The 70,235-nt window shown below is 50.1% G+C and overlaps 1 protein-coding gene across 2 annotated transcripts; it reads right to left on the bottom strand.

Moving 5' to 3' along the window:
- Positions 1-31,036: 31,036 nt before the first annotated feature.
- SORL1 (sortilin related receptor 1) lies at positions 31,037-69,522 on the bottom strand. 2 transcript variants are annotated; one of them, XM_009281281.1, is made up of 47 exons: positions 69,409-69,522; positions 68,996-69,121; positions 68,286-68,447; positions 66,873-66,940; positions 66,339-66,519; positions 64,289-64,390; positions 63,163-63,332; positions 62,795-62,987; positions 62,500-62,617; positions 61,886-61,959; positions 60,068-60,156; positions 59,780-59,958; positions 58,189-58,375; positions 56,979-57,107; positions 56,656-56,741; positions 54,753-54,925; positions 54,404-54,535; positions 53,786-53,877; positions 52,763-53,009; positions 52,142-52,280; positions 51,274-51,447; positions 50,985-51,098; positions 49,681-49,803; positions 48,889-49,008; positions 46,268-46,393; positions 45,937-46,044; positions 45,334-45,465; positions 44,943-45,074; positions 44,077-44,211; positions 43,543-43,698; positions 42,807-42,956; positions 42,258-42,386; positions 40,635-40,761; positions 39,903-40,072; positions 39,204-39,316; positions 38,765-38,869; positions 37,715-37,787; positions 36,418-36,500; positions 36,036-36,132; positions 35,260-35,444; positions 34,659-34,778; positions 34,394-34,558; positions 33,334-33,508; positions 32,681-32,787; positions 31,807-31,999; positions 31,476-31,688; positions 31,037-31,104 (listed from the first exon to the last, which is right to left on the bottom strand). In XM_009281281.1, exons 1-47 carry the CDS (start codon positions 69,496-69,498, stop codon positions 31,037-31,039), a joined length of 6,330 nt encoding a protein of 2,109 aa, XP_009279556.1. In that variant the 5' UTR covers positions 69,499-69,522. The 2 variants fall into 2 exon arrangements, with proteins under 2 accessions (XP_009279556.1, XP_019328146.1); XM_019472601.1 differs by having other exon boundaries at positions 48,892-49,008; positions 69,409-69,519.
- Positions 69,523-70,235: the final 713 nt, after the last annotated feature.

Below are 70,235 nucleotides of genomic sequence, written 5' to 3'. Positions count from 1 at the left end.
CTGGAAGACTCTATCCATGCTGCCTAATTCAGACTCCTACAGTAGCTGTGAGGCACCTAGTTTGCTGCTATAATGAATAAAGAGAGAAAAACTGCTCCAGAAGCCGGTTTTAAGCCAGACTTGTACTTTGGCCCTTTGGCAGAACTGTTTTTTCTCTATGGGCGGTGGCGTTTCTGGTTAGGGATTGTAGGGCTCTGCCATGGATTCAGCTGCAGATGCGGGGAGGGAAATATGCTCTTCCTTAGCGCATGGTCCTTCTTGAAATTTTCTGAGCTGGCCTGAGGACAGTCAGCTTGATGGGGTTTGGATGAGGATCTCTTTTCCCTGTCTCTGTGTTTGGGTTGGTGCCTCCCCTTGTCCTGGGTCAGTTTACCAAGAAGCGATGAGTGGTGGAGACCTGGTCAGCTCCGTGTGACCATCAGTTACACAGGATCTGGTGGTCTTCTGAGCATCCCCAGAGAGAAACATGGGTCTTCCTTAACCAATCCAGGTAAAAGAATATGCCAAACCTTCAGCTGGCAAAAGATATTAGAGCTCCATTAACTTTAATGAACTGAGTCCCTAACGAATACTCTTGTCACTCTTGGATTGTGTGTAAGCTGCGAGGGACGTGTGTGTTGGAAAACAAATTTGAGAAGAAATATAATCTTGAAAGGGTGTTTAGCAAAATGAGGGAAGTCAAAGTATTTCTTGAGCCTTCTCTGTTTAATCACTACATTGTGATTTTTCCCCAGCAGCATGTAACACATCCACCATCCCCCTACACACACGCATGCACACACATACACTCTGCACCAGGGCAACTGCTCTGAATTTTATTGGAAAAATATAAAACGGCTTTGCATTCTTACCTTTATTTCAAGACCTCCTACAAGAAACAGGAAGGGTAAACATGAAAGATCTGTTTCCTTTAAATTGTGAGTGTGGGGGAGTTTTCCTGTAGTGAAAGGACTGTTTTGAGAAGCCCTAAATGCTTTTGAATTGAATACATAGAAGTAATGTACACACGGTTTGAATTTACAGTTCTGGGTCTCCTATCCCCCTCCATATGAATCCTATAAGTCAGACGTGTTGCTACAGTGATTCCCACCGGGAAAGTCTGGACCTAGACTAGGAACAGCTGTAGATCTACAATCCACCAAAGTCGGCTTCTGAAACAGATATGAATTATTGGTTCAGTCAGATAAATATGGCTTTGCCTTTCCCCCACAGGCAACCACATATGGCACTTGGAAAGAATTAAAACCTTTACCCTTGGCCAGGTCTGGTTAAATAATGGCTCTTTCTTATACTTTCCCCCTCTCTCCATTTCCTCTCATTCATTCTTCTTTCAATTTTCCTTTCATGATCTTTTTGGCACCAGTATCCGAAATGTCACCTCCTCAAAGTGACCCTGAATTTTACAGTGTCACCTACAGGGCTGCGGGAGCACAGGCAGGCAGACGTATGGGAAAAAATGTAGTTGTTATTCAGCGGGGATGGAGCTCTGAAAAGAGAAACAAAACCACCTTTCTGCCTCTCAGTGTGGCTACGTTGAGTCCAGAAAAGCCTCCGAGGCTGCAGCTACGCTATCAGCTGAATGCAGGCCTGCCCCGGAGCCCAGATTCGCCCACCGTCCCTGGCACATACGTGTGGGAGGATGCTCCGACGCCCTTCTCGGGGGACAGAGCTTACGTCCTCTCCTACGCCAGCAGTGCAGATGTAGATATATAGGCTTTTTAGTGTCTCTGTGTTACGGTTTGTGTTAAACAGCTCTAACAGTGAGGACCAGCGGTCTGAGGCTGAGGCATCACGGGGAGATGCGGGATGTGAGGGTTTGGCTGCTGGCTCTGCCATGAGCAGCATTGCTCCGAGCCAGAGCTGTGCACGGCTGGGCACCGAGCCATCCCTGCTTTCCCGGCCTCTCCTCTCCCTTCCCAGGTCCCTCTGCTGCTGGTGGACGCGTGTCAGGATCTGCCCCTCCAAATCTAGGGCATGGAGGTGCAGAATGGCATCCCTTAGAGGAGGATTCAACCTCATAGCTAAGACATGCTCTTACCTCCATCTCTTGGGGTCCCTGGTATCCCCTCCTCTCTCTCTGCCCCTCTTTTCTACCCGTAGTCATTCATTCATTCAGCCTCACAAGCTTGAGGAGGCTGCCCCCCAGCCAAGCCCTCCACTAGGTTTAACCCAGTTCTCTTCCTAAAGCTACTTCATGGGCTTTAAAAATCTGGAATTAAGAAACCTGTAACTTGCTGCTTTATCTCATTATCTCCTGTTTTGCATTTTAATGTGCCTGCTCTAAAAAAGACCTCATTGATATTCTGGTTCGGCATGTGTTTGTTTGTGTCTCTTGGGAAAATTGGCTACAGATATTACTAAGTCAAAAACACACACAGGAGAGTTTGCTGCATATTTTCCTTTCCTTTTTTCCTTCTTTGAAAGAAGATGTTATTTTCTTCACTTTCTTGAATGGCAAGTGAATTGAAATGGCAGAATTTTGAGACAGCTCAGGATGTAGGATATGATCTACCGATCTTGGAGATATGTCTCCAGCCCTGTGGCTGTAGCTCCCGGATTCCTCCTCCCCCTCTGCAAAAGAACCTCAGGATCCTGCTCTGAAATACAGGTCACTGTGCCTGGCATCCTCCTACAGCTTCTTATTCATGCAATGTTTCTTCCTGAAGTCCTAAAAGTCATGGTGCAAACAGGGACAATCCAAATGGTCAAAAGCAGCCCTTGGGAACCAAAGGGCACTGTTGAACCTAAGGTGACCCCAAAGGCCGGTGTTTCTTGCTATGCAGCCAGCCTGGGAGGGTGGCACTGGGCGGGAGCGTGCGCATCAGAGCCCGTGGGCTCCCAAATGTGGAGCGTGCCAGCCCCGCGGCGTGCAGCAGCCTTGTGCGGATGGATTGGCCCCAGTTCGCCCGTGGGCGGCCCGCAAAGCAGCTGCGTGGGCAGAGGGCAGGCGCCTTGCACAGCAGCATCGCCCTGACTCCGACAGCAGCTCCTTAGCGGCTGTGCCGAGCTCAGCGTGTTTGCTTCTGGAAAGGTACGGGTGACTTAACTTGGATGGCTTTCTTTCCACTAGTCACTGCTCCAGCAAGATGTTGCCAGAGCTTTTTTCCTCTTCCTTTTGAGGTGCAAAATTAGCTTTCTGCCCTTGTGCAACCGTTAGAGATCCCTCTGGTACTCCTCTCGAATGGTCGTTCAACTGTTATGGTCCTGACGTGTTTCCACTGCGTAACTGTTTGCTGCTGCCTGTTATAATCCTGTGGTAAGGAGGTCTTAGGGTGGGAGGAATAACCCTCTGGAGGTAGCGATGCCTCTCCACTGACTAGAGAGGGAGTTTAAATAGCTACTTCAGGCTAGACATTGAACTTTTTAGGTGAATAAAAATTAGATGAGGTGAACCCCAGCGTGGCTGCTTGGGAGATCGGTGTCAAGCAAATCTTCAAACAGTTTTTTTAAAAATGCAGTTGTTTTCAATGTGTCCTCAAGAATCATAAATGTTAAGACATCTACCATCAGCCTGGGTCTCGGCATACAAGGACTTCTTGACTGTATCTCCCTGGTTTTTGGCACTGCATTTTGTACAGGTGGCATCTTTGTGGTGGGTGGGGAGGATACACGTTAATAAACAAGGAGGCTCTGAGTACGTGTGAATTGGGCTCAGAACTATGGTAGCTTTAGGGTTTACCTGGGCAGGAGATGATTTAGTAAGCCCTGCCACCACACAGAGGCCTTAGGCTGGATAGCCCAGTAGAGGCACCTTCCCACCCAAAAGATGTTGTCATCTTTATTTAGTCATCTTCCTTGTGTATTGCAGTGCGATGCTCTGGTGTAAGCAACGAGTGCCATTCCCATTATGCAAGACCCCAGGTCCGTCCTACTGACTGCAGCGAGGCTCCAGGTGTCTCTTGCAGGCTCTCGCTGCTTCTGCTGCTCTTTTTGTAGCTTTGAGCGACGCCACAAACTCTTCTGGCAACCTCCCCGTCTCCCCAGAGTTTGCTGTATGTCAGCAGCAAATAAAGGTATTTCCAAAGAGTTTCTCTCTCAATTTCTACAGTGCTTTGCCCTCTACGAATTGGAGCAGCGAGCAGCTCGGTATTGCTAATGGCAAAGACTGCAGTGAAGCATTTTTCATCTTCATTGCTCTTCGGGGTGCCAGTGTAGGAGACTAAGCAGGGACTTTTCATACTGAGTTTGAACTCTGGGGCTGGATTGTGTGTACACGCTCCGTAGCACACTGCGTTAAGATCCCTGCGTGGCAGATAGCAGTGCCTTCACCTGCACTTAGAGCGCTTGCAGCCCTACAGCCACCACCCCAAACCTCTCCTGGGAGATGACAGTATCAAACAGAAGCATGTCCCAGTGGTCAGGGTCCGTGCGTTTATCGCAGATCTCTGCGCCAGCAGGCATCCTCTCTGACCTTGGGCTGTGTCACTGAGGCCTGACATTTTTTCAAAGGTAGGTGCTTCATTTTGCTCTCCCACTTTCTGGAGTCCCAAAGCCGAGGCACAAACGAGACCTGCTTTTAGAAGTGTGCTCATCGATTCCTCAAAATTAGGCTCCTTTATGGCATCTCAGCTATTGAAATATAGGGCTCCCTCTCCCCATGGCAACATGTCCCTGTGGCAATAACTTTTCCTGTATCACCAACACACGGTGTACGGACTTGTCTGCATGGGGCAGGTGGGACACGGACCTGCTGGAGGCAGGCAGTGAGCACTTGTAAGTGCCGGCAGCATCTCGCCGACCCACAGCCCACACCCGGGTGCACGTTTTGAGCCGGTCTCTGACAGCAGCCTACCCGCAGCCGCTGCGACCCATCTCAGCACGCCCTTCCCAGAAACACGGATCTGTGTGTGGCACCATTGCAATCTAACATTTCACTGCCAGTATTTCTACCGCTTAGGCATGCATTTATTCAAGTGTTGTAGGTGCTTTTTTTTGTTTAATGATCTTTTTATTTTCTTTAAGTTTTCGGTATTTCCAGGGGGACTAATGAAGCCAGTGCCTTTCTTTTTCACCTTGCATTGCTGACCACCCCGACACAGTAGCCCCTGTCAAAACTGCAGTGAGCAGGAGCAGCTTTCAGGGGACGGCTGTGCAAGGGAAGAAATGGCACCGTTGCCAGATGCTCCAGCGAGCAAACAGTTTCGGAGCCCTGTGATTTCCCCCTGCTGTAATAGCAGAGGCTGCTGCTGTACAGAGGGCTCCCGACAGCACCGCAGCCATGCACTTAACTGACTTTAAAAGGGACCGAGGTGAAGTAACCCTTCTTTCTTTATTTTTTTAAATACCCTGTGGTGCCGAACTGAAATTGCAGCCAGCTTCTATTTTCAGAGGCCTCGGTAAGAGAATGTTTTTATCTGGAGATACAATGACTGTCGCCCTGTAGCCTGCAGTTCCCATGCTGGTGCTGCCAGGACCCATGAATGCGTGCTTTATGAGCTGCTCTCGCAGGTGTTCAGGGGGCATGTAATCACTAATGAATGGTAGGGAGACATAGAAACTCGAGGCAGGCTCTGGCACAGGGAGCTAGGCCAGGCTTTTTTCATTCTGTGAGAAAGGCGAAAAAAAAGTACGGTGCCTTTCCTCCGCTCCCTTTGCGTACTTGACTGCGGAGAGCTCCCCCAGCCTCTGCCGGGCTAGCTAGTTACCGGCTCCATTTATACTGACACAGATGTAAATCTGGCCATAGAATTCAATGTGCTTTTTTTTTTTTACCTCCCTCGGGGAGAAACTGCCTGTAGAAATCCCGAACTGCTAGAGCAGGCAATGCTCCCGTCAACCTGGAGTTTGCAGGAGCTGGTCTTTAGGATTTGGCTCAGGATTCTGCGCTTTATGCTCCTTGCTCTCTTCATGCCAGGGCTCATGCATAAAATAAGTCAGGAACAGTGACTGCTCAACGAGTGCAGTCCTCGGTATGATTTGGAATGTGTGTGTGTGTGTTATGGATGGGGCCTATTATGATAATGATGATTAATTTGCCATTAAGCCAGTCTGATACTTCCCCTTCTGCAACCCTATGACGACCATAAAAGCTTGCATGGTAATGCATAGGCACAAAGGGAGGTGGATTGAGTTGCATGGGCAGTTTGAATTTTGGCATGCTGGGCTTTCAAATGCTTGACTTTGCAGCCAAATAACGCGCTCCTAACAAAGTTCTGTGTCATGTGTGAAAAAAAAAGTAATAAAACCTACCCCAAGAAGGGTATATTTTAAAAGGGGAAAATCTCTGTCTAATTTTCTGAAGCTCCCACTTTTAACCATTCTAACACAACAGCTCAGCAAAAGAAGGGAAGTCAGCCGGGTTTATTTTCTGACTCTCAGAGCCAGAGTCTTTGGATCAAGTGATTTAAGCCCTCTTGACTTCTAGGACAGCACAGAGGTGACAGACACCCAGCAGTCACACACCATGTTTGCTCAGGGCTTGAGCCCCGACGGTCAATCTCTCGTGCCGCCGATAAGCTGCCTCTCGTTCGGGCTTTGGTCTGGGAGGGAGCAATAGCTCTCCGAGCCGGGAAACGCCAGAGTGTGCCGACACAATTGACTTGGAGTTTTTTGTCTTGGAGAACCTGAGCTCCAACTCAGCTACGGCTACTGCAGGTGGGGTGGACACGGCCGCTGGCTCCCGACGGCAGAGCTGCTGGGTCTCAGCATGCCTGCAAAATTTGGGTGCAGAACCTGAATGTGAAGCCAACTGCCTGCCAAAGTGGTAGGATTTCCACTGGGAAAACTCCCAATGATTTCTGTTTATTATTATTGTTATTATTTAAACATTCTCTGGAAGAGAATATCCCCCAAGTTATGATTACTTTTATCAGTCGGTGTCAGGCTAACAGTTATCTATAAAGCAATATATCCTTAAGCTTAAAAGGAAGACGCTATTTTGGAAAAATATTAATATTCAGGGTGTGGAGCCTAAGCCAGTGTTATTTGTGCTCATATTTTTCATTGCCTTTCTTTTACACCTCAAGGACACATTTATGATCTCCTCATGGTATTTCGCTTCTGAGGTGATGGTGATGCCTTGAGAAAAAACAGATCTCTCATTAATTTGGCGCCCAAAGCCATTAAAGTACTTGTGGAACAGGGAAACATGAGTACAGTTCTTGGATACTTGGCTGTATGTATCAGGAATTTACCATTTTGTGCTTTATATCTGCAGTACCAATATAGGCAAAGGCCTAATATTGGGGTAGCGCATGTTTTCTTTGGAAATAAAGGGGGAGTCAAGCACTCTACCCTCCTGGAAGTAGCATCCCTGAAGGATTTGTCCATTACATAAAAATCTAGGTTACTGTCTGAACATGCCAGAGAAAATAAAACCTTCATTGCTTTGTATATGTTTGCAAGTAGGGTTTTACCCTCCAGAGAAGGAAGCAGAAATGCCGAGGTGATCTGCCAGTAAATGAGGATAATTACTGATGAAGAACGGTAACGCTCTGTGCTTGCAGGATACATTTCACACTAGGCTCTTCCAGCACTGGTCTGGTGGTGTTATGTCTCCTCTATGGCCGAGGGAAATGGGTGGGGAAGATGCTCAAGATCATCTGTAGAGTTAGTGGCATAGGAGGAAATAAAATCAACTCCCAAGTGCCAGAACATGCTCTAACCAACAGGAAACACAGCTTTTTGGTTGGAAGATGGCTCTCCGGCTGGTTTTGCCACGCTTTTCGAGCACTTTGCGAGCAGCGATGCAGCACCTGTAAAATAGGAATTACCCCGATTTACATGAGGGAAAATGAATCACGCAGGGAGGAGATCACCACACCTTACCGCAGCTCTCCAGAAATCAGGTGTCGGTTTGAGGCAATAGTCTAGGCTCAGCTCAGGAGCAAGGAGACAGACCCTTGCAGGAGGCAAGTTATCCCAGCCGAGATCCTGGTGGGTTTCATCACCCTCCAGAAATGTCTGTCTCCACTGAGGGCTGTGTTTGGAGGGAGGGTGTGGACGGCAATGTTGGAAGAGGGGGCTGAGGCACCGTTTGGGAGTGCCTCTGGAGCATGACGGGCTCTGGCGCTCACCCACAAGATGTGGTTATAACTATAAGGGTGGCTTGACCAAGGCCAGACATGGGAATTGTAGGAGGCACATAAGGATCTAAACTCAGGGTACTGAAGTCACAGTGAGGACGCAGCTACTAGACCCCTCTGTCTTGACATGGAAGCGGTATTACTCTGTAGTTTGTCACAATCTTGGTTTTTCAGTATTTCATTTCTGGGAAAAAAAGCCCAACAAGCAAAGACAGCCAACCTTTGGTTCAGAGGAGAATGAATTTCCCCATCCTGAATGGTGGCACCAAGTCTTTGCTAAAATTTGAATTTATTACTTCGCATTTGTTTTCCAGAAATCTTGTGTTTATCTGAAAAAGGTGATTGCGTATCCCCCAACGCACCTTTTTATCTTTGGCAGGCTAACCAACGCCAATTACTTCCAGCTTTCCTTGTACATAATTTTCCCAGGATGTGAGCACCCTTTCTGAGCTCCTCTGGAGGGTCTCCACCTTTCTGCAAGCTCAGCGCCTCACGCTAGATCTAGTGGTGTAGCTGAATCCTCACCAGTTAGGAGGAGGGCAGAAATACCCCTCCGGGTGCCCGGCAGTCTCTGCCCCACCAGGCTTGTCCACCCCAGCATTGTATTATTGACTCGCGTTCAGCTTGTTATCCACTCTGCCTGCAGGGTCCTTTTCTGCAGAGCTCCTAATCAGCCTGGGGTTTATTTATGCTTTTGAATATTCCTGCCTATGTCCAATATCTTGTACTTATATCCCTGTTGGATTTCATCCAGTTATTTCAGACAATTTCTCAATTTATCCAGATAATTTTGAAGGCTGATTCTGCCCTTAACATACTGGCGGTCTCCCCCAGCTCTGTGCCGTCCGCAAATTTAATAAACATACTCTCTCCCAAGGTCATTACAGAAAATGTTGAATAGAAACAGGAGCACGACAACCGCTTAAGTTTGACACCCACCAGGCAAAAATTTCCCCAAATCATGCTGGTTTTAGCATCAGGGAAATGTAACTTCTGCCTGGAAAATCACCAGCTAGTAGCTCTCCCAAATACTTCCAGTTCTGCTTTGTTGTCGGATCTGTGTTTCACCTTAAAAAAAAGACCTCCCCCATATGACTGAAGTATTTTGAGATTTTTAAATGGCACCTTTCCACTTACAAGTAATGGGACTGCGGATGTACTTAAGATGACATTTTCATTCATAAAGATTTCAGGATCCACCACAACTCTCACTAGCATATTTTACTACCTCCAGAGTGGGTTATGGCAGCCATTTTAATGATGCACAATTTAAATTTGCACATGATTCACTTAAGTCGTGGGTTTATAATTCTGTGGAGTTACAAAGTTCTTGTTCTGTAATCAGTTGCTTCCTAACTTGAAGTCATCTCAAATTATAAATTGCTTCTCTAACCAATGCAAAATACGGCAGCATAATATCATGATTGATGCTATAGAGAAAACTCTGGTACAGTTTGCATGCTATCAAATATAATCCTGGTGCAGGTGGGTGACTGAAGCATGGGGTAAATGCAGTTGATTAGATATTTTGTCTCATTCAGGATCCTTTTCTGTCAGCACTGTACGACTAAATGCATATTGCATGAGGGGCCTGTTCCAAAGTCCATTGAAATGAACTGAAAGACTCCCGTTTCCCTCGGCGTGCTTTGGATCAGGGCAAAACCACTGTTGTCAGGCAGACAACAGAGATGTTGCGTTTCGGCTTGCGGAGACTGTCTCTTCTAATGACAAAAACAAATGTTTTGTCCATGATGTATGGAGCTATTAATGACAGTAATTCCTTTGAGAGCCCGATGATTTGCAAATATTGAATATATTTCCATTTTACAGGGGAGTGGTAGAAACTGAAGTATGGAAAATTAAACGAGATGGGCAGGTCCTTAGAGAAGAGCTACAGCCTTGACCTCTGCTATAGCCTAAATACGCAGGGATACTTATCCTAGCAGCATTGCGGGGAGAAGATGGCTGCGATCGTGTTCCTCGCTTCTAGCATCGTTCCTGCTAGGGAAATGGACGCTCTTTTCTTCACACATCCAGTGCTTGAGTCCAGCCAGGTTGCTGTTAGTCCAGCAAAGGCCGTGGTAGGGAAGACCTCAGGCCACACCAAACGGCAGTGTGCTCCAGGAAGAGAGCAGGAAAAATTAAGCGTTGGCATTTTCCGGGTCTCTTCAGTAGCCGACGTGCCACGGCAGGGACAGTCCCAGCCCGCGGCTGGCCCCCAGCAGAAGTCTCATCCCCTGCTCGTGTCCCAGCAGGGCTGCATCCTCAGCTGGTCCAAGAGCAGGGCTGGGACCCGGGAATTCCTCCTGGAGCCCAGACAGGAGGTGTGAGGGCAAGGAATTGCAAAGCTGAGTTTATTTTTCTCTGTGTTTTCCAACTATGTCTGAGGGGGTTGTGTTTTCCTTAGAAAAACTGCTTTACCTCGCTTGTATTTATTTGTTACCGTTGCTGGTGATGGGGAAAGCAGTGCCACCTGAACCAGGCTGCGTGCTGCTGCTGTTCCTGCTCTGCAGAGGCTAAACCGAGACAGAAAAGGCACAGGCAGCCAGGAGGGAAGGGGAATTAATCACGTTTTGCAGGGAACGCAAGCCCACAGATGGGATAGATGTAGGGGCACCGTCACTGAGCTAGGAAGAGGGTCCTTAACCTCCACGACCGCCTTGTTTTGCTTTAGTACCCCCAGCCCAAGACGGAGGGAGGCAGCCGAACAGGGGAGGGAGGGGTCCGCTGCTGGGACCCGGGGGCCGGGGAGAGATGCAAAGCGTTGGCGTTGTGCAGGGAGCCTGCGGCCGGGCGCCTCAGGCTGGCAGCCGGGGCTGCGACCCCAGCCGGCCATCCCCACCGCCCGTGGCAAACTGGATACAGACGGGTTCCTGCCTCTGCTGAATTTTCATATTTATATGTGCAACATCTCTCCTTCTCGTGCCCCTTCTTCTTCCTCCTCTCGCCTTATATAGTCATGCGAGGCACGGCTTCAAGGAGCAGGGGCAGCTTGCCAGAGCCTCCGACCTCCCCTGCCAATGCCGGCTGCTCTCAAGAGCTGAAAATGCAGTCAGAGCTGCGGCTCTAATGTAACTATTTGCTGCATCATGAGACGTTGTTTGTGTAAACGCCCAGGAAAATAAATAAATGAAGTGGTGGACACCTAGAGCATAATGCGAAACTGTAGCTGGAGGTACAGCCACCCCCTTGCAGCCCTCACCGGTGAGCAATAAATGAAACTTTGTTCCCCCCGAAAGACGCGTGGGGTTTTTTTCCCATTTGCTGGTCTCTAGCGGTGCTCGAGACCTCCAAGAGGTCTGGGCGCAGATTGCAGTGACTTCCAACCTCGGCTCCAGCTCTTTGTGCCAGTATGGCATTATCTGCGGCTTTTCTTCTTTTTCTTCTTCTGCTTTCTTTAAAAAGCCATAAAACAGCAAGTACTATTCAGTGATTAAGATTATTTGGGTTCACTTCAGTCCTGGCATGGTGCTAATAAAAAAAAATGTTAAAGGGTTTGTTCTCTCATTTGCAGAAGAAACCGTCTCACTATGGGAATGAACAATTAACAACATTTAAATGAGCTGAACTTGGTCCTTTTCTTCCATTGTCTTTGTGCCTTTTGAATCATCTGGAATTGGATTTTCTCTGCTGTATATTTTCCGGTGCGCTAAAATGTTTTACATAAATTGTAGACCAATCCTGAGATGTAACCCCCTCGTCCCCGTGGTCCACAACGCCTCGGAAAATTATGAAATGTTGTGGTTAATCACCTGGATCTATTGTACGATTACAATCTTTGCTGATCACGATTTTTTCCCTGCCATTTTTTTTTCCCCTAAAGGAAATACAGTACAAAGATGGGGAGGGCATTCTCTCTGATTCCGTATCTGCAGGCATTTCTGCCTTCATTAATTAAAAATGATAGCAAGGCAGGCAAGCAAAAGGTTTTGATCTTGCATCGAAAAAACAGTATGCAGCCTCTGCTAAAACCTTTTAGCGACAGATTTAAGCGCTCCTTTCACACGCTGCAACCTCAGTGGGCTGTTTGTATCTTAAAATATTGCCTCCCTTCCCCGGGAGCACGGTGGGACAGGATGCATTTGATCAGATACAGGGTAAAACGATAGTGAAAATACCTCACAGGGTTTTTGTCTGTCTCACAGGTGCTGCCTCAGGTATTCCCACTGGTTTATTTTACCTGGAGTGCAAAGTGAGAAGCGGTCCTTCAGTGCTTAAGCAGTCGCAGGGGACTGTGGAGGGGTATTTTGGCTGGGCGAGTTCAGGTTTGTCTCTCAATCGCAGCATGCAGCGGGAAAGGCCATTCGGTGGCATTGCACTTGGCTGGGGGGGAGTACGCCGGGGAAGGAGACGGGGAGAGGATTTAAACGCGTTTTCTGCAAACGATTAACCTACATATGGGGCTGGGAAGCAGGGGGAAAGCGCAGCCGGCATTCGGCGTGGTGTGGCTTTAAGAATCGAGACTGAAACACCTTAAATGAACTCTGCAGCAGACAGCTGAAAAAAGCGCCCTGGCCCCGCTGCTGCCCGCTTCTTCATGATGTCATTTTTCAGGTGTCAGTTTGCCGGAGCAAGATTGGAACAGGCCTTGTTGCTAGGACATGAATGGAAGTGGCTGGCGGGGCGGGGTCTGGCGGGGATTTCCCGGCCAGCCAATCGGGAGGCAGCAGTCGGCATAGAAATGAGAAGCAGAAAAGCTGCTGGCTGGGACAATTAATGTGTTTGCAGTGTCAGAGCAAATTGTGGCGCAAAGTACTGTGCGGGTACAATCAAACCAAAAATCTTCCCCTGTGTAGGTTGGTGATGCTGCCCTAATGGACCAGCCTTGGGTCTGAGGCAATTAGCAGCCTTCTGTTTGAGTTGGCAGCTCAGAGCGGCCGGCGCAGAAAGGGGATGTTTTTCACTTGCACGGCGCAGAAGATTATAGAACATTTTTATTACCTTTAGCCTGCAGAAATAGAATAGGTAGAATTCATTTCCTCTAATTTTTGTAATTATCGTCATTTAAATCCACCACGTGAAGAGGAAAAAGTACCAGTATGCTGCAGCAACTCCATGTGGGAGGAAGGAGACAGGGGAAAGCAGCTGGTGGGGAAGGTTGGTTTCCTACCCTGCGCGGTCCTGGCGTGAACACTGCAGCAGCAACAGCAAAAAGCCGGCAGGAGCCTGCTCTCTGCAAAGGTCTTTGAGTAGAAAGTATCGCTTTATAAAGTGTAACTGAGTATGATTCTGTTATTTCAGACCCCGGCTATAAAAAGCGTTCCTATTTAAGTTGTTAGTAGTGTCTGCCTGACAGAGGAATAGCCAAGTAAGCAGATTTGCCTGCCTGTCATCCTTAACTGTTTGCTGTCGCCGCGCTCCTGCGACGCTGCTGTAGCAGAGGCAGTTTTCTTACACAACCGCCCGGCTTTTCCACAGCCATCCCCCTTCCCGCGGGAGCGAGGCACCTCCTGGGTCATCGAATCCAGTCCCTTGCTTGCTGGCAGCCACTGCGCGCAGTGCATCTCGGAGAGGGATGGAGCTCCCTCTCCAACCTCCGTGGGGCTGGTGCCTCTTCTTTCCTTCTCTCCCCCCTCGTTACTTTTCCCGGGGAGTCGTCCCAGCCTGTCCCCTCTCTGTCAGGAGCCCGGACCTGCCGCCGGGACATACCTATTGCCTCCCACGACTCTGCAGTGGCACGCGGTCCCCCTCCGTGGCCACCGCCGAGATGCTTTTGCAGAGCTGTGCGTGCCCCAGGGTGGCCCGCGGGGAGGTCAGCGGTCCCGTTAACCGAATTACGAGTGTCATGTATGGGGCGAGGGGGCTGCAATGCTGTCAGGGGCCGAAAGTGGACGGTTGCTTTCGTGAATCCCCGCAGGGTGCTGGATCGGAGTGGTGACTCCTGGCCCTGCCGGTGCCGTGAGGCGGGGAGCAGCGCTCCTCGGGGTCTCCGCACTCTGGTCTCGCCCACTGAAATGGCAGCAGGTACCGTGAGGGCCGGCACTGGCTCGCGTTATAAGCCTCCGGTTGCTGAGAAGGCCTTGGGGCTGTAGGATGGAAGGAGTAAGTGCCACGACCTGCCCCTCTCCCCAGCGCTGCTCCTGGGCTGGCAGCGCAGCGCACCTCCTCACACCGCTGGGAGGACGGCTCGCTCTGCAGCCCAGGCGAAAAGCCCACCGGTCCTCAGACCGCTTATGAAACCGTCCATTTTATTTATACCAGCCCAGAAGCGCTGGGTCTAACCTGCACCAGTTCCAGTTTCAGAGCATTTGCATTTGTGGCCCATGTCCAAAATGTAAAAAAAAAATATATTTTTTCCCTGTGTAACCAGAGCTCATCCTTAAAGCAGCCAGTTAACCATTTCAGTTCCTCTCTTTGCCCAGAGCAGAAGCTATTTTAGATGGGTTTATATCTGTTTCCCCAGAGGATGAGGCACACTGAGACCGTCCCGTCCCTGTTGGTGTGCACCTGGACGCGTACGGGCAGCCACAGGCTTGCTCTGCCCGACTTTCCCGCGCCGGCCAGGCCGTGCCTGCTGCGCATGCAGCAGTGCCCTCTCATCGCATCCCTGTCCATCACCCGCAGCCTGGCCGCCTCCGAGCAGAGCCTGCAGAGCTGCATGGCTTTAGGAAACTTCCATTGGCAAGTTCACCATGTTAAAATAAATGAATTTCCATGTAAGAGGCTGGGGGGGGGGGGGTGAGAAGAGGGAACGCAGACATACAAACCAGAGCCCTGCTGCAGAATTAGGGCAAAAGTCTGGCCTTGTTTATTCTCATGTAAATCAAGAGTAAACCCAGGCAATTTTGTCATTCTCTGCTCTGACGCATTACTGTAAATCCTACTTTCGTAACTCTGTCATTATTTATGAGTATTACGGTAGTGCTATATGAGATCAGGGCAGAGTTATGCCTGGTCACGTGCGTGTATTAAGGGCTACAGCTTGTACATTTAAGTAGAGGAGACAAAGGCAGTCGATCATCTTCATTTTACAAATAGGGGCGTAGGATTACACGATCTGCTGGAGAGCGTGCAGGAAGCCAGTGTCTGGTCTGGACAGGAAACGGTTTTCCTGTCCTGAAAAACTTTTCATAGTGGGGGGGGGGGGGAAATTCCCGTTTGACGTTTGGGTGAAGAGTTTCGAGGGCAGGAAAACGCGCTCAGTAACCGCCCGATGTGAGTTCCGGATTTGAGCCCCTGGGCCGCAGGGAGCAGACGAAGGATGTGCCCTTGCAAATCCCTCCTCGCTCCATGGCTTTCCCCTGGTTGGGGGCGCTTATGGATCCTCCCGGCCGCCAGTGCAGTCAGGGATTTCTGCTATCCGTGATCAATGATGATCGCCGGAGCAGGATCGATTCATCCTCAGTACTTGTAGTCTGCTACATCATGTCCAGAGCATGGTGGAAAAGATAAAACAAAATAATTCTGAGCGGATCATCGCCTACTAGGACAAAGGCATTTAAAAGAAAAAACAGGTCTCGAGATCAAAGGCTATATGCTATATGTCTACCATATATATGCTATACGTGTACCGTATCACCTATTTAATCATCTTCTGCATCGGAAGGTGGCTCGGGTGACTGTTCCCATCTCCCGCCCAGGCTCTGGCTGGCATTGCCCTTAGTCTTTGCTCACAAGCTGAGCTACTGGGGAGGATTGCCCTTATGACCATACCAGCTTTCCGATTTCCAAACTGCCAGGCTGTACTACCTGCTCCTCAAAGACTGGCGACTCGGTCGGTTGTTGTGTGCTGGGATATCTGTTACTGGTATTCAAGGACTTCCTCCTGTTTTGTTTTGCCATATTATTTTCCTATATTTAGCTGGAGGGCTTAAATCATAGGGGACAAATGTAAATACCATATAGTAGCCTGCCTTTCACTGACGAGGTCACGCATGCAGCGTTCACGCAATCACTGCGTCTCGGTAATCTCATGTTTCTGCATAACTCCACACCCCCCCATCTGACTTTTGCGTCTCAAATGACAGTATCTGCTAAAACCAGATCAGGTAAATGTAACGCCTCAGTATTGACCTAGGAGGAGAAAAATGACTTTCTAATCTGTTGAAGATGGTGTTTTCTTCTCAAATCAGCCCGTCCCCTCCTCCTACCATCATGCAGTGCAGTAGCCAGGCAAGATGAGGTCTCAGTCCACGTATTGCAGAGGAGCAGTCTTTGTTAGACGCAATGTGTGGATACTGCAAAATACTTGGGAGAGCTGAGCAGGTATCTTTTAAAGGAAAAAAAGGCAATTAATTAGACTAAATAAACATATATTAGGGTTCAAAATATGCACAGCCAAAATGAAAGCCGCACTCTGGTTCATTAAATCTGAAAAAACTTCACACATTTTAAGCCTGCAATCATATTCACAGATGCATACCCCCTTCCCAACCTTCCCCCCTCCCGCAGATTTCACACCTTGGTAATGGCTATTGTAAAAAGGAGCTGCCGATCTCAGTCAGGCGAAGGTTTGCAGCCCAGGCAGCCTGCTGCAGGGGACGGGCTGGGGGGAGTGGATGCACATGCGGCAGGAAAATGACTGTTTACTGTGGCATCTATGTCAGGTCCTCGCCGCGGAGTCTGTCATTACCAGGAGGACACGTTCAGGTGCACGAGGAGGAGGAGGAGGAGGAGGAGGCACGAAACCTCGGCTCGTGCTCTCCTTCCCCACCCTGCTCCCGTGTCCTGCGCGACCCGGGGCCGCTCGCTGAACCCCCTGCTTCCAGCCTTCTCTCCCTCCCCTGAAGGGTGGTATGTTACCAGGGAGCTAAGCTAAAGAACATATGGAAACGTCATGCATGTATATATAGAAGAGGAGCGAAAATGGGTGCTCTTGGGGACAATAAACATTAGTGTATCTGCGGGGGGGTTTTTTTGGGGGGGGGGGGGGGGAGAAGAATTTCAGCTATTTGTGTTGCTTTTGTGGATTTTTGTCAGCGGTTTTTCATTACTGTTTGTTAAAAAAAATACATATATAAATATAAAATTTATTTGCATTAGTAAGTCTGTGAAACCCAGGAGTCATTCTTTACGTGAAACTTCTGTTTTTTCCAAAACGGCACAGTCAGAAAGAAAGATGTTATGACTGCATGCCAGCAGATATTTGTAAGGAGACATTTTGAAAATCTGAAGTGATCAGTGTGAACATTTTCAAGATGTTGGGGCTTGTTCTGGAATACCTTGCTGATTCAATGCTTTCTTCTGGTTTTAGATAAAATGAGATCAAAATTAAAATGTTTCTGGTATGCAAAATCTCACAAGCAGCTTTGTTCGACCATTTCTTTTCTTTAGTATTTTTTTCTGGTTTAAAAAAAAAAATCTAGCAAAGATTTCACTCTGCCCGAGTGTGTGTATATTATTCAGCAAGGAGCCAGCTCCCTGGTCTGCAGCTCACTGTATTCTCTCTTTTCAAGAAAGCAATCCTGAGGAATTTGATGCAATTACTCAGGAAAGTAAGAAAGCTCAGCGTAAGGTGTCTTACACAGAAACCTGGATATCGTGGTTTCTGTGCCTGGATATCTTGATCAGTTTAAGCTGATTAGAAAAGCTTCTCGGTTCATTCTTGGGCAAGCTGGAAAATGATCCCTGCTTTGTATAATGAAGTATGTTATCTATCCTGCCCTATAATAAATCGAGAGCAGGGTCGGAGGGGGATTGTCATCTGGTCTAAATTAGCATTGCTCCACTGATGTTGATGGCGCCTTGACAGTGCTCACCAGGTGAGGATGTGGCCCATTTAGGGAGTTCCCATGGGGTTACAAAAGCAGCATTGAGGACCACAATTTCAGAGAAGGAAAGAAGCCAAGAAAGGAACAGGACAGCTTGCAGGGAATCTTAAATGACATTAATTGAAATCTTATCACTTCCTTCATCTTAAGGTGAACCCGGGGCACAATAAAGAGCAATTATCTGCCATCTTCCTTCATCTGTCCCAAGTGCAGGGAGGGGAAGAGTATATCCATCACTCTTTCTTCTCTACCTTTTTTTTTCAGTAGACAATACGATATATTTACAGACCTGTCACCCCTTCAAACCCCTCCTTTGACAGCAGAGCTGAACAAAAGTAGGTGAAAGCAATGGAGCTGGGAAAAGAGAGGGGATCTGGAAACTGGAACCGAGTAAAAATGGGGGCTTCGGCCCTCCGAGAAGCCATTAAAGGGACTTGAGTTACCACACATCGGGGGAGCTGCCGCGGGAGGTTTTGCTGCAGGCTGGAGGGGTGCGTGCTGGCAATTAATAGAGCTGAGCGGAGGCCTGGTGCTCTCAAACGTGGGACATGCAGGCTGGGTGCAACACTTGCTGGAAGCCAGGAGAGGCAGGGACTTGTTAACAGGCCATGGAAATGGTCACAGCATCCAGCATGGGGACCGCTGGCAATTTTTTCCCCCGGCTGGCCATGTTTACATGGCTGGGAGATAAAATGGAGCCCATGGCCCCATGTAAAGCATTAGCAGGACTAGCAGTGATGGTCCCCCTTCCCCTGGACAGACGCACCGAGGAGACCCAGAAGCTGGGGCACATCCCGGCAGACCAGGAGGGTTCAGAAGGGAGATTTGCCCTGTCCTCACATGTATTATATCCATTCTGTGAATACACGGAGGACTTCGGTCCCGGGGCTGCTAACTCGACACCCTTCCCCAGTGCTAAAATCCCCATGGAAGGTTTCAAAAGCAACGCGGGTGTGCAGGGTCGTGCCTGGATTCCCTTTACCTAGGGGTTGTGTGTCTGAAAGCAACTGCTTGGGTATCTGAAGCAATTGTGGACAAATCAGCTCACTCTGCAAAACGTAACCCATACTTTTATTTAGGCAGCAGGGAGGAAATTTTATCAAGTCATAATAGGAAAATGTGACCGAAACCTTTGAGATCTCTCAGCTAGTGGAAAGAGGAGTGGAAGGACGTGGTGTGGCTGTAAGAGGCTAGAAAACCAGATTTCCTTGTTGTTGCTCACTTTCTCATGATTCCTTGTGACCTTGGGCAGGTTGTTTAATCTCTCTCTGCCTCAGTTTCTCTGCCGGTGAGCAAACTGAGCCCTACCTCCTGGGACAGCTCAGATGCATTGGGTTTTGTGAAGTGCTTCAAGGTCCAGAGACAGAAGAGTGCTATGCGGTTGCACCGATTGCAGGTGGTTGATGGTTTGGAAAGCTGGGGCTGCACTGAGAAGAGCAGGGCTCACCAGCTCACTCCTGCACTGAAAAATGTTTTGGGGTGTGAGGAGTCAGCTCGAGCCCTGGGGGGGGAGGGAGGAGGGGACGTGTTTTCCTGCAGGGTGCATAGCTCCGTGGAAGGGGGTGGAGAGGCCATGAGCTGTTGGGCCCTTTCCCTCAGCTCCTGCCCAGGTGTTGCTCCCCCCGGGAGAAGGGCCAGCAGGGCTCTGCGCGGGGACGCGGCTTGCGCCCCCCACCTTCCCCAGGAACCGAAAAGAGGAGCAGCGTTTCCCCCGCAGTGCTGCGGGAGTTTGAGGGGAGCGGGAAGGGGCGCCGACACCAGAAGCACTGAGTGCAGCCCATCACGGGGAGTCGGGATGTGAGAGGGGCAGGTTCCAGTCGGCTGGATTTTGACTGTGTGTACAGAAACTCCAAGGCCATGTTGCTTTCTGACAGCAAATCGATGCTGCTGTAAACACAAGGACAAAGGAGCTCACAGAGGAGAGGGGGAAGGAACAAGGGAAAGGGAGAGATGGAGGTCTGCTACGCAGCCAAAGCTGAAACAATGTTGGGAAAAGCTGAATGACTTCAGTACCTATTCATACCCTGGCCAAAGCTGGTTGCTCGCCCATTCCCGAGGCCATCGAGGAAGTCGTGGCCTCAAGCGGATTAGGTGTGAGGGCGAGAGCCAGGAGCACGGGGCGGCTCGGCAGCTTCTGGGCTCGGTAGCCCCGGGCCACTCACTGGGAGCGCGATTCGCTCCCAAGGTTTAGCAACTGTTTAATCCCCGAGCCGAGGGGCTGGATGAGGCAGACTCTGTACATGTGCAGCTGGTTAGGGCTGAGCGTGCCCCTCCCCAGTAAAGAGTTGTGTCTCATGATGGATGTCACTGGCAGGGTGAATTCCCATTCATTTGTCCTGTGGCTTCAGCAGTGCAAGTGGTTTCCATACAGATCCCGCAGGAGAGAATACTGTGGAAAAATGGGGGTTTGGGAGCCAAGATGCTGGGACTTTCTTCTTCCCAGCACTGCAGCGAAAGAGCAGATCTGGGGCCCGGCAGGTTTAAGTTTGGGACGGGGTCTGGCTCCTGACCCCATATTGAGGTCATGTCGATGCACGGGTTTGAGGTTTAACCCATTGCATATAGGCTGGTGACAGGGTTATTTAAGATAGCCCAGCTTGGAGCACCGTGCTGATCTGCATGATGGAAGCACAGGTTTCCACCAGCGTTGATGGTTTGGGAAGGCAGGCCGATGCTTTGCAGGTACAACATGCCGTTGGAAGGCTCAGCCTTCGATGAAGGCAGGGTTTTCTTGTTTGGTTGGGGTTTTAAGCTCATATATTTTCTCTGGCTGGGAAGGCCACATGGAAGAGCTTTAAGGACCGATCCTGAATGGGGAGAGGGGAGTTTGGAGCGCACAGCTCAGTCCCTGAGTCTACCCATCTGTAAAGAATCAGCATAACAACACTTAATATACTTCCCCAACATGGCAGTTGTGGGGCTTAATTAAACTGTGCAGAGTGCTCGGAGATCCTCAGATTAAAGGCTGTGTGTACAGTGAATTACAAAAGCAAACAACATGAAATTTTCCATGTGTTGTGCTATAGCTGTCTTCATTTACAAGAAACAAATCATTTAATGTACCTCTTATATGTAGCTTGTTTATATAGGATGTGCTTATTATTCCAGTAGGAGGGAAATCTGGTAGTTTTGATTATCGTTTCTGAATACGTAATCCACATAAGGCATAAAATTTGAATATGATGGTAAAATAGTACAAATAGGTTTTTTAACTATCTATGTGTGTGTAATTAGCCATGGGAAACGTCATCAGTTTTAATAGGCCTGAAAGATGGAGGGGGGTGAATTGAATATAGTATAAATATAAAGGTAATCCCAGCAAAAGACAAGCGTGGAGCGGTTACTAGAGTCACCGCAGACAGAGACAGTACATGTTTTGTGTCCAACAATAGCAGCATACGTGACTTGAAATGCTCTTTCCTTATAAAACAAAATACCTACTGGTTTGGCTTATTAGCGCTGATCTTCAAAGGGAGAAACAGTCCTGAGGTTCCTGGTTCAATTCGTAAGTCCAGCTCCGCTCTGGCAGCGCTCGCTTGACAAAGTGCCATTGTTGCCCACGGCCAGGGCTGTGCGTGTGTGTGTGTGTGTGTGTGAGGTTTAACCTTCTGCATTTCCCCTTTTCGGCTGCACAAGGAATGCCCAAAGCCGTGCAGAAATCTCTGATGTATAGTTTACATGTGAAAATGCTGCATTTGAACTTGCACTGACTCTGCTCAGAGTGGATCGGGTTAAATGGACTATTACAATGGCAGGAGCTCATCTGGAACTAATAATTTTTGAGGCCACCAAAAGTAAAAAGTAAAAAAAAGGGGGGGGGGGGGGGAAGGAATCCTAGTGAGTTTGGTGGCCAGTGACTAAAGCTTCTGCTGCCATCTACTGCACGTGGGTGGCAGTAGGGCCAGCTAGGAACAGCTCGCTTTGGACCGAATCGGCCACAAAACAGGTTAAAGAGTGAATCATGGGTTCTGGTACGGATGGAGCGGGTTCACAGCTCCGCACACCCCGCTCAGCCCTTCGCATGAGTGTAGCTGGGGTCTGGCTCGGGCTTTTCTCTAACCGCTGCGGAGCATCTGGTGGGTCGGTTATAAAGGGAGCGGAACATGGTGCTTTAATTGTCGCAGGTTTTGAGCTGCGCTCGTTTTGCATTGTTGCCACTTGCTTAGGATTCACCACCACAGAAGAAGTTTTTGGCTCCGATTTGGGGGGCCGTTAACAAAGCCCTCATCAATTGCATGCAAGTGGCTGCATCACAAATCACACGACAAAACCGGCGCTCGGTGACCGACATCTGTTTTGTCTCAGAAAGCGCAGCACGAAAGAGCGATGCTGGTCGGTAACCCCACCCGCTGGAACCGGCTCAAGCATTACCGTGCTTGCCGGCCTGGCTAGACAATAAACGGAGTCTATTTATTTATGATGGCTGGACTCTAGCAGGTCATTGGCATGGTCTCCAAGGGCGATGCATTCGAATCCCTTTCTCAATTTTCTCTCTTCCATCTCTCCAGGCTGCCTTCTATTCTTTGTGCCTATTCTCCCAGGAGATCTGGTCTTGAAACAAATAGCTCACCATCGTTGTGGCTCTTGGTTGTGAGGTTAAATAAGTTTAGGAGGAAAAGTACATTTGAAATGGTGATCCAAATGAATGAGCCAAGCGCACTATTGTCTTTACCAGCTCCGAGTCCGCCATGGTAATTTCCTGGGTACATAGACACGTTGCCTATGAGTTACATATAGCTACTGCAAAGTGGAACTAGACTGAAAATGAAGCTGGTCTTGTGACTAAACACACAAGCGGGAATTGGCCTCTGGGCTTCTGTTTCTGGCTTTCCAAGGGATCTCAGGAAAGCCACAGCAGGGGGAAAGGAAAGCTGTGTAATATCAAAAAGCCAGCCTAACCCCGATGCTGGGCCAGCAGCCCTCAAAGGAGGAGCACGGAGGGTGTTAGGAGAGGACCCGCCACGCTGCTCTCTGCTGGCAGTGTGAGTGGAGCCTCGGGGAGCTGCTCGGGGAAGGGGTGCTAAAAAGGCAGAGATACTTGGCGAGGTCTCTTCTCCAGGCTGCGGCATGGGGTGCGCGGCTCTGAAGGCAGCGTGTGTGCTTCAGGAGCAGAAAGGGGCTGCATCCAGCCACCCCCTGGGTGGGGGAATGTTCTTACCTTAATCAAGAGTTTTGGGATTCGTTTCACGTAGACTGTAGTGTCTTACAGTCACAGGCCTCAGTGTGAGCTAGTCACCTTGAGTTCCCTTTATAGCAAAGAATATCTGACCTATTTTAAGATGGGGGGAAGCACTCTCTGAACTGCTGTGCCTCATCCTTGGCTACAGAAGGGGCCTGGAGTGACCTTCTCAGCTTGGGCAAGGATGAATCCTGCCTAACATTACGTAGAACCCAGGCCAGGAGGAACCTCCAACCTCTTCTCTATCTTCTTGCCATTACCCTTTGCGATCTCAGGCTGGGGGAAATACAAAATGTGCCGGCAGCCATTCTCGCAGTGGGAGGGGAATGAAAAAGTGTAGGAAAACCTTTAAGAATGGCTCATTCAGGTTCCGAATTCCTCCTTGGAGCACATCTGTTTCCCTCCGCTGGCTACAGAAAGATCCAGGGAAAATAAGCCTTCTCATTTGGCCAAGCCACCCTGGAGATGTGAGGCTTGGTGATGTGAATGCCACATTTTGTCCATCTCTGCCTCAGATCCTCCGTCTTTAAAATACATTCCCCTCCTGTACAGCCAGTGTCAGGTTGTAGCAAGCTTCAGGATCTATTTAATTAACTCCTGCTCTGCTCACACCCCCATTCCCCATTCACTGACTGTCTTCCTGGCTTTCCTTCCCAAATCACCGTCTAGTTCCTTTTTCATCACCCTCCATCGTCCTCCAAAGCAGTGGGATTTTTTCCAGCCCAACCCCACGCAGGTGCTCATGCCGAATATGAGGTCAGCTCCGCTCCCTGCTTCACTCTGCAGGGCCCAGGGAGAGCAAATCTGCTGGGCATCATGCAAGCCCAGCTATGAGAGTTTGGTGGATGTGGGCTTCTGGATGCCTCTAATTTACAGGGAAGAAATAAACCACACATCCTGGAAGAGCCCCGGACTGCCATTTTTCTTGTGTCCCACATTTGGCAGGTTGAGAGGTTCATGGCAGGAGCCAAGATGTTGATGGTTAGCACGAATCTTTCCTTCCCACAGACCCTCTCTTCCCTCCTTAAAGCAGGGGCTGGGCTATCTGGGGGCTCTTGGCTCCTCCATCCCAAATTCCAGCTTGAGTTCTGCTGTGAAATATCCTGTTATTTCATCTTTCCTGCCGAGAAAGGCTAAACACAAACGTTCAGGAGTCTGGCACAAGAAACTCGGTTTGCTTACTCAAAAGAGGAGCAGCGAGCCAGAACTTCAGCTGCTCTCTCTCAAGATCAGAGCTATCTATTTTGTGAAATGCTTAACCCATGCTGGGAAGTGCTTTTGCAGTCTTGGCCTTGCTGTATTTCCACCTGGCTTCCTCGCTCCTGCAGGCAGCTCGCTAAGTCCTAAATCAGTGGTTGCGGGCCGTCCACTGGAAGCGTCCCCTGATGTTAGTTGTGGGAGAGAGGGATATAGTTCCAGGAGCAGCAGAGCGAAGGGAGCCTGGATCTGGGCCTCCCAGCTGGGTTTGCACCATATGCTCCAACCAAAGCTCCTCCAGTGGTTGGGTTTCTCCTCCTCGATAGGTTCTCATCTGTCTCATAGTGGGGAAAAATGTTTTGTAGCAGGAACGCTCATCTGGATCTCTTTCCTCTGCATAGCCCCTGTTTTCAAGGAACACATAGGATAGTGGCATCTTCTGAGACCTCTCCCCCTTTGCCAGATGTGCTTGATTCAGAGGGTGCTATGGGGAAGAGGATGCTCGGAGAAACACACGTGAGCGATGCCATCATGCCTAGCTGTGTTTCTGCATGAAACTCTGACTCTCCAGCCTGAAAGCAGTGAGGAAAAGAGAGCTGGATGCTTCCTATGGCACGCTCAGGTTCAGATGAAAACAAATGTAAAACAAGAGGCAGCTGGGGTCTCAAAGAGAGAATGAAGTCACGTAATGAGCAAAGCTGGGAGATTTATTTGAGAACTGCCAACGTGCTCAGCAATATTTAAGATACCATTATTCATTAGGAGTCATTGCCTAATACCATTACCTAAAGTGTTTGAGAGCAGGGTATACCTACTCACACGGGTACTATAGAGACTCTACGAGAAACTCTCTTATCTTTCAAGAGCTTGTTGCGTTTAGAGGCTAGACAGTAAGGAAAGGTCATAAAAGCAATGAAAAGGGAGAAGGATCAAAGAAAAGAGCCAGGAAAAAAAATCCAGTGCAGACTTCAGGGCAGGTGGGTTTAGTCTGCACCTGGGACTTCCTGGCTGCTCTCCAGGTAATGGGTCTGGAGGTGAGGATCAGGTGAGGGCCATTGGGTCTTGATATGAAAAGTCCACGGGCAGCCCAGGGAAAGGTTTGTGAGTGGGATGGTGGGTGGGAGAGGCTGGGCCACCCAGAGCAGCATTTCTTCAGTTCATCACAAGGTAACTTGATAAATACAGTTCTGGTGAAGGCAGTAAAGGACTAGGGGGAAAATCTTACCTAGCCATAAAAATCTGCAAGTTTTGTTAGGAGGGTAGGCATGAACAGATTTTTTTTTTTTCCCGTCAAGATTTCCGTCAGTGACACTCAGTGCTGAAGCTTAAGAGTCACGTTGACTACTTTAGCAGAAAGTAGGTGCATGGGAATGAGGTGCAAGTTCTTGTACCTCCTGGGGGGAGCAATCTATTTCAGCAACAATAGGGAAAAATCAGCTTCATTCATGAAGAAGGGGGCAACGGGGAGGAAGGAATGGCTGTTTGTTAATGTTGCCTTAAGCTAAACATTAATGAAGTGCAACACTTAAGATGCTTGCATGCCTCAATTATGTCCACCAAGCTCACATGTTGCCTTTCCAATTATGTAGGCTAAAAAATGAGGTACGTGTGAAGAGACTGCTGCCTGCTCATTACCTCTCTCTGCAAGTAGTTAATGCTTTCTTTCAGCCGCTTGGGTGTCAGGTGTACTTGCATACACAGGGTTTCAAACAGCAACAGCCGAGCAGTGCAAACGCACCATGCCGCGTGGGGACGGGATTGTTGTGGAAATGGATTTTAACCAGGGAAATAACGTGTGATGTGAGCGGCAAGCCAGGCTTAGCACCAGAGATGTTGTTCTGCAAACATGGAGGTGAAGCTCAGGAAGGCTCGAGATGTTGTCTGGTGCCTGAGGGTGTTGCTTACTGACTGGTGCTGACCTTGAAGGAAGGGACTGAGAACTAGCCAGATACGTGATTGCATTATGAATGTTAGTGGTACCTTTTTAGTAGGACTCTGCTGCTCCTTCTGCAGAAAGCTCAATTTTTCTGTTTCTGATCATCCTGTTAGGTTATACAACGCGTCCTTCTAATGTGAAACAAAAATCAAATACCGTTCAGAAAAAAAGTCTCCTTTTTATTGCACTAGACACACGGAGGCCAGATAATAATTTTGGGAACCAGAAATTGTTTTGTTTACCCAGTCCATTTTTATTATTATCATTAAGTGGAAAAAAATTGACAAAAATTCCTTCAAAATTGTGCAGTAATAACATAGCAGAAATCGGTGAATGACAAAAAAAAGACACAGAGTAGCAATTCAAATGGTATAGTATTAAACTTCACTTAAGGAACCAGATTAGAAGTTGACACTACCTCTAAAAAACTCATTATAGACTGGCTGCTTGTAGACTGCTGCATGTTTTGAAGGATTAATTATAAATGTTACAGCTAGTTCCAGTAATGAAGATGCTTTCTCGGTCCAGGAGTGGCTAACTGAATTGCACCATTTCCCTTCTGAAGTCCATTTGAAGGAGACTTGAAAGTTTGTTTGGAAAATGTTATTTTGGTCTTTCCTGAACACAGTTTTACATTTCCACCGGCAAATTAGTGAAGTTTGTCATTAAATACTTCTCTGTCCCTACAAAGAGATTTCAAGCATATGCAGATCCTAAGACTGAAATCTGCCCTGCGAGGAAAGGGTGTGCTGCTCGGTGAGAGTCGCTGGCTCAGGTGAGGTTTCCCTGGTGGCTAATGTGAGTTTGGGGCTGCTTTTGGTGACTCTAGTAATAGTATAAGTAAATAATCCTGCCTTGTCGGCTGTCTGGGCGAGGCAGATCCCTCTCCACCCAGACAGGAGCTTTCAAGTCGCTTCTCCCAGGGTTTCTAGAAACGAGCAGGAAGCAACACCATTTTGTGACCAAGAAGGTGACCTGAAAACACAAAGGTCCTTTGCTCACGAGGCCAAAAGACGATGGTGTGGATGTTGGTAGCCAGTGTTATCACGGCACGTGCTCCCTCACACTCGTATGCTCTCTCCTCCCCTTTCTGGCTGGGTATGTGCTCGTATACATCTATATGTAACTTGATCTCTGTCCAAGGAAAATAGTCTTTTCCTAGTACTAAATCTGCAGCGCTCTCCTGCTAATGCTGTGTCAAGGTAGGAGCACATGGAACAAGTTACGGCAGGGTTAGCCAGGGTGTGAACTTACAGCACGCTGGCTATTCTGCAGATGAAATATCTGCATGCACAGTTTTCCCCTGCGGTCAACACGACATGCTTCGCCCCTCTCTGAAAATTCCTCTTAGCGTTTACCTGGGGTACAGGCCGTCGGCCGAGCAGCGGAGGAGATGTAAGGTCATGCTCCGGCTGGCTCCTGTGCGCGCCCGGAGCAGGTGCTAGGCTCCATGGAGGTGGTAGCGTGTGCAGGTTGCTGTGGGAGCTGGGGCGAGCAGCGTGCCGTGGCCATTTTACGGAGGAGGCAGCTGACGGCCGAAGGAGTGATGTGATTTATTCGGGCTGAAAGGATCGCTTTTTTGACCTTGAACGGGCGTTCAGATCTCAAGCCTGGAAAATGGCACCTCCTTGTCCTTTCTTGTAAAAAAACAAAACCCCCACCCCAAAAAAATGCACAAAAAAATCCTCAAAAAAAACCCCGAGCCAAAGCGAAAAATGCACAAAAAAATCCTCAAAAAAAAAAACCCAAGCCAAAGCAAAACAAACCTCACGCTCCAAAACCCCACCAGATACTAGTTTTCGACTTCAGTCTTTTGTTCAAATGGACTTAAGAGTACCAGCAGGCATCTGCAGTGAAATCTGAAATGGATGCAAACACAAATTAACTGGAAGAAGTTCCTCCTAACCAGGGTACTTTCCATACCCCTCTTTTTCCTTATGGATCCAAACATTTCACCGGGTTCCTATGAGGTAAACCCAAGTCACCTCCCAAAAGTTAGGGCAGCGATTCATGTCACGTTGCGTAAGGCTACTGAAACAAAACCAGAACAAAATATGCATCCACATCCATGTACCATATTTACACCAGAACCCTCCCACCCTCTATACGTCTCTGTGAACAAGATTCCGTGCTTCAAAAGTTCATAAAAAATATACAATTTACTCAGAACTGCATCTGTCCCGCTCGCTCCCTGCCGGGGGCTTAGATTTCTCTATCTATATATAAAATACACTAGCCCTGTGAAGTTGCTTTGCTGAGAGCACAGTGGTGATTTTTGCAATGAAGGGAAAGTCTCAGGGTAGGATGTGCCTGTGCGTTACAGTGCTGTCCACGTAAGGTGAATTCAGCTTTGCACAAAGCCTGCCGGCTGCAGTGCCCCCAGCCCCCTGTGCAATGCAGGGGCGACGCTGCAGACCGAGCGCAGAGGGCTCTGTTCCACCCACGTTGTGTTAGTGAGGCACAGGTAACGGGGAGTGTTGCTTTGGAGTACAGAATTACAACAAAATGCTTTGCTGGCAATGGACTGAGCTCCGTACGAGTGTTGCTGAGCCGTGGGTACAAAGGAACCTTTCGGAGTGGCCAGAAGTGACCTGTCCCCCAGCTGATGCCTGAAAGCATCCAACCACAGGATTTCTGCAGAATATAGAGCAGTTACAAGGGTCCCCCTTGGCATCTGTCTTCCAGATAGAGGCACAGGTTGGGCTAAATTCTACTCGCCCTACTTGAGCAGGATTTACCCTGGGGGAGTAAAGTAGCGGTATTTAACCAGCAGTAATTCTCACCGGAGAGGTACCATCTTCCGGGATGCTATACTGTAGTTTTCCGTTACCTGTGCCAGAAATATTTGCTTAATAAGGAAGGGGTTCTATACTCTTTATCTCTGCTTTTAGGTTTTCTTTCCTGTATAAAATCTTTTGATTTTTATCTTTAGAATAGTTTAGCCTCTGGGTCAGATTCTGGTCTCTCTGTGCAGCTGTAATTCTAGGGAAATTCAGCTATACATGCTGGGTTGATTTACTCAAAATTTTTACTCCTGAACAGCACCTGACCCACTAACAAGGTAAAAGTATTGCAACTCTGCAAGCTCGCTGCTACTTATAAAAATCTGATTATAGTTTGGTCCCAGCTTTGGGGGAAAAAACTGTCACCGGGAATGATAACACCAGTAATTGAAAATAGAGTTAGTATTTCTATAGAGTATCAAACCATACAGAACTTCAACTTTTTATACATTTTCTGTATGTGAAATTAAATGGATCAGTCATGTATCAAAACATAGTTGGCCTCTCTCATTTCATCTGTAGGAAGACTGCAATTATAACTTAATTTACACTGCAAAAATACTTTTGGTTTACACAAAGAAAACTGTGACAAGACAGTGTGCTGCATTTTACTGGTGCGAAGCTTTGCATATATAGAGCATGGACAGGCGTGACCGTGAACATCCGCTCGTGTCGTTGCTCTTGGGTTGGCAAGTAGTTGGATTCGTGGTGAGATTCACATTTTGCTATCACAAAAAAAAGCTTGACAATGGTAACCAGACATTTCGACCGCTTAGCTCTGTAAACAGTATTACGTCTACTGGAAACGTGAGATGACTAGTGATGGGAAAATAATATACATGCGTATATATATGTTACTTCTAAAGCTGAAGGTACATTGACTTTTAGGAAATGCTAATGAAGGAGGATCGAATCCCTGCTGTAAACCAAATGAATTTAGATGTTTAGTAATTACTGCTCTGTATGACTGTGGAAAATCTGTATGCGAAGCTGCTTCCTAGTTGAGCACAGTGGAGGCTCCCCCTTCCGTCCCACCGACATATTAGCATCTTAGAGAAGCTCCACGGAGGAAAGGTGTCCTGATTAGCTGGGAAGTGTGTTTTAAGGTGTGCGCTTTAACTTCAGGTAGTGGCAAATTTTTTCAGTGACGTTACTGACGTAAACTACAGGATAATTAGGCCACGCATGATGGGCATGGTCAGCAGCTCGGTCACTGCAGGTGCCCTCCGAAGGGGTTTGGGCAGCGGTGGGAGGGTAGGGCACGGCATGGACTGTTGTTACTACGCGCCTGAAAGCGAGGGTCAAAACTGCAAAGCCTGGGCGCTTGCACAGCGCTGCGAAAGGATGCTGCAGCGCTGCTGCCCAGGAGTACCCACTCTCCTGCGGGCAGAGCCCCAGAAACCCTCCTGCTAATGGCCCGTGGCGTGTCACGCCCCCGTGCAAGGGTCTGCGTGACCCTTGGCAGCACGGCTTGGTGGGGATGCTTTTGGCTTATAGGTACGGCAGCAGGAAGCTAAGCTCGTACATAAAGTATGTGCTGCAGTGTCTTGACCTGGGCTCTGAGATTGCTGAAAGATTGGGCCTTTTAATAAGGGGGGGAAAAAATGTAAAAATAAGGATTTTTATTATCGTGGCAAGAACAATGATGGGGATGCCAAGATACTACTGCCTTGCAAGATAAAGTGGCACATGTTCTACACAATAATGTGCACAATGTCTGACGACTTTGGAAATCTGTTCTCAAGCAGATTTCCCAATAAATTAACACAACAAAAACACTTTCATATAAAACAAAGTCCAAAGGATTTTTTTTTTTTGAAGTAAAAGCAAAACCTTCAGGGACTATATTACTTATCTCTCTCTACATATATAATCTCCTGAAATTTTTTTAAATAAATTTATTCTTGTCTTAGAAAAATAAAACGAGTAGCCAATTTAGTCAACGGAAAGTATCTCACAGACTTAAAAGCATGCCCAGCAAGCATAGCCTTGTAAGACTAAATTAATGTTAAATCAAAGCAATTTGTTACTAAACCAACCTAGTCTGCAATTCACAGTTGATTACTACAAAGTGTATTTTTAAAATTTTTTTGGCCCATATAAAAATAACATATTGCAACTCAAAGTGCATTTTTAAAATAAACAATCAACTATCTTTATCAAATAAAATATTTACACCATTTGGTTTTTACAGTCAGAAATGCGCTTCATGCGATGACCATGGGAACATCATCTGAAAATCCAGTTATCATTGGGGCTTCGTCATCCTCATCTCCTGAAAAACAAACCCAGAGTGCTGTTATGCTGCCCTCAGCATTTCACGGGGCACAACTAAACAGGCTGCCGAAGCTGGCCAGAAAACTGCCCTCAAAACCAGTATATTGTGGCCCCGCTCGTGCTCTCACCTGGTTGTTATACCTGTTATATTCAGGTTTTAACTGATTTGCGTTAGAGGGAGTGGTTTAAGTGAAGTTGCTAAAAACATTTATCCTGGGCCAGCTTCGTATTCTTAGGACAAGATCAAATCCATAGAGATTTTTATGCCAAGGGTGGCCCAAAGAATGGTAGAGAAGTTAGGTCTTGCACTGATTTCACGTCCTTAAGGCTGTCCTGAAATGCCATTGCATGAAACCAAGGGCTACGTACCTAAATCATCCCCCGAGGAGAATATGGCCGAGCCCAGGCGGGAGCTGTAGTGGCTGTTTGCAAAGGCAGTGAAGCTGTTCTGCAGCCGTCTGTGCCTCATGTAGAGCACCACGAACCCAATGCCGAGGGTCACCAGCAGCAGGAACAGCACCGGTACCACGATAGCAGCGACGTCTGTGGATCTACCGGTTTTTGTTGCAGAGGAGTCTTCACCTAGAGATGAGGGAGGGAAAGAAGTGCCATTAGCAACTGATAGCACAGTTCTCTAGGGATTTTGTGAGGCTTTCATTAGTCTTTGTTAAGGAGGATGGGGAAAATGCCAGGGACTTACCAGTTCCTAGTTCATCATAGAGAAGTGTGGCTGGCTCACCGCACATCTGCCCGCTGTACAGGCACCTGGCTTGAACGGTGAATGAATAGTTGTGACCTATCTTCAGGTTGGAAACTTTGAAGAAGTTTTCGGTGGTGTTCCCAAGATAAGCAGTGATGTTCATCAAGCTGTCAAACATGTGAATCTCGTAACCCTGAGAGTTATGAAAACAAAGACACAAACCCCAAATCACCTGGCTGCAGAGGTCAGGTTTGCTCCTTCTGACAGGGCTTTGAAACTTGTTTTTTCCTCCTTTGATGAAATGTGTTGGGCTATCAGCTGGGAGAGAGCAATGTGGAGCCTCCTCCAGGCACCCGTCACTGTGCATTGACCTTGGCCAGTTCAGGGAGGAGAGAAGATTTTGGTCTGCCTGGTTCACTCTGTTCTTAGCATCCACCCGAGACCACCCAAACACAGAGTCCAGTAATGGTGATGGCTTTTTTGGCATAGTTTGCTACCTGCCCGGGCCCTGACAGAGAACATGTCACGGATTTTCTATCAAAGTCTAAATAATGACAATTCTCAGATGCTACCAATGTGCTTCCTGGCACGGCAGGGCAGTGTCCTATTCCTGGTCCTTTCACACGTGAGAGTTGACCTTTTCCAAGAGGATAATTATGTTCCTAAAAGATGATCGATTGGATCTATCAGCTTTAGTGCCTTAGTCATGATGCGAATTGAAGTGAGCTCTACGTAGAGGGCTCATCAAGGACGCTTGGGGGAGCAGAGCGTACTGGTGTATTTTAAAAAGTCTGTGAAAGGAGCCTTGCAACCGACTCCTCTCTAGGTTTTTCTGAAACACTGCCTGTACGACGGGAGAGACAGTGCAACTTACCCGGCTTTCATTGAAATTACTTTCCTTTAATGCCAAACTCTTCCAAAAAAGCAGAATATGGTCATTTTCTGTTATAATTTTTAAGGCGTCTGGTGCAGACAGTGGAACTGCAAGTGAGGAACAAATGGCAGGCGGGTTAGGTTTTAACACTGACGGCACTTTTCTTGTGGCTGAGAAACAGCAACGGCATCGCTTCTGAAACTTAGTATTTTTGGGGGATCAGAATACTCTGCTTAGAAAAGGGCTGTACTGGAGGAGAGGATGCTGTGGCATGTAAGCTGGTAGGAGTTTTTCGGTGGGTTTTTATGGTAGGACCGTAACGGTACTTCACAGTATCTACACAGCCAGCCAAACAGGTGTCTTTCCCACCTCCACCTAGGCAGGAGAAAAGCTCCCCAGCTATCGTTTGAGAGGCTTCCTCTCCGCTGCTGCTGTTCGGGGGTTCGATTGCCTTCCCTGGGAGCTGTAGGAAGGCCTCTCAGAATTGGGCTTCGGCAGTGGGAGAGGACTAAGCGGTGCAGAAACACCTCTGCAGCCTCCAACCAGCACAGCGGTGGGATGGATGGTGTGTGGGATGGGCGCTGGATTCCCTCTAGCGGACAGTGCTGCAAGGACTCAACCCGGCACCCACCCAGTAGTACTCTTCCCTTTACCTGTGTTGATCTTCATGCTGGATTCTTTGCTCATATTTCCCAGTTGAACAATCACGTGGTATTTGCCTCCCGGTTCAAGTTTCTTAATGGTGTACTCCACCGTGCTGTTCCGGGTTTTCACTTTGTAGATTTTATCTGTTTTTCTTACTAAATCTTTAACTGCAACAGCATATAACTGGAGGGGGAGGAAAGGCACATACAGTGAAAGATCTCACTTTCCTGCAGACTTGCTAGCAATCTCATGCAATGGCAGAACATCAGACGTGGGGGGACAAAATTTAAATTAAACCATGCCTGCGCTCTACAGAAAGCCTGGGAAGTAAGATTTCAAGCCTCTTGCTGGGCTAGCTGGATCCCTGCCTGAGATCAGTATTTACAGATACAGAAAATGCAGTTACTGGAACAGATGAGGGCAGGAGGAAAATCTCAGGTTGTATAAATCACAAGGATGCAATACAAACTCCTGCCCTGTCAAAGTTTCCAGTTTTGCCAGGAAGATTTATACCTTTAAACCTTTGCCGTTAAAGTCTCTGGACCAGAATAGGAGCAGAAAGCTTGCTGAGAAAATGACTCGCCTTCAATGGAGCGAGACCTGACTGTACGCCAGCGTGCCAGAAAACAGAACCGGGCTTTGTTGGGGCTGCGCCGGTGCGGCTGGAGCGGGAAGGCAGAGCCTGCAGCCCGGCTGGCCCGATGCCTGTCCTGCTGGCCTGTGGGGCTGTGCTCAGGCACTGGCCAGCCCACACTCCAGAGCAAAGCTGAAGCCCAGAAAGGTGTTTTAGCACGTGCCCAAGTTTGCTTTCAGACTTGGTCAGCAACAGATATCGCAGACCTGACTCTTTTTAAATGCAGTGTGAATGTTACAGGCCTGAGCTAATGGCCAGTCATGTGAAGAGAGGAAATGCAGGTCCCGGAGGTGTCAGCATCTTGACGACAACTATTTAGATGGAGGATAGACCTGATCTCAGACTTAGTTCTCCATCAGCAGCAGGGCAGGGATCTGTCTTTGAGCCGGGGTTTTGCGTGCAATGGGACAGGAGAAGGCGCTGTGAGATATTACCATGTCCTGGTCGGGCGAATCGTAGGGTGATTCCCACTTAATGACTGCGAACGTCTTTCCGGTGTGCACCGAGTGGAGGTGCCGAGGGGGAAGCCGGTTGTCAGGGATCATCTTCACCACAACGTAGTCGGACGGTGGCCCTTGGTAGGGAGACATCACACGGACCTTGAAGGGATGACACAGCGGTTAATACTGTGCCTGCACCCTTCGGTACCAAACTACAGCCCGCAGTGCAGGTAGGAGGGGGAACAGACAAGGAGCCTACCAGAAACAGGTACTGCTCGTCCCGCTGCACGATCACAGTGATGTTGTGGGAGGTCGTGGTGGTGTTGTGAGGGCTTCTGTACAGCTCTAGGAAGGATGTGGCATAGAAGATGCCATAGACCTGCGGAGGAAGAGCACAACAGGGATGGTACAGATTTTGGCAAGGGCCGGAGCTCGCACCCAAACTTTCACTGGCTGTTGCTTTTTAGGGACGTGACGCAAAGACCCTTTTTCCTCCAGGCACTCTCTCCCGCCCAAGTTCAGGTTCAGTCTACCCACTCACCACTGCACTTCCCACCCTAAAATCCTGGGCTCAACTCTGATAACACAGCAGTCAACTGAAAGACCACTGGAGCATCATGCTACCTGTATTTCAGCCACTTCTCCACTGGATCAGTGGCTGAACAAATAGATAACAAGAAGGCTTTCCTTGCTTCTGTTTAAAGGGTGGCTGGTGCTTTCCCTCGTTTTCTGAGCATAAAACTTTCAGGGCCTTGCAATTCAATCCCTACAAATAATCCTGTTTTAAGATTTTGCTTGTGTTTTGAGGCTCTGAGCTAGACCCCCTCCTGGCTGGTGAGAAAAGAGAGTCGGTGCCTTACGACATTCCTCGGTCCGGTCCAGCTGCACTCCACCGCAGTCTGGTTGATGGCCTTGGCTTTGAGACTTGGTGATGCAGGTCTTGTCCCACTGGTCACCACATGCACAAAAGACAGAGGGCTGTCACCCAGCTCCGTCTTAGCCCAAGCAGAAATTTCATAGGGGGTGTGTGCTGTCAAATTTGCCACTGAGCAAGAAGAGAAACGTGCACTATTAGGTGAGGCAAAGTACTGCAATGGTGGGGTGAGAGCACTAGGAAAATGGTCAGCAGCATCAAACAATCTTAGACAGGAGCCTGCCTCTCTTGGTTTGTGTTTTGATTCATTTTGAGTAATTTCCTTTATACAGAAGCACCTGGGACTCTGGTGTCTAACCTAGCCTGTGCTTTTCTTTATCGGGATGCTTTCCCCTATCTAGACTGTGCACACCAGTGATTCTTCCAAACCAGAAAGTAACCTGATTAATAGGGACATGTACTGTATGCAAGCCCAAGAAATTGTTGACCTTTTGCAGAGTAGATAAGGAACGACAAACAAAAATCCTGTGTGATGAGAAAAGGCTAGTGCAGCTCTGGGGGATAAATCCCAAATCCACTTGAAATCTCCAAGTCCTAAGAAGAGAGGCCAAGAATTTGCTGGTTTGTCCTCCCAAGATTTATTCTTTCCTAAATAGAAACTACTCAGTTGCAAAAAAAAGGAAAAAAAAATCCTATAGCCTTCCATAAAACCTTCTGTTTTGTGTTGACTAAAGCAAATTTTACACTTTGCATGGAATTTACCTTTTTGGATGGACTTTTCTCCTTCTATGATCAGAGTCCTTTTTTCCTGCCTGTGTGTATCAAATGTCCAGTAGATGTTCACAACATAACCGCTGACCTGTCAAGCAGCAAGGGCACACAATACGAACTATCAGTTCAGCTGTTTTTGCAAGCAGTGAAAGACTCACTGGTGAAAGTCTTTGCATTGTATTTCCCATTCTAATTAAGAGAGCTGGGATGGTTGATGAGTAGTAAGAAATGACTTGGCATGACATAACTGGTTTCAGAAAGTAATTGCAATACTGAAATAGGTGACAGCTCATTCCATCCAGTATTTACCATCTACCCGACGCAGGCGTTTTTTTCTTTATTCTAGTTTCAGAAGCAAAGGTAAAAATTTTACCTTGATATTAGTAGTCATTTTTAGGCTGAAACTTATGGAGTCCTCGCTGTAGCTCTCAATGTGTATGACAGGAGGAGGAATGACTGGAAGGAAAGAAAGGGAGAAACAGCTGTTACCACAGCACAAAGAAATACAAATACTTATCGAGAGGGGACAGGTAAAATACACGCTTTCATTATGACAATCATCTCTTAGACCAGGAATCCCCCATCTTTCCAGCCCTAGCCTTGCCTGTCTCTAAGACACGTGTCCCTCAGAGAAGGCACCGACATGCTGTACCTCCATCGTTTTTTCAGTCAACCATCTAAAAGCTGCCTTATCTGTGCCTTGCTCGGCGCAGGCTGGAAGCAGAGAGGTCTGGACACAGGTATTTTACTTCTGCACTCAGTGGGACAAGCTCACATCACAGTTAACGGCTTCTGGCCTTCAGAGGAACTGGTGAGGGAGGACAGGAGCGGTGAGGGAGGACAGGAGCTATCAGTGGGGACAGCTGCCGAATGCTCACGCAAAACTTGAAGTGAAAGTTATTACAGTTCTTTCTACCTCTGTTTTTCTAACCATCAGGTACTCATGTACTTCATATTATCTGAATCCGGCAATGTTAGTAACATGGTGTTTTCTTTCCTTCCTTTGCCAACATGGTGAGGATGCACTTTTATCTAACAAATTAGCACACAATTTTGACATCAGAATATAGGTTTGGAAGAAAAACTTGGCATGAATACAAATGATTTCAAAAGGCTTTTCTAAAAACAGTTTGGAGGGAAATGATTTACTGTGTTGTTTGAATTTATCTACTGTAATGTTGTGATAGTTCATGGGAGCCTTAGTGGTCTTTTAGTGGTCTAACCTACGTGAGATGCAGAAACCATCACAATCATAACCTAAGAGGGAGAAGAATGAGCGAGTATCCTTTCAGCTAGCGACAGCGAAGGAGTTAGTGGTCATGTGTCTCGCCTATCCAAAGGTAGGGTCTAGCCTACACAAGTCAGAGAGAATCCATCTGCAGTCCAGGAGAGAGGGGCACCTTCTGGACAGGCTTCTCGCCCACTTCCAGGGCAGTACCTCTATCCTACGTGCCACAGAGTTCAGAGGAAAAGTCAGCAATCCGTTCAGACTTGCCACTGAACTTTGAGGCAGATCAAGTTACGCGAAATGGTACAGCAAAGTTGTTAAAGAGAGTAAAACGCTCAATAGGGAAGAAAAAAGAACGAGGAGGTGGTTATGCATGCTGATGCTAACACTGCAGGCTCGTATGCAGCCTTTTTGCTATGTTGACCGAAACAACAACATTTACCTTTGCCTTTTATGGTGGTTATGGATTTGGAATCACTCCAATTTCCCACTCCTCGACTAGTTACTGCAGCAACCTTTTCAAATAAGAGGGTTAGTCAATATGAACAAATGTACGCCGCCAACATTGTATAATGCAAACACAGAGCGAGGTTAGAGCAAGGTTACGGACATGGCGGAGCTCATGGGAAAAGGACTTTGAAGCAAACAATAGCTTAATTACTTGGCAATAAAATGCTTATTACAAAAATAAAGCAGAGTACTTTAAGTCAATTAAAGGAATCTAAGAGGAGGAAGATGCATCCTCTTTGCAGATAACCACTCTCTTATGAGATCTTTATGAGAAGTCCATCAAGATAAGGAGCTTTGGACTCTATCAGCCATAGTGTAGGTAGGAACTGCGCTGGTGAAGTCCATGTGAGCACTGAATCCAGTTCCAAAGATTTATTTGGGAACAGATTAGTACGGTAAGGAATACTAAGGAAGGAAAGACTCGCTCCAACCGAGTGTGAGAATAACATTGATTCATGGGTGGGGAGAGGGGTTTATCCCACCTCCCAGTGAACTCCCCCAAGAACCCATGCTCTTTCAGCACAGGGAGGATGGACAATGGCAGAGTATACATTTCCCGGGGCCCAACGCGCAGACTTTCATTTCCTATTCTTATTAGTTCTGCCTATAATTACCCAGCTTCTCCCATGTGCATACATTCCCCGCAGGCGCATCTGCTTCTTTTCCCACTGATACAGTCAGGACCAAATTTATCTCTGGCCCAGATCCGGTGCAATTGCAGTGACATTGGAATGGGCAATTAGTAGCGCAGATTTCATAATACAGCTGGCCTTCTGGGAGAAGGAGCAAATCAAGGGCCTTAATTCAGGCCTTGAAACTATATACATTAGCAGCACAAATGCCAAGCCCCCATTGTGGGTTGACGTTAAAGGGCAGAATTTTAACACCATACTTTTTTAGCAAGTATTTGACTGTGCAGGACTTAGACTATCTAGTGAAAAGTAATGAGAGCATGCACAGACAGAGCTTTGAAAATACTCACTCTAACTGTGTATAACGTGTTGACCTGTAAGTTCTTGATCTCAGTGTAGTTCTTGGTGGTTCTAAGGGACGACCACTCCTTGGATCCAGTCCTGCTGTATTCCACCTAGGAGCACCAAAATAAGGGATGAGGGCTCCACAGTCAACAATACCGCAGGGTGACAGGTCTCTCTGTGTCAAAATGTCACTAGAAACAAGTATGAAAGCTTAGAAAGGGAGCCAGAAATGGAATTATGAACTCGAGGGCTGTGTCGCTACCTACAGCCCTGCAGCATTTCTTCTCCCAACTCGCCCGATGCTCTCAGCAGATTTCCTCTACGAAATGTCCTATTGCTGGCCCACCCCCCTCTGCAGAGACAGCTGTCTTCAGAAGGGCCAGCTGCCCTCAGCAGCCTTTCCTGTCCCACCACCGATCGGCCCCGCCGGGCAGCAGGACTCACGATGAATTCCCGTATGAGGCCATGGGCGTTCACGGGGGGACTCCAGCAGCCTGTCACCACACCCTCAGCTTCTTTTTTCAGGGACAGCTGAAGGTTAAAGGGAGCATCTGGTACTGCGGAGAGAAACAGAGGTGTTAGTGACAGTCGCAGTTGGTATGTCTGGATCACATGGGGAAAAGCAGGGTATCCCTGAAAGGTTGGGACAGGGGGAATAGCCAAGCGATCCAGGCTCATGGGAGATGTCTTCTTCCTGCAGTTGTGTCCCAAGTCCCTCTCACCCCCCTCTGGAGCAATAAAGCCTTTTTAGTGACTTGCGGTGAAGGTAGGATTTTTGCTAAGCTCTTTGCTTTATTTTGCATCCCTTCCTTAATCTGACCTCCACTCTGCAGCTAGAAAGATCTTGCTCCTTGCGTGTGGTACTGAACAGTCCCATGGGCTCCTCACTGCACTGTGAGAAGAGATGAACTTCCCAGTGATACTAAACCGCTAAGGCATGGGCAAGAAAGAGGGCAAGTTGGTGACTCAGTGCAGGACTGACTCGGGGCAGAGAACCCACAGCCCTTTTTCCCAGTCCAGCACAATTCCCAGGCCTGTAGAAAGACTCCTTTTGTTCGTAAGGGGGATACCTCTGTGGTATCTACTTTCTAAGCCGAGGCGGAATGCATCAGGTCACTGATACGACTGTGCAGGTCTGCTTACATCCTTCGGGTGCCCGGAGGGTGATGAAGTCATTGGTGTTGTAGACTCGGCTGAGACACTGCACTTGGACTTTCACCTGATAGGTACAGTCAGGCTTGAGGACTTTCAAAATGCTGTTGGTTTTGTTGCTGTGGGTTTCCAAAATCTTCCAAATGCTTTCACCGACCATCCTGCACGAGAGAGTCACACCCCTCCAGTCAGGACAGTGTTTAGTAACAAAGGGTGAAACCATCTACCTGTATGTTAAGAGCTTGCTGCTTAGTTTCCTCTTCAGTAAAGCCACACCACCAGCTTGAAAAGGTGCTCTCTTAAAGCCTGAACTAAACCTAGCGTAGTGACTTATAAGCGCTGTCCTCTGAGGTTTTCTATAACTGCTGTGCTCTAATTTCTTGACTTTGTTCTCATTGTTAGCTGTCCCACAAAGACAAGACCCGAGCAGAAAAAAACCAAACCCAAATATAGCCACATTACTGTCTAGGTAAATAATCTGGTGGAAACAAATACAGCTCTCCACAAATGCCCCCTAGTTACAGCTGTTTTGGGTTGTCTTTGCAACAAAATATTAGAAGATTTTCCAAGCAGAAGTAGATTGAGCAGCTCTCAGTCTTTCAGGCCTGATCCTGTACGGTACTTTGCTGTAAACATGGGCATACCGATACCTGTGCTCATGCTTCTCCTAGCCTTTACTTGATATGAAAAGCAACGGGTCATGCAGTGTAATGCGTGGTGTACCTGTAATAGACGTTGTAGACGCAGGAGGTTGAGGACATTCTTTTTGGCCGAGCCCACGTCAAAGTGACATCACCGGAGAAATCGGCCGTCCACTGGAGGTTCTGGACTTTGTACACGATTGTGTCATCTAAGCAGGCAACGGGAAAAGTTAGTCTGCCGGAAGAAAACAAGCCCTTTGCCCAGAACAGAAACAGGAGTTATGTTCGCGGCACAAAAGACATGTGGAGGTAGAAACAGTAACATGACTGAAGGGAGTATTTGCACCATTCAAATTGGATGTGTAATTTAGGCGGGCGTTATCAGTGGAGAAGAGCAGGCTCTTCAGAAGGCAGTTCAGAGCAGGAACACTCCCCTGGTGCTCTTAGTTCTCCCCAAAATGTCTTGGTTGTCTTTATGCTGCATCATGCAAGCATGTCCTTTCCCCAAAGGAAAGATAAAGTGTGGCTGTTGATGAAATACTCTTTAACATCATTTTGGAAGTACGCGAGTGCAAACTGATCAGTGCAAGCTAAGTCACTCTTCTACTTGTGCGATGAACCTGTGCGGTCACTGTAAGCCACCCGGGGCTTTTCTTTGTGTGTTTTCCTTATCACATCTCGTGTTCAGCAGAAGGACCCAAGCGAAGGCTGGTACTTAAGGCAGTAGTCTGGGGACTGCCTTGACGCGAGCTCTGCGGCTGAATCGCCACCTGACCTTGGGAGAGGCACTTAGGGGATAACAGCACTGTGAAATCCAGCGCCGGCAGTGGTGGGGACTCGGGGTGCTTATCTGAAACAGCCCAAATCCATGCCCTGCTCCCGCCATGCCACTCCCTGCTCTCTCCCTCCGGGGACCGCGTGTCAGAGCCCACATCCAAACGCCATGGCCTGGCCCCGCTCGGGTGCTCAGCTTCGCTCCCAGTGCTGTACAGAAACAGAGCGGAGCGGAGCCAAACTGCTGCTGCTTCGCTTTCCCTAACCAACTGGAAATGAAACCCAGCAGGCACATGGGTCCGCAGACAGGCACAGCAAGACAAGCTATCCGAGGGAAAAGAGCAGCCGAGCCATGAATCTCGGCACCTCCTTTCCCCTCCCCTGAACCTGCTAGCTTCTCCCAATCAATATTTAATTAAAGAACTAAAACCTGATTGATGCTTAAACCCCCAAGCAGTTCAGTAGGAAAGTGGCTGAATCTCATGGCTGGCCAGAGACAGCGATTGATCGCCGTTATCTGCGCAGGGCGGGCTGCGGTGTGCATCCCGCATGGGGCCACTGAAGGTCAGGGTGGGAGGACCAGTGATAGTGGTGGGGCATGTGCCACGGATCCCAGGGTCACCTTGCAAAGGAGGACACAGCTGGAGATTATTGCTTCACCCGTAGGCCATGTAAAATAGACAGCTTTGCTCCTACCTGTCCTAAAGTTGTTTTTCTGTGTCTGAGGCTGCTGGAAGATGAATTGTCAGTGTAAAAGCTGGATGGGAAGTTTGTCCCAGCTGGTTATAAATGGGCGAGGAGGCAGCTCGGAGAGCTGGACAGAGGCAGATATGTCTGGGATGTTGTGAATGAAAGGCCACGTATCCAGGAGAGCACCTCTGCGTGCTAACACAGAACGGAGTGCGAGAAATGGGAGAGGGCTGCTGCTTACCAGTACAGTTCCTCTCATCGCTGCTGTCTGAGCAGTCCAGATATCCATCACACCGCTCTGTCACCATAATGCAGGCCTCTCCGTCCTCGCATTTATAACCATTAGGGCACGACAGGGTGCTGTGAGTAGCTGAAAGAGGCAGAAAGGTTTCAGGGCTCAAGGCAGCAAAGTTCCCTCACCAGCACTGGGCTGTTTGCGGTGCCAGTGCTAGTTCAAAAGCAGGCACGATGCTGGGGTGGCTGCATGTCAGGGATGGAGCCCAGAGAGAGTGTGTCAGTCATAGGGCTATCTCGTTCTGGCTGCATCTTCTGGCATGATCACACACAGTGGCATCAGAAGAACTTGGAGCTTATCTCACTGAAAACAACAGCTGGACTTCTAATGGGAAGGGCACTGGTTGTTTGGTCTCTTTTCCCCTTTTTCACCGTAATGCGGCATTTACTGCATGGATTCCACCAGCAATAAAACTCCTCAGTGGCTCCCCCGTCCTTACAAAGAGCTTCCCAAGGGAAAGAGCCAGACGAGACGTTCTCCCCGCCCTGCACTTACGGCAGTTCCTCTCATCCGTGCCGTCCTGGCAGTCCTGCAGGCCGTCGCACCGCTTCCAGTTGGGGATGCACTTGTGCAGCTGCTGGCACTCAAACTCGAACCTGCTGCAGCGTCCCGGGAGCGCCGGGGAGGTGGCCGTCACGTTGGGTCCTGCACACAGCAGCAAGTGAGGAAACCACCCAAAGCATGGCCAGGCTGCCGCTGCCACCAGGAGGGACCAAAACCTGTCCCCAGGTCCCGACTCCACTAGATGGCAATCTCTTCCCATCTAGCAGGTAAATGGCTTCTGCTGAGACGATGCCTAAGCCATCCTCTCTCCTGACTGCAGAGGGCTGGAAAAGCAACTGGTTTGCAGGGGATGTCCTGCACCAGCTCGAAGCTTGGCAGGCCTTAGGAAGGACCGCAGCGAGAAAAAACCCTCTTTTACATTCAGCGTTAGGTGTGAGCTGGAAACGCACCCTGCAGCCCTGCTCTCCGTGCCCCTACACAGTCTGAGACATGGTGGCATTTGAGCAGGGACCTGCTGTGGCAGTAATTCATGCTGCCTGCAGGGCTGGAGCAGTGTCCCAGCTGGTGGCAGGAGGTCTGACCCCAGGGAGAGAGGAGATGGTGGGTTTTCACACCACGGTGTAATTTAACCCTGTAATCTGGCAAGGCTCTGAGACTGAAAGGCCAACGGTCCTTGCAGATGTGATCCTACAGAAAAAGGAAAGGGATGAGGAAGAGAAAAGCTTACGTGAAGTAGGGCAGGCTTCCTCGTCAGAGCCGTCGGTGCAGTCCTTGTATCCGTCGCAGACCCAGCTGTTCACGATGCAGGCGCCGCTGTTGCAACGGAAGTGATTAGGTAAACACGTCGGTGGGATCGATGTAGTAATGGGATGAACCGGAGAACCTAAAAATACACCGTTCAGAGCTGATCTGAGAGGCCTGCTCCTGCGTACGGGCTGTAAGCTATGCCTGTTCCCAGCAGACTGAAAGCCACTATCAGCGGAGGGAAGTGGGGAGCAGGCAAGGCATTACACAAGCCCAATGTTTTCATCTGCGTTGTATCTGCACAGCTCCTAATCAGGATTTCCAAAAACACAGAGTGAAAAGATGCATGAGAGTGCACACGCAGCCATTCATGGGCGATTTTCGGAGCCACAGGGGCTGGCGCAGGCTGTCCTAAGCAGCCCTGCGGGAAGGCAGCTGATGCTGAGAGCGGTCCTTCAGCATGCCGCAGCCCAGCCTCGGTCAGGGCTCCCGTGAGCAGAGCGCCGTGTGCCCTCACCCTCGCACTCCTTCTCATCGGACCAGTCCCCGCAGTCATTCTCTTCATCGCACTTCCACCGGTTGGGGATGCAGTGCCCATTCCCGCACTGGAACTGGTAGTACCGGGAGCAGTTTGGGGCCTCTGTTGGGTTTTCTGACAACGAGAGGAGAGTGCCGTGAGTCCCAGCATTAGCTCACCGGTCTTCAGCACAGCTGAGGTGTGGGAGTGTCTCAGGCCAGGCTACGGCTGGTCCAGAGAACATCACCCTGACTATTCCCCTGAGCAATACAGGCAGGGTCCTTTCTCTTCATCTCCAGCATCCCCATTCCTTACAGCCTTCGCTAGCCTGCTGCCACCACTATTATGTCTGCGTGCTGGGTGCTTCATGGCCAGACACCACCTATGATCTGAGAACCAGAGCTGGCAGCGAAATTCAGACGGAGCACGGCAGAAACGGAGAAGCAAACCCTGCAACTCTGAAACGAAGACGCAGCTGCTTCATCTGGCTGGGTACAGCTCCTACAGCTACCCAGGGAACAGTGGTAAATATTGAGTTTGGCTGAAAACTGCCTGTCTGCTTTAGGCTGGGAATCTGTGAAGTAAATACGGTCACGTATGACTTAGTCAAGCACAGGATGTGCCAGCTGTATTGGATTTTTCAGTGTGCTTCAGTTTACCTACCTGCAATATGACGAAAATTATACTGATGTCCATGTAAGACACCCTGCAATGTGCAAGTAGAATGCTACACACACGTATATGTACATATGCACATTAGTGTGTATGTAAAACATGAAGAAGCCCTGGAAGGGGCTTCCTCTGTGCTCCTGAAATTCAGAGGAGGCTGCAACTACGGTGACGAGAGACCCTGAGGTACTGCTCACCACAGTTTGCTTCGTCAGAGTAATCGCCACAGTCATCCATCCCATCGCATTTCCACACCAGGCTGATGCACACACCGTTCTGGCACTGGAAGCTAAACTGGTCACAGGTCCGGTGGAACTCGGGGTCCTGGGCTGCAGGGGTGGCACGGAGAGACATCAGAGGTTTAGTGTAAAGACCAAGGGCTTGAGGGAAACTCATCATTGAGGAGGAAGGAAGGAGCACACTCAGAGGCAATCATGGATTTATAAGCAGAGCATTACAGTCCAGAGCCACCTCTTGGGAGATCTGGCAGCTTTCTGGTACCCTGGGGAATGCACTCTCCTCTCCATGCCTCTGGTTTCATTCTCTAGCCAACCCTTCTTTTGCAAAGACGCACAATATCACACTTACAGCAGCCAGCATAGTTGGCATCTTCATCTGATCCATCTCGACACTGGATGATGCCATCGCATACCATGGAGTGGAACAAGCACTGCTGCCGGTTCTTGCACACGAAATCCATGTAGCGGGTGCACAGGGGCTCTGGAGAAATGGGAAGTCAGGAGGGGAGGGGATGGCACCTCTGCCATCCTTGGCAGCAGGAATGCCACCAGCTGTAATCTGCACAGACCTGAGCGCAGTGGCTGGATTTCAGGAACTTACAGAAAGTTTCCAAGACAAATTGCTCAAGCTCTGTCCCTGCACAGACTGCCCTCGCCCGATAACGTGTCGGGGTGCAAGTGAGTTGGCACAGGCATCAGGAAGGGTTTGGTCACCTCCCTGAATACAGCTCCTGACAGTGCGCCCTCCCTAGCCGTCACAACCCTGCCTGCTGCGCCTTTTGCTGACACTTGCAGACCAGCTGATTTCCCAGAGGGCTTGTGAATGCTAACTAAGGCTTTCCCTTTATCTCACCAGGGCTTTTCTCCCAGCGAGACAGGCTTTGGCAGACCGTGAAGGCTGTCGGCCCTCGCTGCTGGGGCCCCGGCAGCTCCCCACGGCCCCGGTACTCACCACAGTGCTGCTCGTCCGAGGCGTCGGAGCAGTCGTTGATGCCGTCACAGTGTTTGCTGGTTGGGATGCAAGTGCCGTTTGGGCATTGGAAGCCGTTGCACTTTTTTTCTGAAATTCAGAATTGGGTGGATGTTGTGTGGGTTTTTTTAAAGCTGCCTTTAGTTAGTTACAAAAAGCCATGGCACAGCCCCAATTGCCTTCTCCCTGTGTCTGCCTGCTTTTGGAGGGATGGGAATCGTCCCCCTGAGTTTGTTGCAGGTTTATCTCAGCGAGGTTGTAGAAATCCCCCCTGCCCCGTGGCAGAGCCCCCTCCACACGCGGCGCATGTTACCGCAGTTGGTGGGGTCCTCGTCGGAGCCGTCCTGGCAGTCGCCGTCACCGTCGCAGGCCCAGCGCTGCGGGATGCAGTGGCCGTTCTGGCACTGGAAGCTGGAGGCCTCGCAGGTGTGATATACTGCTGAAACCAGAGCCGGGGGGACTGCCTGAGCACGGGGTGCTGCCGCCTCCCTGCTGAGCTGCAGTGTGCATCGAGTCGGGCCCCGCCGCCATGCACCCCTGCTCCTTCCGCCTGCACCAGGGCTTTACGCTGTGGCAGGTCCCAGCACTGAGCGCAGCTCCAGAACACAAGTGACCACCCCGTGGGCCCCAGGCAAGAGATTGCCGGGAGTCCAGGTTCTCCCTGGGTCACGCCATGGTCTTTTCCTCTCCGTGCTGTGCTTGCTCACAAGCCTGCTGTGCCTCAGGAATGGCTTTCGGAGGTTAGCAAGCTCTCCTAAAGCTCTCCCAAAGTCAGGAGCCTCTTTGACTTTGATCTCGGTCCTCGGTGTGTGTGGGCAAAGGTGACAGCAGTGGCATCTTGCTGGAGATGGCAAGAAACGTCACAGCGAGCAAGCAAGCCTTGGCAGGGCGGCAGGGTCCCCCATGCAGGGTGGGACAGACTCAGAGACAGCCTTTAATTAAGGCAGGCGAGGTTTTTCTGTGTTAGCAAAACAAATTAGAAATATAATTCTCCTTGGGTTTCCAAGGCAGCAGGGCCCTGGCTTTTCTTTGGCTCCTGTCACGAAAATATCTGCCTGTGGGGTATCTTGGTTGAAGCCTAGTTTATGCTGTCACTTTAGAGACAAATATCGCTCTTCAACCAGGAGAGCACTTGTCGTTATTGAGAAGAAAAGCAATGTTCAACTTAATTAAATTGCACGCTACTGAATTTTAGGTTAGCAAGTGACATGCACTTGCAGATATTTCAATATACTACAATCTTGTGTCAGTAATATTCTATTAGGTATTCAGTGTGAAATGTAATTATTTTAGATAAGAGCAATAATTGCAGCCAGTGGAGTCAGATGAAATGTTTCTCAAATAATTGCGATCCTCTTAGATAATTTCAACTTTAGGTTTACGCACCCAATATGCTTTTTGAAGTAGGTTCCTTTCCTGTAGTAATTCTCTCTGGAGAAACTCATGAGAGATAAGTGATACCAATATAAATTAAACCTTCTTATATAGCCACGCACTCGGAATACTAACAACCAGGATCCCCAGCACCACGCTATATACCCTGTATGCTCGAGGCACAGCAAATGCTGGAGGAGGTGAGCACGCAGAAGCTCGGAGGCCTGAAAGGGATCTCCTAGGTCCTCGTGCCAAAGCTCCACGACAGCAGCTAGCCCCGCTGCCTGTCCCAGCGGCTCTGGGGCTGCAGCCGGAGCAAAGCAGCTGCCGGTATCCCTGGGGGCTCTCGTGGTCCCCACAGGGCTCCCCCGGCCCCATCAGCCCGTCTGCTCCAACGGGCTGATCTCAGCCACGTGGCATGGAAACCACTGCTGTTATCTGAACTCTCCTGTGTAATGCTTTACAAGTATGATCTTATGCCTTTCACTGATGGACTGAAGTGCTGCCTACTCTCAGAACTCTCTTCTCATGCAAATACTTAGATTTTTGGCTTGGTTGTTTTTTGGGTTTTTGTTTGCTTTGGTTTTTTTAATGGAAAAGACCAACACATTATCATCTGTTGGCTTTTCTAATGAGGAAAGGGCTCTATCTGGCTGTTAAATTTAGGATACTGCTGAGGGACATCAGTTTTACACTGTGGTGCTGAGGACGGTTGAGTGTTGTGACTTTCAACTGCAAATAAAGAATGAGGCTCACACGAGTAGGACTTGTTGCACGAGAGGCGTAAACTAGGAACAATACTATTTTTGGCAACCAGGTTGCATCAATATGAGTTGTAAGCAAAAACAACAGCGGATCTTCCACGTGTGACTCCATACTCATGACATCCTCTTTAGATTTCCAAACCCACGGAGCAAAGTGAGGCTGCTAGAAGAGGAACCACTTCCCAAACTAAATCTGCCCCTCCTTCAGATCAATTAATTGTGGAGAAGCTGCAAAGAACATGGCTGTTTTCTGCAACGTATTTAATGGCAAGAAAATGGTCAGAGTTCAAGCTGTGAAGTGCGATCAGCGCACACTGGCCTGTTTGCTGCCTCCGTATAACAAGGGAGCCAGCCCTTTTTGTGCAGAAGCATCCTTTGGCTACCTGGCAGCCACAGACCCGCTTCCCCATTCAATGGAGCTTCAAATGCACGGCTACTGCTGGCTAGTATGCAGAAGGTGGACGGCCCTGTGGCCACCGCAGCGATGCACGCCTGTCGGTGCAATCTTGCAAGTAAAAAGCAAAGCTAGATCACCGTGCGAGCACTGCAAAGCTGTCAGCAAATTCACAGCGAGCCCTGAGGCCTGTTGAAGGCACTGGAGGAAAGAAACCCTTCGCTTTTGGAGCATTACATAACCCCGAGCTGAGCTACGGGCTGCCTGGCTGCCCTGCTGGGTGAATCAGCTAACAAGCAGGGAAACTGAGGCACAAGACGTTGGCTGCTGTCTTATAGCACCTCAGGCTGTAAGTAATCAGTGTTTGCAACGGAAGGTTATTGATCACATCAAAGTGCTTACCACTGCAGTTCGCTTCATCGGACCAGTCCCTGCAATCGTTATCACCATCACACATCCAGGAAAGACGAATGCACATCCCTGAGCTGCAGCTGAATTCATCGTTTCTACACTGGTGAGCCTCTGCAAACAAGCACACACAGTTCAAATGCTGTTGGGGCCAGGGGAGAGGAGGAGGAAAGCTTCACATGGGCTATTGACTGAGGAAAGGAGGCTGACATCTCAGAGGCAACAGTCTACACAGCCCCGCAAAGCAGACTCATCTTGAAAGCATGTTTTCCTGCCTCATCCCTAGCCCTTGACAATCAAGAGCTACCACCTTGCTGTTTACCAGCCTCTTCTCTCCTTCAGTTCAGCACCCCACCTCTCCAAATTGCTAAGCTGGAGGTGGATGGCCGCAAACATGGCAACACCGAGCAACCCACACCTCCCATGTGCGTGCTGAGCAGCTGCCCAAGGTCAGCTTGTAATCTCTACCAAATATTTGGCTCCAGGTCACAGGAGTACCCAAGGAGCAAAGCGGGAGAGCTGGATGATACCAGCACAGAAGTCTCCCCGCCGGACCGCAGTGAGGGGGAGAACCAGTGCACGGCCTCGCTCTCTTCTCCTGTCCCTCGTTTCCCAGTACCCAGCAAATGATGGGAGGAGGCGGCTGTTAGCCAGGATAAACAGGGGGATCTGGCGAAGCACTGCCTTGCCCTACCGCATCTACGAGTAGCACCCTGCCCCAAAACACTGCTGGGCTTTCTGCCCTTGCACAGGGACAGGGAAGGAGGTTTGCGTGAGGGCACTCACCACAGTGACTTTCATCGCTGTTATCCCCGCAGTCATCCTCCAGGTCACATTTGTAGGACAGCGGGATGCAGGTCCCCGAGCCCTGGCAGCGGAACTGGGTCTCGGTGTCGCACACAGTGGTGGCTAACGCAGCAGGGAGGGAGAGGAGGAGGAGAAGGAGGTTAAGGTGGTGGTTAGAAAACAGTTTCTGCTGCCTGAGTGTGTGTACTCGGTGCGGGGAAGTGAAGGGAGAGGGACAGTGTCCTGCAAGCTTTGCTCAATGCATCCTGCGTTACTGTTATTGCATTTTAATGTCATTATTAGGCACTCCGTGTAAAACAGAGCAGAGAGGGGTTAGCTGTCTGTCTGGGGATCAGGACTGAAGCTCCTGCCACTGTCAGGTCCACTTGCAAGCCAGGGGCAGTGCCTCCCATCCAGGGAGCAAGATAGCTGAGGCTGTAGAGCTGCCTGCTCCCCACAAAGGGGCCTTGAAACCACGGGTGGTGGGATGAGACAGGGCAGCTAAAGGAGGGGAAAAGCTCGGCATGAGCGTTGCTATCCAAGGCAGCATCCCTGTGCCAAACTGGTGACCCTCCAGTGAGCCCCCGCAGAGAAATGGGTACTCAAAGAGGCTTTCCCTCACCTGGAGCCAGGCAATGAACTCAAACTTGGACTCTGCTGACTGGTATCTCGATGTTGGCAGGAAAATAAGCTCCTTATCAGTCCAAAACAGGCACAAATGGCATCTCTCCAGGAACACCTGGTCCTCCACCGATTCTCAACTTTAAACCCAGCCCTTTTTCCACAATGTACTAATCCAAACCCTTCAGGCTCTGCAAAGCTGTGGAACATCTGCCCCTCCTGCACAAGTTGGCGGTCCCTAATTTTACTCAAAAAGGTGACCTCCATCTTTAATGTGTGAACTCGACTTATTAGCTCAACAAGAGGCCCATGTCTGCACAATGCAGACAGAAAATCACTTTCTATCTGCACTCTTTTCCTCAGCACTGGCTGTGCCCTCAATTAGCCTCAGAAGACAATTACTGCAAGAGACAAATACATGCCCTCACATGAAAGCTGGCGTCAGTCTCACCAAATTTTAGACATTTACACCTGAGCTGGTCAAGGGGGAAATATCGGCTCTTGCAGGACACAACTCATCCGACCGGCTTCGGATGTCTGCCAAAGGAGGAGATGAGTTGCACCCCCAGAGCGCCTCTTGCTCTCCATGACCATGAAGGGAGCGCAGACCATGGGCTCAGGTGCAATGCCGACACAGCAGACATCTAAATTTGGACAGGCGAATGCCACCACAGGTCACTTACGGCAGTTCTTCTCATCGCTCATGTCCCCACAGTCATTATCGTTGTCACACTGCCAAATGCTGTTTATGCAGTTCCCATTGAGGCATCTGTACTGGTTTGGCAGACACGTGTTTTCTGGTGCAAAAGGGAAAACAAAAACAAGCTGGTATGAGGCGTGACGCTGCGCTTTCAGAAGACAGGCCATACTCCTCCTTGCCCAAAGGGCAGCGGAAAGGTCATGCTGAGCTCTCGCAATGGCAGAAACCTCCTCTCAACATAGAGCAGCAGCAAGAACCAAGCGTGGTTTTACCTTCCTTGATGCAAGTGTTGTTCTTCATGACGTAGCCGTGAGGACAGTCGCACTTCACCTCCCCTGTGGGCAGCACGGTGCTGGACACCCCCTCGGGGCACTTGCAGCTCCTGCCGTTGTTCGACTTGGGCAGGCAGAGCAGGCTGCAGGGCTTGGCGATGCAGGCATTCTCCCCTGGCACGAGGAGGAGGAGGAAGGGGAAACTGTCAGGACAGAGGGCTGGAGACACCATGGGAAGCCCAATTTCACCTACTATCCCAGGCTTTGGCTTCGGACCCCTGTAAGGAGCCAGCTCTGCAGTGCCGAGTGCTGAGGCTGAGCTTAGAAATGCACAGAGCCATCTGCTCCAGGGAGATCAAGGGCCTTAAAGGTCCTCCCAGTCTCTTGCAGGCCGCTGACTGGCAAAGCCCTTTGATGGTCTTACACCCATCTGAAAATGAAGCCAATCCCTTCAGCGCATTCATCATGCGGGGGCCACCGCTACCTTATCGCAGCTCAGACGGACAACTAAGTGGAGGACAAAGTTGGTGCAGCTCTGAGACCCTGGTTTTTTTGGTCCGTACAGCACTTTGCATGAAAAGGCCATGGCCTGTGACCTAAACTATGAGGTGCCACCGCAGCTGAGTGCCCTATGGGCTCCCTCCCTAACAGGGAGTATCTCTCGTGGCAGCTGAGAAGCTGGGTGCACCGCTCATGAAACACATTCCTTATGATGGCGCGCGAGTGCTTCAAACCCTGCAGGAATGGGGATATATTCAGGCTCATGAAATGTGAGCTGCGATGGCCTGGTGGCCTGGGAACCTGTGGAAACAGGGGATGAACACATTTCTAAATAGCAGGAAGGATCATTGCACACTCACGCAATTACCTGTTGTCTTTCCTCTGTAAAAGATTTTCATATCCATGATGCCATTTAATCGGCCAACTAAGATCTCCATCCTTGAGCCGCTGTTTTTGGATGCTCTGAAAATACTCAGCTGTGACCAGTCGTTCCAGTAGATTTCATTCTGAAACACAGGCTTTGCTCTTAGTGCGAGGAGCACCGCTGCTGGGGCCGCGCTCGTCAGCCATTACCTGCACTAAGCCACCCTAGCTGCCTGGATACACGGGGCAATCGAGAGTGCAAAGTCTCCCCAACCCAAGGGGAGGAAGATGAGGAAGACCTGAGCTGGGATTTGAGCAGGAACAGAAGCGGCAGCCACGTCTGCTGAGTGGCAAACAGTCTGGGGAAGATGGCGCAGTGCAGCTGCTTGGGAAAGCTGCACGTCTCTTGGATGTTGGTCTCGGTTTCAACCGCACCTGCCTGCTTGTTTCAGGGGTGTGTGGGAACGTGCCAGGAGCAGAAAAAGAGCGAGCATCATGCCCGCTCCTATACTCCTGATCCAGTGTGCTCAACGCTTTTGCACCACCCGCCCCATATGCCAACAACCTCCAAGCATGTACGCTGTGGAAATGCATACTGACGGGAAACAAGCCGTCACATACATACCTTAAATACAGCAATAGCATAGGGGTGAGGGAGGCTGTCCAGGATCACAGATCTCTGCAGCCCATTGAAATCGACCCTCTCGATCCTGTCCATGTAGGCTTCAGTCCAGTAGATCCAGTGGTCATCCACAGAAATGCCATTTGGCCACCGCACGCCCTCCGAAACGATGCACCCAGCTGATGACCCGTCCATGTCACTTCTGTAAATGCCAGCTCTGGAGTCTCCCCAGTCTGTCCAGAACATCAACCTGACAACAGGCAGAGAGGTTACTCGAAATGATAACAAAACCGCTCATCAAAAGGAAACAGGTTATGAAGCAGAGGTTTTTGAATACTTTACATTCCACGTCTCTTGCAAGACATGCCTTTGGAAAGGGAGCTCTTTGCAATTCTAATGAACACCACCGGCAGATCTACAAGCAGCAGAGAGACTTATTTAGCTGCAGGTTCTGTGGTGCGAGTGCAGCTGTAGGTTACCTTGCATTGAACTGCTTTGCTTCAGTGCATATGACTAAAGGCAGCTGAGGTTTGTCAGCGCTACATTTGCAGTGCAGCAGCTGTGGCAAAACCATACTCAGAAAGACGTAACTTGCAGTTGGCTCTTGAATCTGAGTGTGGCTCAGTCTCTCACACATCACTGCAGCCTTCCCCACTGACCAGACCAGTTTTACTGGCAGGAAAAGTTATTTACTAGTAGATATGTATGGGCAGGAAAACAGCAGTTTAATTGAAAGAAAAAACAGTTTGTGATCTCTGCTCCGAGGCGGCTGGCACCTTAGTTGGGCACGTGATGGCAAGAGTGGGCTCCATGGGGCAGGACAGTGAGCTGTACCCCATTGCACTGCCCGCCACCGCTGGCGTCCCCCCATCGCGCCCTTCGGGGCCAAGCCTCGTAAAGCTTTTGTGCAGCGCTCTCCCTCGTGTTTGCCTCTTACGAGTGTAGCAGTGCAGGAGGGGCTGTACCTGCGTGGTTACCCTGGGGAATACCAAGGCACCCGACTATTTGCCATGCTTTCTTTCTTACCCATCTCGGGGTACCAGAGCGAGGGCTCTGGGTCGTTCAAGTATGGAGGAATTGAGGACGGTGAGTCGCAGGTCTCCGTCTGGATTGGCAACCTAGAGTCGTAACCAAAAACAGGAGGGGTGTGTTTACTGCGGGCAATGCGGAGGGCAATTGCACTGGTTAAAGTTACATGAAATCTGTGGCAGGTAATTACTGCTCCCTAATAAAATAGCTGCGTGGGCACAGGGAGCAGTTACTGTGAGGCAGTTGACAAAAGAGGATAGATCGGTGTATTTATTGACATATCTGTGTTGCTGAGCGAGCAGCCGGCTGCCGCAGCGCACTCTCTGTACCCCGTGCTGGCTGTGTGCACTGCGCAAGGATGTTGCTTTCTTTCCCCCCATTTCTGCTGCGCGATTCGGCCTTACAAACTGACCTCGGTTTAAGTACACGGGGCTGAATGTTATCATACCCTGTTTGCATTTAGACCCATTAAAGTGGCATGTGGGGTAAGGGTCAGTGTTCAGTAACGCCCCACCAGCAATGAGACTCCAGGGCAGCAGCCAACTTAGGGCCCAGTCGCCTCAAAGACGCACCGACACAATCGCCTCTTTGTAGCACGGGTGGGCATAGCCGTACCTCAATTTTGGGAATCCCAGCATTGACCCAGTACAGCAACTGACTGAGAGGTTCAAAGGCCAAAGCTTCCACTGTTTCCAGCCCGGTGCTTACGATTATTTCTTGCCCAGAGCTGCCATTGAGACAAAGACGCTGAAAAAAAATCGGAATAAAAGATGAAGAACTTCCGCAGCCTCAAGGTGAGCGCGGTCAGGTGTGCAAGGCAAGCCGTGGCAGACAGCTCAGAGGGGAGGAGTACCCAAGATAAACATTTGTATTTCAGTGTGGGTATGCAACACCTGCCCACGGTGCAAGGCAGCGACGGCACGGGCGGCCGGCACCGCGGGGGCCTCTCCGCTCCCGGGCTCACCTGTATAATGTCAAGAGTGACGTCGGCCCAGTACAAGCAGTTGTGGTCGTAGTCGAAGTCCAGGGCGACCGCCCCTCGCAGCCCGGCCAGGGGCAGCTCCTCGCTGACGCCGGAGGCGAGGTCGTAGCGGTGGATGGAGTAGCGGGTGGCGTAGAGAATGAACTCGTTCTCCTCTGCAAGAACAGGGAGCGTCTTGTTTAGACGCCTCTGGCCATTTTAGGCTACTCAAGGGGCAAGAAGAAAATACTAGGTATTTTTTTCTTATCCCTGACTGTACGTTTTAGCACCTCAGCCTAATGGAGGCAAAGGCCCTTTGTCTCAGTGGGATTAGGTTAATGAGAACGTGCTAATAGCCTTACTCGGGTCCCAGACCCATTCGTGCCCAGGAACACACTGCGGCCATTGTTTGTTCCAGGGGCTGAAGGAGGAGGTAAGGACAGCAAAAACCGTCGTGACCCCTTCCTTCCCACATTAGTGTGCCACCAATTAGAAACAAAATACTGATCTCCCATTCCTCAAAAACCTCATAAAAAAGGTGGGAGTGATGTAAATCTGCGAGTCCCAGGGGACACCGGCACCGCAGTAAATATCCCAGAGTGGGTTTTGTTTCTAATTTGCACAGAATCAAGTGTAATGGGATCCTGGTCCGGGACAGTCTCCCGGGCATTAGCACACTACCGGTAAAGTCCAATAATGCTATTAATGAGTAAAGCTAATGTCAGTAAGTAACTCTGGCTGTGCATCCCTAATGAGATTATGCGGAGATACGAAACAGATACTGTACATGAAAGTGTTACCATGGTGCGAGCCAACACGTATCTGAAGACGATCAGCAAATACTCTGGGAACACGGCACTTCAAAGCCCAGCCCGGTGGGGACTGCAGGTTTATTTTTCAATCAGCAGGGCCCTTCTCAGCATGACTAACACAGCTCTCCAAATAGCTCAAGAGGGCTCAGAGGGGTGAATAACGTGTCAGGCTCTGAACGAGGAGGAAAACTAAGCACGGCATTGGCATGAATCCCAGCAGAGAGAACGCTTCCCCAGGCACCCGCTGGGCTGTTTTGCACCTGGAATACTTTTTGCATCCCGAAAAATCTTAGGCCGATGCAGGGAAACCTCACGCTGGTGGGGCTGGCTGCTCTGCAGCCCTGTGGCACTGCTCAGCCACGGCCCCGGGCTCGACCTGCCCGCAGCGCTGGCTCAGCCGCCCCATCCCTTACACAAGCCTCTTCCCTGTCTCAGGCTTGCTCTCGAGCTGCTGCGCAGCAGCATGCTAATCACGCAGCTCATGACGGCAGATTAAATTAAAGCTGTAACAAGCAGAATGCAAATAAATTTGGCAGCACAGAGGCATGAGACCGTTTCAGTGCCTCGTACGTTTGAGAGGAGAAAATAAGGACGGAGGCGAAGTCTGGCAGGGATGCGCGTGAGGACTAAAGGGCAGCGTCTGCCCTGGTCTGGCCCCAAATAGCCATCATTCAAGTGCGTACGCTGGCCTGTCTCAGAGTGGTACCTTCCCAAGGGTTTCTCCAGGGTGGGGGTATCTTTGGTCTAACTCCTGTCTTTTTGGTTGGGTTCAAGCCCGCTACAGCGAGGACATGACTGGGACAAGAGGGCTCCTGCCTGCAGCCTGCTCTGAGGGCTTCAGCCTCCTGTGACTTCAGGAGCAGAGAGGGCTCTGCTCCACAGGCTGAAGTTGCTCCTGAGTAGGTCCCTCAGCAGCTCTCTGGCCCCTGGACAGGACAGGAGATGATGGATTTGTAACCCACTGAGGCATTTCAGCTCCTGCGTCACAGGTTTTGTCTGAGGGCCCTCTGGGAATTTTGCTTGGTCCCTCAGGCACCAGCCAAAGGTTTTATGAATGAAGCCCTTGTGCCTGCAGCAATCCTGTACGTACTCACCAGCTAGCGGGCACGGTACCAGCTCCCCTTCGAGCCGCGACTCAATGTCTCCACCTGTACAAGTGTCCCCAGAGATCTTTCGGTAGCTGCAACATATACAGCCAGGCAGTTTATTTCATGGAAACTGTTAACACACCATCACGAGCAGCTAGAATAAGCAGTGGTGCTTAGTTGCAATGTATGTCCAAACATGCAGTTTGTTTACTGTCACTCATGGGGTGTTTGTGTGTGGGGTTTGGGGTTTTGGGGGGTTTTTTTAATCACCAATAGCATAAATCCCAGCATTTGGAAGATCAGGTTCCCCTCTCAAGTACAACACATACCCTCGAGTCTTCTTGTAAGTTGAGCCAACAGGGCAAGGGACTGGCGGGTCGTACGGTTTCCCAGTGAATTCAGGGTCAGGGACGCAAACTTCTAACGATAAGTCGTCGCTCAGTTTAAAGCCAAAATCACTGCAAGGAGAAGAAAGATGTAAGGAGGGAAGGGGGAGAAGGAAAAAATGCAGCCATGATATACTATTACTCCTCCTCTATTTTTGCATAGAAGTTTTAAGAACCCAAAGTATCTCAGAACTCCATTCATTTATTACCAGTATTTAGCTGCATAATAATATCTTACAGCCAGACAGCTTCTGTCTTTCAAGAACATTTTGCAAATAAGCCTGCCGGTGGCTGAGCAGACTAGGGTAGGTGAGGCAGCAAGGCATAGCGGAGCCAAGGTGCCCTCAAAATCTGGCTCCAAGTCCCAGTTTTCCTGCTAGCTGGCTTAGGTCACTGGTCTGTGTCTTGGCTTTTCCTGTCGGTTAAATGGGAGTTATACTGTGTCTGTTCTTTGGAAAACGCCCTGGAAGAGGTTATGTCAGTCTGATTTTGCAAGGAGTCCAGGGCTGTGATTCTGAGGCAGGAGTCAGATCCCACCAGCCCTGTTCCCAGTCTGCTCATGACAAGCCAGACTCCTTTCCAGTCTCTGTCTCAGCATTGGATGGGCAGGTCTGAACCCCTGTCCTTAACGGCATGTACCGGGCACTCAAGCGGTCTGGCCATGAGCTCCGCTGAAAGTCCAGTCCCTGAAAAACAGTTCACTTACTAACCCCAAACATTTGCATCACATTGCCAGAGTGTTTCCTAATCCTGAGAGCTGTACAGTGTCAGTAATGTGCAAATTGCAGATTAAAATGGTATAGCAGGGCCAGTTGCATCCCTGCGGCTAAAGGGTCACTAAGCATTTTAGTGGAGGATCTCTATACGTGATGGGAAATTGTCCGCCATCATTCGAAAGAAGGTGATGGATTAACACCACTTTCCTCTTCTATAGAACCTTTTAAAGGCTCTTGAAAGCTCTAAAGACATTAAGTCTCATGCCCTGTTATTAATGAAAGGATGTTTTCAGTCTATTTAGTTTCCTCTTTGCTATAAAATCAAGCAGCGATAAAAAGAGCTGAGTAAATTGCATGTTTGTTCACTTTGAGCAATTGGTCACCGATATTTATCTCAGACTTACAATCCAGACTAAAAGAAATTAATTGGTATTTACCATTCAAAGTCTTCCCTTGTACAAGAGCAGTTGGAGACCATGACAGGCCTGTCAAAATCTTCCCCATTGAAACAGGTCGCATGAGGAGTCCTCCTTTTGAAAACGGTTTTATGCCCCAGTAAGCATTCATTGCCTCGCTCGTCAGAGGGTGACCACAGTTTGTAGTCGTTCTCTGTGCAAGGGACCCCTAAGAGAAAGCAACAAGCTTGGGGTAAAGAAGGGCACAGTCCTTGCTGCAACCCAGACCAAGGGTTTAAAAGCAAGAGAGCTGCTGATGTCCCTTGGTCGCTGCTGCCAATGCGTGCCCGGCAAGGATGTGCAAAGCGTGGTACCGTGTCCTGCGCCAGCACCGCGCTGCACTCCAGTGACCAGGGACACACAGAGAGCCTTGCTCTCAGAGGAGGTGCAAAAGACCTCTCGGGAGGAGCAGCAGGCTCCAAGCAGCCAGCCCTGCCTCCGAGGAGGCTGTATTAACTTCTACGGCTAGTGGCATCGTGGCATTGAGACCCAGGATGCTTGGAGTGAGGGCAGGCATGCTGGCACCCACCCATGTGCCACGATAATGCCCATTGCCCCTTCCCTTTCCCTGCCCTCCTCTGGCACAAAATAAGTGGCTTTCCCCTGATTGCAAGGCTCTAGCCCTGGCCTGAAAGAAAAGGCAAAGCAGAAAGCATTTCAGCTCAGAGCGTGCAGCGCACTCGGTGACAGGAGGCAACAAGCAGCTCCGTCACGGTGACAGTGAATTTGCAGTGCCTCATTTAAATGAAGTGGTTCTGGTTACCAAACAGATCCATTTCTAACAAAACGTCAAGGGAATCAGTTATAAATTTTAGTCAAGCAAATTCCTCTGCTGGGTTTAACTGCTCTTTGATTAAAATGCTGTCTCACAATCAAAGCTGAAATGGGTTATAAAACATTCATAGGCACAAGCCTTCAGAAGGTTTTTTTTCCCCTTTCCTTTTCAACAAATCCCTCAGTGAGGAGGGAGGGGGTACGGGGAGAGCGCAGGGGATGTGACTGCCTTCAGCAGCCGTGTCCACGTGGACAAGAGACGCGAGGGACAGGGCACCTGAACGCCAACGGTGGTACCGCAGCCCCCACAGGCGATGTCCTCTCTCCCCCGGTTCCCATGGGACAGCTGGGGCCGCGGGGTCGGTCTGCTGCTAACGGGACTTGAGGGCATCTCTCTGGGGTGTCTTTTGGAAAACAGGACAGAGGGCAAGAGCAACAAAGGTTTTCTCCATGCCCGATTCGTATTTGGGCGCCCAACTTCCCGTGCTCGTCAGTGGGACTCTAAGTGCCTCAGATGACTAAATAGTTTGGTTCATAGCCTGAGGTCCCTAGGTTGATTTGGGCTTCCAAAAACCTTTCCCGTGCCCCCTCCTTGCTCTCAGCCCCCCGGAAATGGTATGGCAAAATCTCACTTGCACCCACAGGGGTGCTTGGGACGGGCTGTGGGGTGTGGGGACCGGCTGGTTTCAGGCAAGGGCTTATTGGCGTGCGTAACCTGCAGAGCCATGGGGTGGAGACAGGACGGCTCTCCCACCTGCACAACCAGCGTCAGCGATGACTCTGTCGCCCATCCCCTTACCCAGCACGTCAGTGGTGTTGATCTGCAGTATCAGCCAGCTGTGGCCATTCTCTTTGTACGAGCCAAAGATGGTGAATATGGTGCTCTTCTCCCCGGGCTCGGTAAGCAGGCCATACACAAACACCGGCTTCTCTGAGAAAGTGAATGTTTTCCAGGTTTCCCCTTCGTTTGTGCTGTACCTGGGAGAAGGAAGATTGGGAGAGCTGCCAGAGGGGCAGGTCCTGCCCACCGCAGGGCACTCTCTCCCGGCCCCAGCACCAGAGGCAATGTCCCTGCCCTACCACTTACTTGAGCTGGTTGGTCTCGGTGCCTTGCGCGATGGCCACAAGAATGCCACCGTGGTCGCCCCAGGTGTAATAGTGGGGTCCAGACAGTGCCTGGAAGAGAAACGGTGCCAAGGGGTACATCAGAGCTGTGCTGAATTAAGGGAAAAGCCTAGCTGGAAAGCATGCTTTGTCAGAAATGCCGCCTGACCTATGCTAACGTTTTGGGTGGCCTGGGCCGAGGCAAGTATCTGGAGGCGCCAGAGATTCAAGTGTTTATGGGCCAACATCTGCTGTCAAGAGCAGCCAGCCCAATTTCCCTAAATGTATAGCTGTGTTTAAGAGCAGTGCTGCACCTGGACTGTCCTCCTCCCGTGCTGTGCGCAGGGAAAGAATTAATGGACAAAGTGCCATTACATGAAACCAGAGTCAATTGCTCCCCCTCTCAGTCTGCAACTCTTTGTCATGTCTGCGAGGCCTTCCTAGGGCTGCAGATAAGTGTTGGTTTTCAGGCTGTAAGGTTTTTTGAATGCTCAAAGAGAAATGGGGTCGTGGCGTGCAAAAATCCACCCCGTAGAAAGAAACTTGTATTTGACGCTCACCTCCAGCTCTAGCGACCACCAACACAAAATCACCTTTGCTTTCCTATCTGGGGAGCCCAGCACAGCTCAGGATGAAAATAGAGAGCTTGTCCGTGCCTGACTCTGCCCATAGTATGCGCTAATGCACTTGGGGATGTTCATGTGCAGGGCACTGAATGCATTCTTTCTTTCTTTTCCGTGCTGTGAGATCGTACCAGTGATCTGGAGAGCAATGAGCCTTCCAGCCTGCTGCTTGCCAAAGCCGAGAGGAAGGAGTTGCGTTACTGCTTCTCAGCTGAGGAACTACACTGCTGGGTCATTCCGCACCTCTGCTCGCGATACAAAGGGCCCAAATAAGTCAGGAGCTCGGTGTTGTTAACCGTGGGTCAACGCTTCCTCGGCATGTTTTAATTGCACTTCAACACAAACCTGCCTGCGAGCCAGGGGAGGTTGGCACCTGAAAGTCTCGGCTTTCGGATACCCTTCCCTGGCCGTGAGCGCTCCTGGCTTGCTGCAAGGCTCCCACAGGGAGAAACGGCGGGTCCCCACGGCTGCTCCCCAGCTGAATTTCAGAGGCACCCGATCTCAGCCGGGGCCAGCCTCTGAACCACGGTCGGCTTTGGCAGCAGCCAGACCTGTGGCATGTCCCCACCACCGCTGCAGCTGCCCAGACATTAACCCAGACCACGCAGCACTTATGGGAGGAAAAGGAGGCTGTTTAATTCACGGGATTAAATAGCTTGCAGATGTTGAAATACCATATTACACTCGCAGCAGAATGCACAGGCAGACCACAAATACTGCCGCAGACCAGAACACCCACTTAGTAAACAGCATCAAACTCCCCATAAACTGAGGGCAACATCCCATTCTTCTGGAAGATGCCGGAGCCTCTCCAGACACTCTCGCATACAAAGTCCTGGCTGTCAGTCCTGTCTAAAAGGGGCCAGATGCCCCATGCCAGGGGCAAGTCCTGCCAGTTGAAGAAAAGAAATAGAGGAGGGAGCTCTCCTGCATTTGAACCCACCGCCTTCACCATGAGGCTCATCTCCATGCCAACCCACGTGTGGTCCTTCATCCAAAGACCTTTTTGCCTTGGTCTTAAGGGATATTCAGCACCTTCCAGCTAGAGCTCTTGGATGCGTACGTGGAGGTCACCTTTAACGCCCGAAGGCTGCATGTCACTTATCTACATTGCTGCCAACGTCCTACCTGCTGCACCACCGCCTTGGCTGAGCTGGCAAGCAAAAGAGCAGTCTTACCTCTCTCCACCTTGCTCCGGCACTGCTTGAGACATAGACGTTGGTTTTCCTTGCCATGTTCTTCCCAACGGAGCCTAGGAGAATGGGAGAAATCATTCTTCTCGAGGAATGCAAAGCAATTGCTTAAAATGAAGCCAGACACCTCTAAACTATTTTTATCTGTGAGCAAAATGAAAATGATTGAGGAGCCGATTCTTCATGCTATAAACTAATCCCTTCAAAAGCAAACATTTTAAAGACTATTACAAATTTTAAAAGCAGCTGGGGAAAAGTCTATGGCTAGAAACATGATCAAACAAAAGGTGCAAATATTTTCTTCAGTAAAAGAGCGAGACAAACAGGAATTTCTGTATGTTCAAGAAACCCTTCATGTGGATAGCGGCAGGAAAGAGGATCAGAATAAAGCAGGCAAGTTTTCTCATGTCACTGTGCTGCAGTAAAATATACATGCTGTAATTACTGTACGGGGACTGCAGCGGAGAAGGGACAGCAAAACGTACAGTTTAATTGCATTTTTGTAACCTGCATATACAAACTAGATCCTGCCAAGTTCTTCACGTCCTGAAAACAATGCGCCCCAAGCCCCTGCGCAGCTGTGGGAAGGAAAGGGGTACCGGTGGCGATGATCAGTCCTGGCGCCGACTCCTTGGAGAGAATGGGCATCCTACGCAGCTGGAAATTAAGCAGCTGGCTCAGGCGCTGGGCCAGGTGGAGAGAGCAGCCCTGAGAAAACTGGAAAAGCAAAACACAGCGGCATCAAACCTTTGTCCCGTGCTCGCCCATGCCCTTGTCCCACCTAGTCCGGCCCTCTCCGCTTGGAAAGGCGAGGAGGTGGGATTGCTGTTTCAGTCTCTTTTGCGGGGGGCTTCTCCCGTGGTCGCCCCCCTGCCCCTTCCCGCCCTGCGCTACCTCGCAGTCTATCTGCTCCCCGTAGCGTGTCTGCGCCGGGGGCTGCAGCAGCTCCCAGGTGCCCCCCTTGTCAAAGGTGATGACGGAGCGCATGTTCTCCTCGCTGAAGGAGCCGTTGATCAGGGTGGCGATGTAGACGCCCCGCACGCCTTCGACGCGATGGAAGTCTGCAAAGGGCTCGTTGGCAAAATACCTGCGAGGAAATGCAAAGGTGGGATCAGTGAATCGCAGCCTCCCTGGGTCTGGGGAGTGGGGGACTGTCAAGCCCGGGGATCAGGGCAATGCTTTGATCAAACGCAGCCAAAAACTACAATGACTTTGGCCGATGTTCTCATTTACCGCAGCCGATTAGGTGCATCCCACGTTACCTGACCAAGGTGTCACTTCCAGCTCCTCCTGGGCTGTAGTAGAGGACGTTTTCTAAAGACAGGGAGAACTTCAGGCCTTCTGCCTCGGAGATGTAGAGGTTGGTACGGTTGTTATCGTGGCTGACGCACACAAATACCTGGTCCTCTGAGGCGTCGGCAACATAATATTCCTTTGGGATGTAAATGACAGGCGAGCAGGCTTCATACGTGTGGGCATACAAGCAGGGTTTACATACAGGCTGGTTTAGCATTTTCTCTTAGCTAGCTGAAAGTTAATTCTTCCCTCCACCCATTTGTACTTTTTCCACTTGGCAAGCAGGTATCTTCCCTCTGCTTTTTCTTTTGTGTTTCTCCTCCAGCGATCGTTATCCTTCACCCTCTGCCCCGCACAAACCACCGGCAAAGTCCCCCAGGAGCAGCGTTGGGTGCCAAGCCCCATCAGTGCCGGATCTCTCTCTGCCTGGACCCCGCCGAGGGCATCTCGCAGCCGGGAGCGTGCCCTGCTGCTCTGCCAAATGCCCAGTGTACTTCTCATGCTGTCCTTCGTCCCTGCCAGCCTGGGGACACCACAGCATGTCTGGTTCACGGATCACAGACTCTTTGCAAACCCTGGCTGTCCCCCTGGGCTTCCTCTGCTTGCGGAGAAGACGGATGCTCTGGGATATGCCGGTGGAACCAGCGTGTGCTCGGCAACCTAGCGCCCCACGCCATGGGAAGAGGTAAGGTCCCCAAAAGCAGAGCCAAAGCATGGAGCACTGAGATCAGCCCCTCTCTGGGTATCTGGGCTTTGCTGCCAGCCTCTATCACCAGTGCCGGAGGAGGTCGGTGGCTATGTCTTTCCAGACAGCCTCAAACCCAGGACAGTCCTGGCCCCGCACAGTGCTCTGGGTACCCCAGTATTTCTCCAGAGGCATGAATCGCTAGAATAAAGTACCATCGCGTAAACCACAAGATCATCCTAATGTGAGCTTTTGCTCAGCCAACCCCCCGAGCAGGCTCACACAAGGTTCCTTCCCAGCTCCAACTCCTGCAGTGTCTGGTGAAACGCAGAGAACTGCTGTTGACATCTGAGGGCATCCTTGGCAAAGGAGGGAGAGAGGAGGTCTTCTCGGAAATCACCACTTACCTTAATCGGATGCTTGGTTACGAACTGTGCCACGCGCATCGACTTGCGGTTGAAAGAAACCCAGAGCTGGACCGAAGGCGGCTGCGAGCTGCCTAGCGAATGCTGCAGCAGAGCAGAGGGACATGTTAGGAGTAGCTCTTGCCCGCAAAATCACCCTCATGTCCAGCGGCGGCCGAAAGGCAGACTGGGGCAAACCCACAAACCGCATGCCTGGAACTTCACCCTCCCTGCGTGCAGGCAAAGCGTGGCAGCTGCCTGGGACTGACGGTGGGGAGCAGCACTCAGCAAGGAGAGAAACTGCCCTTTCTGGCCGGTCGGGCGGAGGTAAGGAGGCTGGTTTTAGTTCCTCCTCTTTCCGCAGAGCAGTCTGTCCTTTCCTTCTTATTTTTAATGATTTGCACAAAATGAAAGACACCAGCGCGAAGCCAAAAAAGTAAAAAGCTGGGGGCAACCTATTTCATACGGGATGCCAATGGTAAGAACCTAAACACAGATTTAGGCTCCAAAAATAAGCGGCCTGATTTTCCCAGGCTCTGTATCCTTAAGCAACTGCGCCTCCCACAGAGAGGAGCAGAAGTCAGTCCTCCATGCCTCTGCCACCCAGCCTGTCTGCTCCCCAGCGCCGCTCCTGCTGTGGCCAAGGTTTGATGCAAGCGCCCGATTCCAGACCCGGGGATATAATTTCCAAATCAGGGGTCTGCAGCCAGGCCAGCCTCCCTCCCAGCCTCTGTGTTTCCCATTGGCCTTTGCCTCGGCACGGAATACAGGTGATTTAAGTGTTGTTTAGCATAACAGGAGTCGTTAGAGCTGTAGGAGAAAGCATGATGGTGGCCCCTGTGACCCCCGAGCCCTCCAGAAGCAGAAACAACTTTGAAGAACCCCCAAACTGAGTTTGTGCTTGGAAAGGTCCCGACTCAATGCTTTCAGGACGCTGCCCCCTGAGCCCAGTGGTTTCTCCGCAGACACAGACCATCCCCTGTGTTTCACCCAACACCAACAGCAAACCTAGATAAAATCTTCTGCAAACCACAGCAGGCTTCAGATCAGGCAGAGCGCCAAGGGGATGGGCCCTAAGAGTTGCAGGCTGTACTACCTACAAGAGAGACTTCTGAGAAACTGGAAGTGCTCTGCAAACACGTTCCCTGCTAGCGTCGGACACCACTGTGGCCGCTCGGGTGACTGGAGGTGACACACTTGCTGCTTACCACCTAGGAAACCCTACATGGCTTTGCAAGGAGTCACCCTAAATGGCAAAGGTTGCTCCTTATAACAGACTTGATGGCAGCAGCAGGGGGAAAAGCAATGCTGGCATCCTCTAAAAAGAAAACTGCTCCTTAACTTCTAGAAGGAATAGGACTCTACCCCTCCAGTGTCGTGTCTCTGATCATCTGTAAAGGACTTGCCCTCAGTGAAAGCTTCAAAAAGTATAGGGGGCCCGGGCTTGCAGAGGGACCAAAAGACCGCTGTTGCTCACCCGCATCCTCTTTTCTAAGGAAAGCAAACTGAAAATCCAGCTCTCTTACCAGGCTGGAGCACATCAGGCTACTTGGACCTAGTCCACGTTTGATGGTAATCCTCTCTGACAAGCGGCCTCCTAACCACTGAGCTGCCGAGCCACATCCCCCCTTCCCCTGCCACCCCCGCCTCATCTGCCTTCCCAGGCATCCTGTGGTTTTCCCCAGGACCCAGCACTTTGCAGTCTGACCTATTTCTGCCCAGCCTGCTGAAGGCAGGTGTACGGAAACGCCGCTGCTCTGAGCCCCGCCGGGAGAGCGGCATCGGTAGGTGTTACTTTGTCCACAGCAGTGCTAGGTCAAGCAGGGAAGGCAGCTGCAGATAGTCTGAGCGACACCTCCACAACAAGCTAAACGCGAGGTCCGAAGGCTGCAAGGTACAGCAGCGAGTACCGTCGTCCCTAGCAAATGCTCTCGCTGCGCTTTAGACACAGGTCCCAGCTGAAAGCAGAGCTACTGCCTGCTGTGGCTATGGTGGTACTGTACCAAAGCGTCGACCATCACCCTTGGCGGTGAATTGCTCGCGTGATACTTACCACAGACTTTGTTGCAAACATGTATTTGTCCCTGAGCTGGAAGTCTTCAACGTCTTCCAGAATTATTTCTTTATTTTCTCGGCTTTGAAAGAAATCGGTGCTGCGAATGACAGTCGAAGCCCCAGAAGGCTCGTGCCGCTCAATGTACACTGTATTCGGCTTATCGTAGGGCTCAATTCCCCTGGAAAGAACAAAAAAGGTGGTGGTGGTGGTGGTATTTCTGCACTCACAGAGCAATGCAAAAGGCAGCGGGTACCAAGGAGCAGGAGCCCTTTCAAGAGATGGGGTGGGCATGCAAGAACTGAAGGGAATGTGGAGCACCCCCGGGTGCCTGTGTTGGTGGCTTTCTCCCGTCACACCACGGTGCCACATCCCCGCAGCACAGGGTCTCTGCTGGGCGAGGGGAGCAGGGGGCCAGGGCCAGAGCGTGCTTTGGTACCCAGATCCTTGGTTTGTGCAGGGCAGCGAACGAGGCAAGAAGTGAAGAGTGAGAGAAGACAGGAGCTGGGCGTAACACACAAGTGCGATACGTACCAAGAAAAAGACTTCACGTGTTCCTGAATCATTATCCAGGTCTGGCCGAAATCATCCGATTTCCAGAGCTGCAGCAACAAAGGTGAGAGATGCCAGTGGGATTGGGCAACCAAACAGACTCAATCCTTTAAGAGACCCAACCTCAGGCAGCAAAGGCAGGACGGACGTGCGTCCATTGCAAAACCGTGAACTACTTTGATGACTTCTCTTTACGTGGCAGCTACCCAAAGCAACAGCAATCTTTCTAGCTGCAGAAGAATAACCCAAACAGGAAAAAATTGTGCTTTGGACTCCTACCAGAAGGGTTTCCCACTGTTTGTTGATATCCACCTGGTTTTACACTAACTCAGAAACAAAAATAACTTGTTATAATGTACTCATGAAGTGTGTTATCAAGGGTAAGTATCCGGGCAGAGCTGTCTCCCCCTCGGAGGCTGGGGAGCGCAGCGACACACTGTTGGTGCAGATCTGCGGGCATCAGTAAAGCAAAGGGCAAGAGGAGAGATAGTATCTTTCATTGCACCAACGAAAGCAGCAGCGATAAACATCCCTCGAAGGGCATGTGTCCCTGAAACCTGCCCGTTTTTTTCCAGGCACTGTGGTGGCACCCAAGCTGCAATTTTTGCCTCTTTTTTGCAGGTATGTGGATATGGCCAGACTCCAGTCTCGACAGTCAGTCCAGCAGCCCGCCCAGGGAAGGTACTGCTCCCGGCCAGCTCTGTCCCCCCAGGAAGGTATCAGCAGCGCCCAGCAGGCACCCTGCTACGACCGGACTCCAAACAGCACGGACTGTGCACGTACCCTGCTCGACTGTCCCCATTCACATGTTGGGGGATGGTTGTTTCATCTCCAGGTTTTGCTTACGCTGCCTGTGTCTATCTGAAGGTGCTGTAATTATTTACAAAACCTTACCCAGAAGCTCCAGGGGAAAAAAAAAGTGTTTGTTTTCAAGAAGCAATTTGTTATGCAAGACCCAAAGCCAAACCACATGCCCGCATGAAATACTGCAGAGGTCAGTCCTGCCTCAGCTGCCAGTGCTCCGTGGCGAGTTACGACCGCAACAGTCGGGGAGATCGATACGGTCAGGAGCAGTGTGGATGAAGGACCAGCGTAAATGAAGGAAAAGGGAAAGGAAGCATTTAAGGCAGTCATCCTGCAGGTACTATATCCTCACTGCTCCAGAGGTCAGAAACCAGGCTGGTCTGTAAGGAAGGGGGTGTCCTGGCCAATTTGGGCAGCTCTGCAAGATCAGACGCTCTGGATGGTCAAAGCACGAACCCACACGGCACTGGCACGAGGCGGGGTGGCTCTCAGCATGCCATAAGGGCTGTGGGGCACATAACAGGCCAGGGGAAATGCCACAGCAGGGTAGAGGCAGGACGCTGGCCCTCCCGGCTAAGCAGAAGTGTTCACCTGTTTTTTAGGATGAGACCTGTCGAAGCCCAAGAGGAGGTTGGGGTTCCTGCTGTGCAGGAGGAGGTCTGCTGCTCTGAAGGGAATCGAGAAGCCCTGAATATTGTCGCAGAAGTCAGTGGTGATCCAGAGGTACGGGACGAAGGCATCCACGAAGATATACTGGGAAGAAGGGGACCGACAAGGAAGAAGGAAAGCAGGTGGTCAGCCTCCAGGAGGTCAGAGCAGAGCTCAGGCTACCAGCAAGAAAGGCACACATCCCGGGGGAGCCTTTGGGAGGGCAAACTCTGGAGAAGAGGAATTTGCCTGCCTCAGCTGCCCCCTCTCCCGCCACACTCCGATGCTCCTGAGCATCACAGAGCCATACAGGAGGTACGGCAGTATGCCCGGCACGTCCTGCCTCTGCCCCAGGGACTCCCGGGATGGCCCGAGGGGCTCTCCCAGGAAGCGAGAGGACCATGCAAAAACAGCCTTCAGTCCCTGTCTGCGGGAGGGGCCCATCCCTCCACGCTGCCGCAGCAGAAAGGCCCATGTGAGCACTTGACCTGTGCAAAGGCCAGGTTTTCAGCGTGACCCACGGGTGTGGGTCGGGGTGGCCGCACACCCAGTTCCCCTGGCCCGAGGGCCGTGCCGCGTTCATGCTATCGCCGGCGATAAAGCGTCGCTGCCCTGCGGAGGAGCCCCGCTAGCACCAGCTGCCACATCCTCACCCTCTTGTTGTCGGCCGGGCTGTGGTAGAACTGGGCGATGGCCACCTCGCTGCTGTTCCCCCCGCTGAAGCTGAACCTCTCAGAAATCTTCTTAAAACTCTTCCCGTAGTCATAAGACACGTAAACCTGCAAAGGAGAAGCCCCAGCGTGAGCAGTGCAAAGCTCTTGTTTCCCTTCTGACAGATTTGGTAAAAATTTAGAAAACTACTGGGGAGGAAAGCCTTAGAGATTGCCCGAGCCAGCCTTTCAGGGCTCAAACCCGTGGGGCAACACAGAGGATACTAGAATTTTTTTTTTTGCCTCTGAACTCAAACTCACGGGCCTTTCTTTCACCTTCCCAGCACACGAGGCTGGGGCTCACCAGCCACTGGCAGAGAAGGCGCCCCGGGACAATGCCAGGTTGCAGTACTTACATCGCTGTTTTTGGGACCGAGCAAAGACAGGCTGTCTCTGGCCAAGGCCACGATCACGTTGCTCTTCTCTCCTGCCCAGTGAACGACCATCTGATTGTGGGAATCATTGAGGCTGACCTGCAACGCCAAGTAAGAGGGCACCATGAGCCAAAGCCTCGCCCGCAGGGACAGTCGGAGAACAGCTGCCAACACCCGCTCGTACCGCTCCTCCTTGGCATGCACAGAGTTTGGGGAAACTCATTCAAACCACGGGCAGAAGTTAAATAATCCAGAAGGAAAAAAGCAGAGGGGCACTGTGTGTCCAGCTCTTCAGACCTCAGAGGGGCCGGGAGGTGTGCTCGTAGGCACGTTGGGATGAGCTCAGCTCCAGCCCGGAGCACTAAAGTGCAACGTGATGGCCCACGGCTGTCGGGTGTGCGCTAAGGGCTTTATCTTTCCACCACCACTTTCCGAGGTTGCTGTGCCTTCATCCCGCTCCCACCTCTCCCTGCACTCTCATTGAAAGCCCCTGCCCCCCCCCGATTTAAAGCACGGCCGAGCAAACCGGCAGCCGCTCATCACGACGGGGGTTGGAAACCTCTGCCAACGCTATGGGGATTATGCAGACGGTGCCACTGAGCCAGGGCTGCTGTCACTTACACCAAGGCCACCTCAGCGAGGTACTCAGGCCCTTGCTGCAAGCCACCAAACAGTTAAAGAGAAGTCTTCCCTGGCAGGGGTGACCTTCGAGCATGGCCCCACATAAAGCAGCATCTCTCATGAACATGTTGCCAAAATGTGTGTGCCTAAAGGCGTTAGTTTTCCCTTTATTCTCCCTCAGAGAAATA

This window comes from Aptenodytes forsteri, unplaced genomic scaffold (genome assembly GCF_000699145.1).
Source record: "Aptenodytes forsteri isolate BGI_AS27 unplaced genomic scaffold, ASM69914v1 Scaffold324, whole genome shotgun sequence".
Taxonomy (NCBI): domain Eukaryota; kingdom Metazoa; phylum Chordata; class Aves; order Sphenisciformes; family Spheniscidae; genus Aptenodytes; species Aptenodytes forsteri.
The sequence above is the reverse complement of the archived record's forward strand: the minus strand, read 5'-3'. Positions and strand labels throughout refer to the sequence as shown.

Bases quoted from the DNA above. Each gene is read 5' to 3' on its own strand.
- SORL1 (XM_009281281.1), bottom strand. From the start codon at position 69,498: ATGGTCGTTCACTGGGCAGGAGAGAAGAGCAACGTGATCGTGGCCTTG. The intron at 49,804-50,984 runs GTAAGTGACCTG...CTGCTGCGTTAG, and splicing joins GAGCGATGAGAAGAACTGCC to CCACCACTGTGTGCGACACC. The intron at 42,387-42,806 runs GTAAGTGCAGGG...TGCCTCTTTCAG, and splicing joins CACGGATGAGAGGAACTGCC to CTACTCACAGCACCCTGTCG.